Here is a 72089-nt window from a genome sequence, read left to right as displayed (position 1 = left end):
GCTCCGGCCACCAGGAACTCATAGTCCTCCTCCTCAGTGAACTCGTCTTCCTCAAAGTCATCGTCATCACTCAGGAAGGCTACTCCTCCCTGAATGTCTTCACCTTCATCTTCCATCTCCCTCAGCTTGTCCTCTTGGGCCTTGACAGTGGCCTCCAAGGATATTATCTTTGCGCGAAGACGCGCAATGGTAGCGTCCTTCTTGGCACACTGCTGGCGGAGTGACTTGCGGTCCTTGGCAAGTAGCTTGATAGCCTCTCCTTGCTCAGTTATGTGAGCGTGAGTCTGGTTGGCGTACACACGGGCGTTGCCCAGCTCCTTCTGCGTCTGGTATAGCATAAAGTCCAGATACTCCACGTGGTGCCTCAACTCGGGGTGGGGCTGCAGTTCCATGGGTACTCCCATGGAGTCACGCCTCACGAGGTGAGCAAAGCGAGACACGAGGATCGCCACCATGTTCTTCCCGCACAGACGGGCAAGTGCTTCCTGAAGAGCACGAGTGAGTCCGTCCAGCCAGTTGCTCTCCCTGAAGGAGAAGAGGATCCTCTCATAAGTAGGAGGCTCCATCTTGCCCCTCAGATCAGCGGTGATGATCCACTGAAGTTCCCCTCCGGGCTGGTCGTTGACCTCGACTCCGTGGGACTCAGGGTGAGGGCGTCCGAGGAAATCCGAGAGGGCATCGAGGTCCCTTTCGAATATCAGACTCCTGCCATTCCCCAGCTGGTAAAACTTGGTGTTGACTTCCTCCATCTGAAACTGAATTAGATGAGTAAGTTAGAGAAGTGTGTCAAAATTTTATGTAGAATTACTAGGAAGAGCATGACTTATCAATTTGAAAAGATCATAAGGAAAAGAGAGTGAATAATTTTGTTACATATATTCACTTCATTTTCTTTTGAAACTAAGTTTTTCAGAACGTCCATTCTAACTAGAGTCTCCTAAGGTCAAACAATGGCTCTGATACCAACTTGTCAACACCCGGATTTTTAAATCCAGATGCCTATTATGCCATACATCGCAATCCCAGGAAGATTTTTGTTGCGAGACATAATAGTCAATATCATAAGTCATCATTCATTACAAACCATAGTCGTCTTACCAATCCAGATCACATGATCCAATATTACACAAATAGTTGATCTAATGATCGACGAACACAATACATAGCGGAAGCGTAATAGAAGGGGACTATCTAGTCCACAGGTGTTATCACCAGATTTTGGCCAAATCAGGAGATGGGCCGTAAGGGAGATGGGCTTGGAAGATTACATGTGGAAGATCTCTGAAGCGGCCTTGCACGAAGAGTTCGGGCTAGATTGCCCTTGTATCTGTAATATAGTAGATCGCATCTTAGATTAAAAGATAGAGTTTTACCTGTGCACGGTTAGGTGCACGCCTAAATTAGAAAGTCCCCTGGACTATAAATATGTATCTAGGGTTTATGAAATAAACAACAACCAACGTTCACCCCAAATCAATCTCGGCGCATCGCCAACTCCTTCGTCTCGAGGGTTTCTTCCGGTAAGCATCATGCTGCCTAGATCGCATCTTGCGATCTAGGCAGCACAAGCTTATTTCGTTGTTCATGCGTTGCTCGTACTGAAGCCTTTTTGATGGCGAGCAACGTAGTTATCTTAGATGTGTCAGGGTTAGCATTGTTCTTCATATCATATGCTGTCGTAGTGCAACCCTTACACATCTAGCCGCCCTTACACCTATCTTAGGTGTAGGGGCGGCACCCCGCTTGATCATTATTTAGTAGATCCGATCCGTTACGGTTGCTCCTTGTTCTTCAAGGATTAGTTTAATATCTGCAATAGTTAGGCCTTACAAAGGGTTGGAGGATCCAGCGGCGTGTAGGGTGTAGTTTGCTAGCCCTAGACAGGATGTTCCGAGGATCAACCTCGTGTTGGTTTTTAGGCCTTGTCTAGGATCGGCTTACGATCACCGTGCGCGGCCGCGAGGCCCAATCTTGAGTAGGACGTTCCGATTATGCGGTGAAAACCCTAAATCGTCGTAGATCGTTTTAGCTTTATCTTGATCAAGCAGGACCACCATATATTCGTGCACCTCGTACGAATCATGGGTGGATCGGCTCCTTGAGCCGATTCACAGGATAACCTGAGAGCCGATCGAGGCTCGTATTTAATGTTTACGTGTATGCCATGCAGGAAACTAAGCGAGGCATCTCCATCACCTTCCTGACCAGGTATAGGTCAGGTGGCACACCCTTGCACCAGCATCGGACGTGCGCGCCAGAGGCTTTGCGGGCCGTCGCTCGGAGGGACCAGGGCCAGCCGCAGCCCTAAGTTGTTCCCGGCTCTACTGTGTTGCCCGTCGCTACTCGCCAGTGGGTTTCTGACCGCAACACATTCTGGCACGCCCGGTGGGACAGGCTTCGACATCAACCACATCGCCATCTACATCTGAGATGGCGGACGGCACTCCAGTCACATACGAGGATCTGACCGACGAGCTCAAGAAGAAGTATGACGAGGTCAAAGCTATCCTCGAGGCCGACCTCATCGGCTCTTTTCACAGAACCCGTTCACATGGCATCAGGTGGAAGGGGTTCTCGCCTGATTGTGCGCTCGATGGGATAGACCTGTCTGCCCTGTCAGAAGAACGCACCAGGTCCCTGCGTCAGGAGATTAACTACATGGTGGCTCACTCGCTGCACCGCCACTCTGAGAACCTGGTGAACACTTTGGAGCGTGTCGCTCTTCGGGTGATCCAGGAGATCATGAGGCACCAGTACTCTCCGTCAGGACCAGCTCTCGGGACACACCAAGGAGAGATGCCACTCCAGTCCCGTCCACCGCTGCCATTTGCGTTGGCAGCACCAGAAGTGCCGAATTCACCGGCATTCGTCGTCTACAAGATCGGTGGTGACCCTAGTGACTGCCAGTTCTTGCATGAGGCGCCTAAGGAGATCCCTCATGGGTACATGTGCACATACGTGCCAGACTGCGGTAACTGGGCGCTCACAAACCAGGCCGCAACATCAGGGACTTCTGGGAAAGCAGGAGGAACGTCAGCGACGGATCTTGAGAAGCAGACGTGGCTAGCTAAGTATGCCACTCCGACGAACCTCCAGAGCTCAGCTCCTGCAGTTGGCTCAGAGCTGGAAAAGCAAGCATGGCTGGCTAAGTACGCCACCCCGGCGAATCTTCAGAGTTCGACTCCTGCAGCCAGCACCGCGGATCAGATCAGTACGATCCTGAGGGACCAGTTCGGCATGGTGCCGAAAAGGAGGACAATCGGCTATTCCAAGCCGTACCCCGATGAATACGAGTTGGTCCCGCTACCACCCAAGTATCGGCTCCCTGACTTCTCCAAGTTCAGTGGATCAGATGGTTCTAGCTCCATCGAGCATGTGAGCCGATATTTGGCACAGCTAGGAACGGCCTCAGCGTCGGATCCACTACGCGTGAGGTTCTTCGCACAGTCCCTCACGGGATCGGCTTTCGGGTGGTACACTTCGTTGCCACCGGACTCGATCCGGACTTGGAAGCAGTTGGAAGAACAGTTCCACATGCAGTTTCACTCAGAAGCTTCCGAGGCCGGCATTGCCGATCTAGCTCAAATACGTCAGAAGCGTGGAGAAACCGTGGCAGAATACATCCAGCGCTTCAGAAATCTGAGGAACCGATGTTATTCGGCTCGTGTGACTGAAAAAGAAGCAGTCGAGTTGGCAGTGGTGGGCCTTGCCTCACAAATCAAGGATATGGCCTCCCAAGCAGACTACCCTTCACTGGCGCACATGGTTCAGAAACTGTCAGCATATGAACAGCGCCATCCGGACTTGTACCAGGACAAATTCAAGCATGCGGTAGTCCTGGTTGAGGCAGATGAAGACGAAGGCTCTGCGGGAGATCAAGAGGTAGCAGTGGCTGAATGGACTCCGGGGGCAACCCCCGTGTCCTGCAAATGGGTAAAGCCACCAGGTCCGCCCAGAGGGTTCGATTTTGACGTGACCAAAACTGAGCAAATCTTCGACCTCTTACTCAAGGAGAAGCAGTTGAAGATACCCGAAGGCCTCAAAATCCCCACGGTACAGGAGCTAAACGGAAAGCCATACTGCAAATGGCATAACTCGGTCTCCCATGCCACCAACGACTGCAGGGTGTGGCGTCAGTAGATCCAAATGGCGATAGAACAAGGACGACTGATTTTCAACCAGTACGCCATGAAGGTCGACACCCACCCCTTTCCCGCCGTTAACATGCTGGAGTGCACTTACCCTGAAGGTTGCCAGCCAGGATCCTCCTTCAGCATCAACATGGTAGGACCTGGACACCACTCTGGCAAGGATGGAGATGAGGGCAGCTGCTCTCGTAGCAAGGATACAGAGGAGGCCGCTCCACGCGATCGGCTCCGTCACGATGGCAAGCGCTATGTCACAGAGGGAGAAGTGAAGAACATAAGATATCAGCGACCCCTCTCTGATCACCTCCTCAATAAGTATGTGAGTCAATATAGCCAACGCCGACGATCCAGCGACGATGATGATAGAGACCGTCTGGCTAGGGACGCCAGGAGACATCGTCAGCATGATCGCGATGAGGAGGAGTACGAGCGCCGTGCCAAAGAAAAATCAAGGGAGCAAGACGACGAAGATAGGCACTGGGACTGTCCCTTCTTCAGGCACTGCTGGGATTCAGGAATGAGCCGATTGCCTACAATCGGCAATTGCCTAGAATGTAACCAGAAGAAGAAGGAGGCAGCCATCGTGTCCGTGTTCCAACGCTTAGGGCCTCTCCCACCACAAAGCAAACGCGCTGAGTCCCCTCGGATGGAAGATCTCGAGGATTTGGAAGACGAGGGAGAAGAAGAAGAAGACAGGTACCACCGACCAAGGTGGTGCCCTGATGGACTCAGCCGTTCCCAAAAGCGTAGGGTTCAGCGATTGCGCGGCTTGGAGGAAGCCGAAAGGTTATACCTGCACACGCTAAGGAAGGCGCGGCCTGATCTGGCCGCGAAAATTCAGCGAACCCTGGATGAAGAGGGTCGACCACGGAAAATGGAGTGGCGCCCAAGCAAAAGAAAGCCGATGATGAGACATCGGCTGGCACAAACATGGTGCTCGTCCTTCCGACGGAGTTTAGTGCTCCAGGATTACATGAGGCACCCAATTTTGACGACTGCGAGCGCATCGACGTGACGAAGGGCAAGGTTAGGCTGGCCTTATCCACTGGCCTGACCGTGTAGCAAGAACAAACCGATGAGCAAACGTGGCGAGGCCGATCCTTGGGATCGGCCCCAAAGATCTATGAAGGAACATTACAAAACCTTCATTTGAGCGCTTCGATCAATATGGAGGCCGATTCCAGCAATCGGCCAAAATTATCCTCACCACATGTTCTGCTTGTATGCAACGTCGATCTACTGGGCAGCGGTTTACGTCGGCTGATGAGTCAGGGAAAATCAACATTGGTCCTACCAAAGCCGACGTGCAAATACGGTGCCTTGGCTAAACTACAGAGCCGATATCTGCAGTTCCCTGACAGATTCGGCTAGGGGGGCACCTAATCAGAGGAACATGTGCAGGTGAACATGTGTGCAGTGAAATATTGGGGGCCGATAGAAAAAATCGGCCAGTAAAAAAAAATATATACTCATAGTGGGTATACAGCCGATGCACAGACATCGACTTTAGAATAGAAAGCCGATGCATGGCCATCGACTCAAGAGGTACAGCTGATATAAGCAGAAGCCCGATGGAGCAGTTGTTGAGTTACAAGGAGAGGCTCTACTGGATGAATTCCTTCTCAAGACCTCCAACTCCTTCTGCAAGTCTTCAAGTTCAGCAGTGCCAGTGTAAGCATGCAGACCAGGTTAAGGGTGAGTCCAACAAAGGGAGCATACCTATCCTAGGAGCATGAGCACAGCCAATAACGAATCAAGCGGCTATGGCGTTTTTGCCTGGCGTGGACTAAGGTGGCGGCTTGGTCGATGTCACTTTCAGAGGTTGTTGCGTCCAGAGTCTTGGAGGGCATCAGAAATTCAAAACATCCTCACCGGAAGTTGCATCATTCTGCCAAAGATGAGGAGCCGAGCTGATCAGCAAGGCGCAAAGGATTGAACTAGGAGGAGTCGGAAAGCCATTATGTTGAGGCTTCTTAAGTTCAAGGAACGGATTTGCTGATCTTTCCGAACCCTTTTAGTGCGTCGGTTCTTTGGGCGTAAGCTTCCCTGCCGCGTTTTGATGGGAGCTGAAGAGGCTCGGGGGGCAGCTCGCCCTGAAAAATCTTTGCTCTGGAGAACCGATTTTGTTGGAATCGGCTGGTTCTGCATTATAACTTGGAGGCCGATGGTAACACATTTGGCTGATTCATCACTGTTCTCGCCTTGGAATCGGCTGGCTCTACATCGTAACTGTTCTGAAGAGTGGTGTTTTTGTTTACAGAGTTATCAGTTTCAGCATCCAAGCTGATTCAGCAACAGTTCCAGGGCTCTCTTAAAGACGCCCGCTCAAGACCAAATCGCCGGCCTGCTGCGATTGGCTGTACCAAGTGCTATCGTCATCGGCGGAGCTGGCTAACTTGGAGGGATGACTGAATTGGCCTGTCTCGCAGATTATCGTGAGAAACTAATGCGTTGCCACCGGACATTGAGCATTGGTTGGGCTAACAATTGACAAAGTCAGATGAGGAAAAATCGGCTAAATCAGCATAAAGGACATCGGCAAAATCAAAGGAAGTTTTTCATTGATAATAAGATTTTTTACAAAGAGAAGCCGATTGTTCGACAAAAAGGAACATATTACTACTGCTAATCCTATGCTAGTAGGTCCCTACTCTAAGGGCTGTTGCTGTCTTCGCCGTCGCTGGGGTAGCTGCCGTCATTGCTGCTGTCGGCGAGTTCCTCGTTGCTGCTACTGTAACCTTCAGCGGAGGCTTCTTCCTCGTCATCGTCATCATCTGACCAAGCCCAGCCACGGATGCGCTTTGGCGGCGGTTCGTCGGAGGAGGTGTCGTCCTCCTGTTCCTTCTTCGTGTCGGAGGAGATGTCTTCGTCTTCGTCATCCTCTTCTTCTTCTTTGGTGATGGAGGTGAATTTACCCCGGAAGGGAGGGTCGTCGTCGTCGCTCTCCGCCTCCATTGCTCCGTCAATCAGGAACCGGAGGTCATCCTCCCCGTCAGTTAGGGGCATGGCCCCATCTGACCAGACGAGGTCCTCGCCCTCTGGCACGAAATCGAAGTCCTACTCCCGCTCGTCCCAATGCTTGGGAGCGCGCCGGTTGTACGCCTCCATCTGGTTGTGCCCTGGAATCGACTCGCTTGAGGAAGAGGATTGGAGAGAAACGGAAGAGGAGGAAGAGGACGACATGACTATGGAAGGAGAGGGTTTTTTGGCTGACGGCTAATTTGGAGCAGAGGGATTAAGAGGTGAACTGTTCGATGCTGTAAATAAAAGGGGATAGAACAGAGATTTATTGCTCGAACAGTTTCCGAGGAGGTGGAGCCAAAATTGTCAAATCGTGCAGAGAAGTTGAGAAGGCAAGTCATCATGATGAAGAATACTGCGACGGTTCTGCCACGACATGACCCTTCGAAGGAAAAACAGAGTGGTTTTGAAATTATCATTACCAAAACCAGGGGGGCGTGTGTTATCACCAGATTTTGGCCAAATCAGGAGATGGGCCGTAAGGGAGATGGGCTTGGAAGATTACATGTGGAAGATCTCTGAAGCGGCCTTGCACGAAGAGTTCGGGCTAGATTGCCCTTGTATCTGTAATATAGTAGATCGCATCTTAGATTAAAAGATAGAGTTTTACCCGTGCACGGTTAGGTGCACGCCTAAATTAGAAAGTCCCCTGGACTATAAATATGTATCTAGGGTTTATGAAATAAACGACAACCAACGTTCACCCCAAATCAATCTCGGCGCATCGCCAACTCCTTCGTCTCGAGGGTTTCTTCCGGTAAGCATCATGCTACCTAGATCGCATCTTGCGATCTAGGCAGCACAAGCTTATTTCGTTGTTCATGCGTTGCTCGTACTGAAGCCTTTTTGATGGCGAGCAACGTAGTTATCTTAGATGTGTCAGGGTTAGCATTGTTCTTCGTATCATATGCTGTCGTAGTGCAACCCTTACACATCTAGCCGCCCTTACACCTATCTTAGGTGTAGGGGCGACACCCCGCTTGATCATTATTTAGTAGATCCGATCCGTTACGGTTGCTCCTTGTTCTTCAAGGATTAGTTTAATATCTGCAATAGTTAGGCCTTACAAAGGGTTGGAGGATCCAGCGGCGTGTAGGTGTAGTTTGCTAGCCCTAGACAGGATGTTCCGAGGATCAACCTCGTGTTGGTTTTTAGGCCTTGTCTAGGATCGGCTTACGATCACCGTGCGCGGCCGCGAGGCCCAATCGTGAGTAGGACGTTCCGATTATGCGGTGAAAACCCTAAATCGTCGTAGATCGTTTTAGCTTTATCTTGATCAAGTAGGACCAACATATATTCGTGCACCTCGTACGAATCATGGGTGGATCGGCTCCTTGAGCCGATTCACAGGATAACCTGAGAGCCGATCGAGGCTCGTATTTAATGTTTACGTGTATGCCATGCAGGAAACTAAGCGAGGCATCTCCATCACCTTCCTGACCAGGTATAGGTCAGGTGGCACGCCCTTGCACCAGCATCGGACGTGCGCGCCAGAGGCTTTGCGGGCCGTCGCTCGGAGGGACCAGGGCCAGCCGCAGCCCTAAGTTGTTCCCAGCTCTACTGTGTTGCCCGTCGCTACTCGCCAGTGGGTTTCTGACCGCAACAACAGGCCAACGCTTGACGTCAGAAGATTTCGTAGTTGTCGTAGGCATCCTGCTGGTCATCACCTTGGTATTGCTGCTCCTCTTCATAGTCTGGCCATTGGAATAGCCAGGGACACAGCCGTGAGTACTTTAAAGTACTCGCAAACTAATACTAGTGTAAGTACTATCAATTTTAGTAAGGGGGTGCTAAACTATAGTTTTATTTGCATAAATCCAATTTTAGTTCACAAGCATTTCATAAAGACTCTTCATATGCTAACTAAATCAAGTGGGAACATTAGTGTCATTCCCACAACTCAGTTGTGTTTCAAGTCAAGTCACCATTCAAATTCATCAACCATTTTCAAGAAATATCTGACACCGGAAACAGTATGGCCTTTCCAACCGTCTGTAACCATGGACACGGCTATTCGAATAGATTTACACTCTGCAGAGGTTGCACACTTGTGCCACAACATTTGATTACATCCATCAGGGATAACCCTGAATCATCGTAACTCAGTACGCGGATCATCAAACATAACCTTTCACTTACATACCCTAGTATAGGCACCTCTCCCCATGAGCTTGGCCTCTCAGTGAAGACAAACCGTCAGCCTGGGAACTGCACAGGGCTTGGGCCGTACATTCACCTCATTTCACATCATTTCACATTCTATGGAGGCAGCCTCGGCATAACCCCTATGATGCTTGTTCAGAGGGAACCCATACTAAGATGTATAAACTTCCAGTTAAGCCCTACCCATAATCAGGTGTTGTGGGGGTACTCAAAAATTGGAAAGGTATCGCATCCAAACCCAGCATCATTTTTTATCAAAATTCACCATCTCATTCAAGTCATATTCACCTTCAAAGATCTTTCAATAGAATGACTCATCATTCCAAGGTTTTCAAATTCATTTCAAATTACAAGTTCCCATCTAGAGTAGTCAATTTTATTTGTTAGCACTAGCACTAATCATGAGGGGTGCTATCTTGCTTATCCAGCTTGAGGCTAACTTTACTACTCTTGTAACACTCTATACTTAGACCAAAGTTAACTATAAAAGTAAATCCTTAGTAAACAAAGTAAAAGCTTGTAAGGTAAAAACTTGGGATGGGATCATTGCAAGTAAGGTAAGAGTAATGGTGCCTTGCTCCAATAGAATTTTGCACTTGCAAAAATATTAGCTTTCCTTGGTTGGTGTACTGATCAAAGTGGTCTTCCTCTTCCTGGAAGTAGACCTCCTCCTCCTGGTACTCCTCGGTACTAGCGTCTAAAAACGGGTACGAGATAACAATCACCAAACACGGTTCAAGAGCTATACTAAGCACATCAATGGGTTCACACAAACTATTCTAGCATCATCACATTCACAACATGTGGGTTGAAATTTGTTTTCTTACTTTAAGAAAAATAATTTCCTCTCATTATAATTATTAACTAGTGCTTCTCTTTTGTTCCTTGAGAAAATAATTTCCTCTCATTGAATCTTGTTAAGATTTAATTTCCTCAAATAAGTAATGCATGAACCCATGTTGACCAACGTCAACCATTCATAATCATCATTTGAGAAAATGATTTAGATGAGGTAGAGTACCTCATGCAATTTAACACTACCATACTTATGATTTAATATCACCAACTAACTCAATATGAGATTATGTAAACCATGGTCACTTCCTCATATGAACTTACTTGGGACAAGATTTAAATGAGGGAAAACATCTCATATGATTTATTATATAGTTTTGGACAATATCAATTGACTAAAAATAGCCATAGAGTCCTTTATTGAAACTAGACCATGATCACACAAACTAACCATGCCTAATTTTTATATAATCAGTTAGAGTATGTGAAATGTGATCTATGAGAGTTGAAATCAACTCAAAAGCATTGTTGGTTGAATTTTAAATAATGTTTGAAGTTGCAAAAGTCCCTGCCTTTTTATTTTTGTCACATTATTTCTACAAAGAAATTTGTGAAGAGACCAGTGAAGTTAGTTAGGAAATTTCATAAGCTTTCCAATGGTATGTAATTCATAAAATTTGGTTGTGCCAAACTAATTCTATTTAAATTTGAAAAAGCATCTGCGAGCTATTTGATTTAAAACAGAAATTCGCAATTCAAATGTTTGGGCCTGCGCGGGAAACTAACTGGGCTGAATTGGATTTAAACGGGAAACCAGCACACCACGCGTCCAGCGCGCGTGGGCTGCCTGACGGGTGGGCTCCACCCGTCAGCCACACTTAAAACGCGAAAGGGTACGGGGGTTTCTGGCACGCACGATTAGAATGAGATCCGACGGATCTCATTCATCGTCGTCGCCGGCGAGAGAGGTTCTCTGGCGCGGCGCAGGTGGGGGGTCGACGGCTCACCGGTGGCGCGGCAAGGGCTGTCAGTGTGCGCGGTGAAGTGATAGTCGACGGCGAAGCTCCAGGTACAGGCGGCGCCTCCGGGGATGGCTCCAATCGACGGCGGCGAGCTGCGGTACTGGTGGCCTCCAGCGATGAAAATGCTTGGCTACGATGGCTAATCGAGGCAGGGAGGTGGTCGAGGAGGTTGAGTGAGAGGTGAGGAGTGAGGTGGTGTGAAGAAATCGATGAGGGGAGGCCTGTATTTATAGTGGCGGAAGGGGGGCAGGGTGATGCGGCCAAGTCGACCATGGCGCGGGCGTTACGGCAGCGTAGGGAGGTAGGCGAGGGCGTGGCACTGTGCTGCGTGTCCAGGCGGTTCTCCTGGCGGCAACGGCGCGGTCGGGCGGTGCCTAACTCGGTCGGGCGGTCGCGACGTACTGCGCGGCAGTGGCGGAGGGCTTGGTCGTCTCCGGCGACGGCGGGTGCGGGTTGGCGACAAGAGCGTGTCTGTGGGGTTCCTGGTGTTGCGGGGAAGCTCAAGGCGATGGAAAGGGGGCCAGGGGTGCTGCGAGTGACTGGGGCGACGCGTGTACTGAGCGCGTCCGTGGGCGCGTCCACGCCATCGTTGGCATGGTCCTGGGCGTCGCGGGTGAGCGCGTGTCTGGTGCTTGCGATGCATTTCTCTGACCAGGTCTAGGGCAGGCATGCTCAGTAGAGTGAGGTGGAGGGTTTTGGCAAGGTGGCCAGGGTTGGAGATGAGGGGAGAGAGGGGGAGCATGTCCATGGGAAACATGGACGGCATACCCTTGGCATGGCCATGCCTGCCCTTCCTCTAGGGTTTCTATGTATGGGTTAGGGCTAGAGGGGACCAGGGAACAAGGTGGTGCAAGTTGGGTTCAAAAATTGGGCTAGACACTATTTCAAATAGTGAATTTGAGATTTGATTTGATTTGCTCACCATGTGTTTGTACAAATGGCCGCACGAATTAAATTTTTAAAATTTTGAATGAAACTTGTTGGACTTGCTTCATATTATCAAGGACACACATTGGTGGTGGTGGCATTCAAAAATAAAATGAATTGCAAAATTTCAAATTGGGTAAGAACTAGAATTTGTTAAAAAGTTCCAACTTTGCTTGAGCATAGTTTTGAATCTAGGATGAATTTGCAGGGATGGTCTTTACTAAAGTTATTCACCTTGATGTGGTCTTGGATGAGGTGCAAAGAGTTGGAATTGTTTGGTTTGAAAATCTCTAAATACAGAGGCTCAAAATAGTGATCAGATTAAAAATGGCAGATTTGACCAGTAGTGCATGTGAGCACAATTTGATTTCAAATTTGATTTGATTTGAGTTTCTTTGATTCCAAAAGTGTTAATAAGTGTTTAGTAACATTATACAACTAATGGTGCAAGCCAAATTGGTCTAGGTTGAAGATTTGCAAAAATGGCATAAACCATATGTGAGGGTTTTGTGATTTTTCCATTCTATTTCTTTTCTTTTTCTTTGATTTGTTTTGTGATCTCCAAAAGATCCAATTAGGGTTTTAGATGCTAAGAATCATCACACAAACAATCCTCATGGCAATCTCATATAATAATGCACAAAACTTATGCATGGCACTATATGCACTTAAAAGTTTTTGTTGGTTCTAAATTTTGAGTATTTGAAATTCTTCTTCTTCATTGATTTAAAATTAGGATGTTACAAACCCTTCCCCCTTACAAAAGATCTCGTCCATAGATCTTAAGGAAAACTAGGTACTAAAGAGATCTGGGTACTCCTTCTTCATATAGTCTTCTCGTTCCCAAGTGGCTTCGTCTTCGGTATGGTTGCTCCATTGTATCTTCAGGAACTTGATACTCCTGGTGCGGGTGGTTCTGAAAGCTTCTTCAAGGATGCGAATAGGCACTTCGCGGTACGTCGAGTCCTTGTTGATATCCACCGATCTGGGATCGATGTTCTTGAAAACCTCGGTCTTCTCGGGCACTTCTAGACACTTCCGGAGTAGCGAGATGTGAAACACATTGTGCACAGCCGACATTTCTTCCGGCAGTTCCAGTTGATACGATACTCCTCCTCGGCGACTCAGAACTTTGAAGGGTCCAACATATCAGGGTGCAAGTTTTCCTCTAAGCTGAAATCTCTGCATGCCTTTAAGGGGGGATACTTTGAGATAGACAAAATCTCCGATCTCAAAGGTCATCTCTCGGCGTCTCTTGTCGGCGTAACTCTTCTGTCTTGATTGCGCCGTCTTGAGGTATTCACGGATCTTGTGCACCTTCTCTTCAGCTTCACAAAGAACATCTGATCCAAAGACTTGGCTCTCTCCGACTTCCGACTAATTCAGAGGGGTACGTCACTTCATTCCGTACAAGGCTTCAAAGGGGGCCATCTGTAAGCTGGCTTGGTAACTATTGTTGTATGAGAATTCTGTGTAAGGCAGGCAGTCTTCCCACTTAGATCCATATTCCAGTACACAGGCTCTCAAAATGTCTTCAAGTATCTGGTTGACTCTTTTCATCTGTTGATACGTCTCCGACGTATCGATAATTTCTTATGTTCCATGCCACATTATTGATGATATCTACATGTTTTATGCATACTTTATGTCATATTTATGCATTTTCCGACACTAACCTATTAACGAGATGCCGAAGAGCCAGTTGTTGTTTTCTGCTGTTTTTGGTTTCAGAAATCCTAGTAAGGAAATATTCTCGGAATTGGACGAAATCAACGCCCAGGGGCCTATTTTCACACGAAGCTTCCAGAAGACCGAAGGAGTCACGAAGTGGGGCCACAAGGTGGTGACACACCAGGGCGGCGCGGCCCAAGCCCTGGCCGCGCCAGCCTGTTGTATGGGGCCCTCGTGTGGCCCCCTGACCTATCTCTTCTGCCTACTTATATCCTTCATCGCGAAACCCCCAGTACCGAGAGCCACGATACGGAAAACCTTCCAGAGACGCCGCTGCTGCCAATCCCATCTCGGGGGATTCAGGAGATCGCCTCCGGCACCCTGCCGGAGAGGGGAATCATCTCCCGGAGGACTCTTCACCGCCATGGTCGCCTCCGGAGTGATGTGTGAGTAGTTCACCCCTGGACTATGGGTCCATAGCAGTAGCTAGATGGTCGTCTTCTCCTAATTGTGCTTCATTGTTGGATCTTGTGAGATGCCTAACATGATCAAGATCATCTATCTGTAATGCTACATGTTGTGTTTGTTGGGATCCGATGAATAGTGAATGCTATGTTATGTTGATTATCAATCTATTATCTATGTGTTGTTTATGATCTTGCATGCTCTCCGTTACTAGTAGAGGCTCTGGCCAAGTTTTTGCTTGTAACTCCAAGAGGGAGTATTTATGCTCGATAGTGGGTTCATGCCTCCATTAAATCTGGGACAGTGACAGAAAGTTCTAAGGTTGTGGATGTGCTGTTGCCACTAGGGATAAAACATCGATGCTATGTCTAAGGATGTACGTGTTGATTACATTACGCACCATACTTAATGCAATTTTCTGTTGTTTGCAACTTAATACTGGAAGGGGTTCGGATGATAACCTGAAGGTGGACTTTTTAGGCATAGATGCATGCTGGATAGCGGTCTATGTACTTTTTCGTAATGCCCAATTAAATCTCACAATACTCATCATAACATGTATGTGCATGGTCATGCCCTCTTTATTTGTCAATTGCCCAACTGTAATTTGTTCACCCAACATGCTTATTCTTATGGGAGAGACACCTCTAGTGAACAGTGGACCCCGGTCCATTCTTTTAATCAAATACAATCTACTGCAATACTTGTTCTACTGTTTTCTGTAAACAATCATCATCCACACTATACATCTAATCCTTTGTTACAGCAAGCCGGTGAGATTGACAACCTCACTGTCACGTTGGGGCAAAGTAATTTGGTTGTGTTGTGCAGGTTCCACGTTGGCGCCGGAATCCCTGGTGTTGCGCCGCACTATATTTCGCCGCCATCAACCTTCAACGTGCTTCTTGACTCCTACTGGTTCGATAAACCTTGGTTTCTTACTGAGGGAAACTTACTGTTGTACGCATCACACCTTCCACTTGGGGTTCCCAACGGTCGCGTGTTGTACGCGTGTCAAGCATAAATTTCTGGCGCCGTTGCCGGGGAGATCAAGACACGCTGCAAGGGGAGTCTCCACCTCCAATCTCTTTACTTTGTTTTTGTCTTGCTTTATTTTATTTACTACTTTGTTTGCTGCATTATGTCAAAATACAAAAAAAATTAGTTGCTAGCTTTACTTTATTTGCTATCTTCTTTGCATTCTCTATATCAAAAACATAAAAAAATTAGTTACTTGCATTTGCTTTACTTATTTCGTCATGTTTCCTTTTAATTTTACTGTAAAAGATATACCGGTAGGACAAGGGTCTATAATTGGGAGAGATAATATAGAAGAATTTTTCACCCATGTTAGTATGCACGAAGATCTTAAAGATATACCCCTTGCAAAAGCTGTCCCTACCTATGAAGATGACTCTGTTTGTTTGGTACGCATGATGGAAGCTAGATTTATTAGTCTTAACCCCATGATACAACACATGTTCCTTACACTTTCTGATATGGAGAGGGGAGAGAAGAGAGATTTTGTTTTAAAAGTCCTAGTGCGAGAATTTGAGGATATAGCCAAAGAAGCTAGAAAAGTTTTTAGTAAGCATGAGAGGCTTGGCATGATCACCGATTTTAAAAAGAACACTTGAAAAGATGGATATGGATAGAATTAAGTACACTAATAATGTTAATGATGGTGGGGAGATTAAAGCACCAATACCTTGCAAGCTCCTAGCTATGCATGAAGCTCTAGATGATAATTATGCTTGGCTTGTCCCTCAAAATTTGTTTGATGAGAGTAGCAAGCCCAAGACTAATGAAAAGGGAGACGCTGAAACTTATGTATCCAAAATACAATGCATGGTTGATAAAACTCCAAACCCCGCTGTAGATGCATCATCTCTTGATAACACTTGATACACACTTTCTGCGCCTAGCTGAAAGGCGTTAAAGAAAAGCGCTTATGGGAGACAACCCATGATTTTACTACAGTACTTTTATTTTATATTTGAGTCTTGGAAGTTGTTACTACTGTAGCAACCTCTCCTTATCTTATTTTGTTGCATTGTTGTGTGATACGTCTCCGACGTATCGATAATTTCTTGTGTTCCATGCCACATTATTGATGATATCTACATGTTTTATGCACACTTTATGTCATATTCGTGCATTTTCTGGAACTAACCTATTAACAAGATGCCGAAGAGCCAGTTGCTGTTTTCTGCTGTTTTTGGTTTCAGAAATCCTAGTAACGAAATATTCTCGGAATTGGACGAAATTAACGCCCAGGGTCCTATTTTGCCACGAAGCTTCCAGAAGACCGAAGAGGAGACGAAGTGGGGCCACGAGGTGGCCAAACCACAGGGCGGCGCGACCCAAGCCCTGGCCGCGCCGACCTGTGGTGTGGGCCCCTCGTGCCGCCTCTTTACCTGCCCTTCCGCCTACAAATAGCCTCCGTCGCGAAACCCCCAGTACCGAGAGCCACGAGACGGAAAACCTTCTAGAGATGCCGCCGCCACCAATCCCATCTCAGGGGATTCTGGAGATCTCCTCCGGCACCCTGCCGGAGAGGGGATTCATCTCCCGGAGGACTCTTCACCACCATGGTCGCCTCCGGAGTGATGAGTGAGTAGTTCACCCCTGGACTATGGGTCCATAGCAGTAGCTAGATGGTTGTCTTCTCCCCATTGTGCTTAATTGTCGGGTCGTGTGAGCTGCCAAGCATGATCAAGATCATCTATCTGTAATTCTATATGTTGCGTTTGTTGGGATCCGATGAATAGAGAATACTTGTTATGTTGATTATCAAAGTTATGTCTATGTGTTGTTTATGATCTTGCATGCTCTCCGTTATTAGTAGATGCTCTGGCCAAGTTGATGCTAGTAACTCCAAGAGGGAGTATTTATGCTCGATAGTGGGTTCATGTCTCCATGAATCTGGAGGAGTGACAAGAACCTCTAAGGTTATGGATGTGCTGTTGCCACTAGGGATAAAACATTGGTGCTATGTTCGAGCATGTAGTTACTGATTACATTACGCGCAATACTTAATGCAATTGTCTGTTGTTAGCAACTTAATACTGGAGGGGGTTCGGATGATAACCTGAAGGTGGACTTTTTAGGCATAGATGCATGCTGGATAGCGGTCTATGTACTTTGTCGTAATGCCCAATTAAATCTCACAGTACACATCATAATATGTATGTGCATGGTCATGCCCTCTCTATTTGTCAATTGCCCAACTGTAATTTGTTCACCCAACATGCTGTTTATCTTATGGGAGAGACACCTCTAGTGAACTGTGGACCCCGGTCCTATTCTTTACATCGCATACAATCTACTGCAATACTTGTTTTACTGTTTTCTGCAAACAATCATCTTCCACACAATACGGTTAATCCTTTGTTACAGCAGGCCGGTGAGATTGACAACCTCACTGTTTCGTTGGGGCAAAGTACTTTGGTTGTGTTGTGCAGGTTCCACGTTGGCGCCGGAATCTCTGGTGTTGCACCGCACTACATCCCGCCGCCATCAACCTTCAACGTGCTTCTTGACTCCTACTGGTTTGATTAAACCTTGGTTTCTTACTGAGGGAAACTTGCTGCTGTGCGCATCACACCTTCCTCTTGGGGTTCCCAACGGACGTGTCAATTACACGCATCAAGCAAATTTCTGGCGCCGTTGCCGGGGACATAAAGAAAAGTTACACCACAAAGATTTCTATCTCCCACGTCAACTGCACGCCAGCAGCAAATTTCTGGCGCCGTTGCCGGGGAGATCAAGACACGCTGCAAGGGGAGTCTCCACTTCCCAATCTCTTTACTTTGTTTTTGTCTTGCTTTATTTTATTTACTACTTTGTTTGCTGCATTATATCAAAACACAAAAAAATTAGTCGCTAGCTTTACTTTATTTACTATCTTGTTTGCTATATCAAAAACACAAAAAAAATTAGTTACTTGCATTTACTTTACTTGATTCATCATGTTTCCTTTTAATTTTACCACGAAAGACATACCGGTAGGACGTGGGTCTATAGTTGGGAGAAATAATATAGAAGAATTTTTCAATCATGTTAGTACCGTTGAAGATTTTGAAGATAGACACTTGGAAGAACTAGCTCCTACTTATGAAATTGCTGCTGCTGCTTTAGTTCGCATGTTGGAAACTAAATTTGTTAATCTCAATCCTATAATCCAACACATGTTTCTCACACTTGGTGATATGGAAGAAGGGGAAAAGAAAGATTTTGTTTTAGAAACCCTTCTTAGAGAATTTGGTGGTATAGTAAGAGAAGCTAGAAAGGTCTTTGCTAAATATGATATGCTTGGTTCTTATACCAATTTTGTTAGTCTCCTTGAAAAGATGGATATGGATAGAATAAATTACACTAATAATATTAATGATGGTGGGGAGATCAAAGCACCAATACCATGTAAGCTCCTAGCGATGAATGATGCACTAGAAAATAACTATGCTTGGCTTGTTCCTGAAAATTTGTTTGATGAGAGTAGCAAGCCCAAGACTAATGAAAAGGGAGCCGCTGAAACTTATGTATCCAATATACTATGCATGGTTGAGAAAACTCCAAACCCCGCTGAAGATGCTTCGTCTCTCGATAATACTTGATATACACTTTCTGCGCCTAGCTGAAAGGCGTTAAAGAAAAGCGCTTATGGGAGACAACCCATGTTTTTACTACAGTACTTTGTTTTTATTTTGTGTCTTCGAAGTTTTTTACTACTGTAGCAACCTCTCCTTATCTTAGTTTAGTGTTTTATTGTGCCAAGTAAAGTCGTTGATAGAAAAGTTCATACTAGATTTGGATTACTGCGCAGAAACAGATTTCTTTGCTGTCACGAATCTGGGCAAAATTCTCTGTAGGTAACTCAGAAAACTATGCCAATTTACGTGAGTGATCCTCAGATATGTACGCAACTTTCATTCAATTTGAGCATTTTCATTTGAGCAAGTCTGGTGCCTCGATAAAATTCGTCAATACGAACTGTTCTGTTTTGACAGATTCTGCCTTTTATTTCGCATTGCCTCTTTTGCTATGTTGGATGAATTTCTTTGATCCATTAATGTCCAGTAGCTTTATGCAATGTCCAGAAGTGTTAAGAATGATTGTGTCACCTCTGAACATGTTAATTTTTATTGTCCACTAACCCTCTAATGAGTTGTTTCGAGTTTGGTGTGGAGGAAGTTTTCAAGGATCAAGAGAGGAGTATGATGCAATATGATCAAGGAGAGTGAAAGCTCTAAGCTTGGGGATGCCCCGGTGGTTCACCCCTGCATATTCTAAGAAGACTCAAGCGTCTAAGCTTGGGGATGCCCAAGGCATCCCCTTCTACATCGACAACATTATCAGGTTCCTCCCCTGAAACTATATTTTTATTCCATCACATCTTATGTGCTTTGCTTGGAGCGTCGGTTTGTTTTTGTTTTTTTTTGTTTGAATAAAATGGATCCTAGCATTCACTTTGTGGGAGAGAGACATGCTCCGCTGTTGCATATGGACAAATATGTCCTTAGGCTTTACTCATAGTATTCATGGCGAAGTTTCTTCTTCGTTAAATTGTTATATGGTTGGAATTGGAAAATGATACATGTAGTAATTTGCTAAAATGTCTTGGATAATGTGATACTTGGCAATTGTTGTGCTCATGTTTAAGCTCTTGCATCATATGCGTTGCACCCATTAATGAAGAAATACATAGAGCATGCTTAAATTTGGTTTGCATATTTGGTCTCTCTAAGGTCTAGATAATTTCTAGTATTGAGTTTGAACAACAAGGAAGACGGTGTAGAGTCTTATAATGTTTACAATATGTCTTTTATGTGAGTTTTGCTGCACCGGTTCATCCTTGTGTTTGTTTCAAATAACCTTGCTAGCCTAAACCTTGTATCGAGAGGGAATACTTCTCATGCATCCAAAATCCTTGAGCCAACCACTATGCCATTTGTGTCCACCATACCTACTGTGGGGACCCCGGACTAGCTGTCCGAAATACCCTGTTATGTATACAGTTCACGATCCCATGATCAGTGCGCCGTGAACACATAACCGAACTGATATCAAATTACACCATCCATTACAAAGCGGAATAAGAAAATTACAACATGGTCACATGACCAATACTTACATAATAGCCTCGAAGGGCCTAACTAAACATCAGAGTAGCATCATCACTTCAGCAGCGCAGTACCCAAGTCATCTGCCATAACCCTACAGGCAACTGACTGGGGAGACGTTCCTAGCCCGCATAGACGTCGTCAACTCCTTCTTCATCTGTCGAACTCCTTCAAGTCTGGCCAAGTAAATAGCCAGGGACAAAGCCATGAGTACATTTGGAATTGTACTCGCAAACCATCAAGAAGGTGATAAAAATTCTAACTAGAGAAGGCAAGAGAGGAAAAATAGTTTCTCTCGTGGATGTAGCATGTGGAAGAGAAATAATTTCTCTTGTGGATATAGCTTGCATGAGAAGATCAGTTTCTTTTGTGGATATAGCATGCCGGCATCTCAAGTGATGCGGATACTATGGTGTTTTCAAAGACATCACGCTAACCTAATAAGAGGGAAGGTAGCATACCGCCCTCTCAATAGATGGGGACGCTAGGGAAGTCCTATGACATATCTATCTCTTTATTGAAGAAGAGTTAGCATATCGCCACCTCATTTGATGGGAATGCTAGAGAGATCCTATGACATATCTATATCTTTATTGAAGAAGATACTTCAAAAGAGTTCTACAACATAAAACACTAGGATGGGGGTAACCCAATTTTATTTATCCTTCCCGACCATCTCCATATGGTCGACACATCCTTTCCCGTACCCTTCCGGTACTTCAAAACAAGTTCTTTCCTTTCCTTTGTCAAACAATTTTGTAAAACAAAACTCATCAGGCTAAGCAACAGCCATTCCAACCGTCCATGACCGCGGACACGGCTATTCGAATAGATTTGACTCTGCAGAGTTTGCACACTTTCCCCACAAGATCCGCGAGTTCATCATGTGGGCATCATCCCCGCATATCAACTATGCCATGACAAAAACTCGGACATAGCCTTTCGCCTATTCGTCTTAGCACGGGATCCTACCCTATGGAGTATGTACCTCCCCGGCACCGTGGCAGCTCACCTCACTTTGAGCGTGGCTCCACCGCCAAGCCAGGAGACCCATAGTGTCTTCCGGACGGGTCAGCCCCGAAGGCCTCCCGTTATACTATTGTCTCCACCAACGACAATCCGGATACAGGGGTAACCTTACCCTTATATAGTTGTGCGGTGTCCCATGTTAAGAAGAACAAACTACGAGCTAAGCCCCGTCCCACTCCAGGGTAATGTGGTTGCGCGGGTTAATTGTCACGGGTGAATACTTAGGCGCCAAAGTTTTCGAAAACAAGATTTTCTTTTCAACCATCTTTGCCAAGATCCTTTCCTTTCATAAACACACACTTGGGTAAGTCCAACTCACCCAAGGTTTTCAAAAACATTTACAACAAGGTAAACCTTGAGGGGTTCCCATCCTATAGTTTCATGAATGGAACTAAAACATCACCATGGCCGAGATGAAGGTCATCACGCCCATGAGGGGATGGGTGAGTGGCGTAAAGAGGATCATACTTGCTTAAGGTAAGCATGTATAATGACAACATAAGAGGAAACATTTTCAGATTGGTGGTGCTAAGTGTACAAGTTAGATAGTGGAGTATCACTATCCAACCTACTTTCCCATGGGTACACGGCATACTTCTCTCAAGTTGAGAATACGCCAAGATCATGACATTGATACCTCTATACTACAAAGAGGGTGGATGTGGTGTAAGTTACTATCTTGAGATGGAACATGCTCAAGTTGAGCATACAAGATCACCAAGTGGAATAGCACGGCCATGTTACCATGCATCCCATAAGGACAATAGTGGAGCATCACCACTAGGGAGTACCCCACTTGCAATCACACATAGATGACATAAATAGAGACAATAACACACATAGAATGAAGGCGCTTTGAACATCAACAAATGACATCCAACTAGACACCGGATCAGAGATCAAAAGATGGCTTGCCTTGGCTTATTTGTCCCTGTACTCCTTCAACTCCATCAATATAAGAATCCCAACAATATAAATAAAATCCTTGTCCAATTCCACTTCTTCTTCTTCTCCGGAATTGCTCGCGTCTATCGCCGGAAAATATAAAAGGAACACAATCAATCACATTGCACCAACAAAACAAACATACAACAACCATGATTTAACCATTCAATAAAGAGCTACCATACAAAGGACTTATAGATACCACAAACAACTTAAAGAAAACCCATGTTATTTACCTAGTAAAGGTATGAGAGTATCATAACTTAGCAATTTCCTCTCTCGGTTATCACCATAGTATAAACCAAACATCCCCTGGTAGATAACATCATAAAGAGGACAAAAGCATTAGTTTGACATCAAATACATTCACAAAACATTTTCAAACATTTTTGGAAAAAGAAGAAAACAGTTTTCCTCACTTAGTTTGCTCACGTAACACCACACAAGAATAGGAAGCAAATGATATGCCCTACCATTTGAAAACTTAAGCAAAACAAAAGAGCTAATGCTAAATTGCAGAGATTTTGTTTTGCAAACATAAAACAAAGGTTGCCCACCTCTACTAAAAAGAGTTGGTCAAGGGTTTTAGACAAACCGAAAAGTTTTGTTTCAACAATGCATGTCACACATAAACATTACTAACAGCAACAAATATGTATGAACAGAGACTAATAATATTTTTCCTAGATAGCCAGTACTAATACAAGACTAACCCAATTGGAATCACTCAAAAGGTTGAACCTACAATTTTAGGACCTTGCTTGAATCTGACTGTACAGAAAACAAGATCTGTATGCCAAAAATTGTAGAAAAATCCTAAAAATATGAGGTCAGTTGCATCTGAAAGGTATTGACAATACGGTTCTAATGCAATTGGTTTCACTCGCAAATTCATCTCCAAGCTCATGGTATAAACAGACAAAGTCAGATCTGACCAGAAATTGATCTGTGAATCCTTTCAATTCTATATGGTCATTTGAAGTAAACCCAACGCCAAAATGAAGGTACTGGAGAGGGCTTTCACCCAAAATTGAGTTTTCTCAAAAAGGTTTTGTAAAACGGAAGAAATCTAACAAACAATGATTCTGCATGTTTGCAGAACTTTATTTATCATGCAAAATCCGTAACGAATTTGAGGATGAGACCAACGCCAAGTTGTAGATATTTTCAGTACCTATCTGCAGAACTTTGAACCACTCGATTTGGATCTGCGCACGAGATTTGGCGGATTTTACAAGATCGTACCAGAATCTGAAACAGCAAGAAACAGAAATTACTGCAAGGTTTTGGACGAACTTTGCTCAAGAACTTCAGATCTGAGGATAGCTCAACCTTCTCCATGCTTGGACCAACATGCACCTGCATCAAGATCCAATCTTAGCAATGGAGGGAGAAGAAGAGGAGATTAAACCATCTAAGGTTAGGGAGAAGAAGGAGAGGGAGGCTCTCATGGTGAGGATGAGCTTGAGGGAGGGGGAGAGCTTCATCTTGGTGGCTTGCCATGGCTATGGCCGGCCATGGGAGCAAGGGGAGCACCATTTTCGTGGGGAAGTGGAGGAGGAGAGTGTGAGGGAGTGGAGGAAATAGTAGGGAGTGAAAAGAAATGAGGCAAAGGAGAGGAGTGGAGAGGAGTGGAGAGTGGGAAATGAGAGCAAGTGAGGAGGGAGTGGGCTGCCAAGCCCCTTTATATAGAGGGAGAGGGGGTGGGTTGGCTGCCTCCTCATTGATTGAGTTGGTTGGGAGGTAGCCTCCTCATTGATTGAGTTGGTTGGGAGGCTGCCCATTTATGGATTGGGGTAGGTGGGAGGCATGGCTTGTATAAGAAGAAAAAGGGGAGATAGTGCTGGCCGAATTTTGAATGCAAACACAAATTGGCCGGCTCCATTCTTGCCAAACAAAAATGAACAATGAGAGAGAGATGCACATCATCCATGTGCATGATGTTGAGGAGGTAATGTTGATGGAGGTTGAGACATAGAGATAGAAATGGAGAGTGAGAGTGATATGCATTAAAAGGAAAATTTGTTATCACTTTGTTTGTGGCAAACAAATGATGGAAAGAGATAGATCCAAGGTTTAGAGGGGTAGTGATGGAAGTACAGGTACAACACCAATGGTGAATATGGTGGCATAAAATCAATTCAAGAGGTCAAGGTGTTGATGGAAAAGAATGGGGGAGTGAGATAGGTATGAGGAAAAATAAGTTGTTCTAAAAAAAAAGAGGTCAATTTGGAGTGGTTTGAAATACTCCCTGAGTCTAGGGTTCAGTTGAAGGGAGTCCATTTGAAAGTATCAAATGATCATCCATTTGATCAAGAATTGGAGGATGAGGGGATACAATGTGGTAAATCAGTGATGTGCATAAGATGTGCAAGGATTGTCATTTCAAAAAAAGAATTTAGTTGAAAGGGATTTGAAACACCTCAATTGGGAATGAACTCAAGTGGAATGGAATTTGAAAAAGTTGAGAGAAACTAGTTGGAACATAGGAGGTCAAAATGTTCTACTTACTTTCTCAAGTGAAGTAGAGTTTTTCTCAAATGTAAAATAAGCAAGAGGAAGACAAGAAATGGTATAGGTACCATAAACAAGCCTTTTGTAAAATGGAAAACAAAATAGAAAATAATGTTTTAGAAATCAGTACTTGGTAGAAATGGGATGAAAAACAAAACCCATTTCAGTTCTTTGTTTTCTTTGAAGAAATATCCTGAAAAGATTTTATAAAACTAGAAGTAGTTTTGTGATCAAAACTAGAGAAGGAAAAACAATAGGGTTTTTGAGAAAGAAAACTAATTTAGGGAGGAGTGTTCTCAAGGGTAGATGGTGGCCTCAAAATGTACCCATCATTCCCAATCTTGGTTTTGTGAAGATTAAACTTGAATAAAAACAAGAGGTAAAAGTGAAGGAAGTGATCTTGAGGTAAAACATTGGATAGGGTACAAGATCAAGTTGAATATATGAGCTGCAAGGATTGACTGAGACATGCAAGACGTGGAGGTTGAAGAGGATGTTGCATAGATGAGATCCATGCATTGAGGTCAACAATAACAGTGGTGGTTGCTTAGATATCAACTGCCAAAGTCTGGAACTTATAAGCTTGCCAAAACAGATTGTTGACTTCGCTTCAGAATCAACCTATGATGAGTGGGTATAAGAGAAGGATGTGATGAGGGTAGATGATCCCAAATTTTGGATTCAAGGATGGTTTGAGCTGGACTAACACAAATAGGAATATCAAGATGGCACACTCATGTTGCCATCGGGGAGAAGAGTTTGATGTAGTAAAAAGGAAAACAATTTTACCCAAGTCACACATGTGTTTTATTAGGTGAGTTGTATGTCTGACCACTAGAGGTGTTGTTCTTTGAGGTACTCAACACAGAACTCCACAAGAAATCAAGACAATATATCTAGTGGCAGATCAAAGCAATTCATCACAACAAACAAATCAAGGCAACTCATCTAAATTAGTCTATAGAAAAAGTTTTTGTTCCCCCTAATTTTTGAAATATGGACAATTAATCAAGGTTGCAAAAGTTGGGGTGTTACAGATCTTCCACCCTTAAAATAATCTCGTCCCGAGATTACTGAGCGTAGAACTGGAGGGGTTGTAAAGTTTAACGAAAATTAGACTCCATTTTTATGTAGACATGCCTTTGTGTGGAGAGGGTCGCAACTTCAGCTTGTGAGAGACATGATGGATTTCTGACGATGGCGAGCTTCATGAAGAGGCTGACGACTCCGTGCAGATGTTGGATCTATACCTTCTTAATGATCCTAGCGGGGTTCATGATTGTGGGAGAGTTAGTGCACCCAATGGTGCTTGAGCAGGGTTGAAAACTTTTTAGAGTTAGCTTAAATTTAGTGGAAGACGAAGTCTTCCATCCTTAAAATTGTTCATCGGGGAGGGGGCGTTAAAAACTGTAAGCTTCGGCCACGGGTCTTGTCGGGCGCTTTTTGGAGAAGCCCTTGATCTTTGGAGTTGAACATCTTCAGCGGGCGTTGAGTAGTCCACGGCTTCAAGAGGGGTTAGTGCATCCCACATTTCCAACGATGTGTTAGAAAGGTTTAAAAATGTTAGGGTTAGCTCCAACTTTTAGTGGAAGACTTCCACCCTTAAGATTTTTCATCGGGCTTTCGGAAAATCTTAGAGCTTCTGCCTTGCGGTCCTGTCGGGGGCTTCTGAAGGAGTCATCGATCTTCCGTACTCAGTTGAAGAATCTTCAGGGGCGACGTGCAGACCGCAACTTCAAGAGGCACTCACGGTGTTAACTAAACCATAGGGGACGCGCCGTGAGTTAATAAGTTGATGAAACGCCTGGTTGGTACCCATATGAAGCAGCAACAGGGGTCGTCGAAGACAATCTTCAGCTTGAGGGTCGGTGCTGACTTCAGTAGCAACTAAGAAGTTAGCGGGTAAACTACGCCTAAAGTCTTGAGTCTTGAGGTATCTTCAGGAGCCTTCACTTGATGAGGACCAGACGAACCATGTGATGTAGCTTGGCTTTGACGCTATTGTTCTCTAAGCTTGTTAGACGGTGTGTCAGAGGATAGTTTTAAGAAGACATCCTCGAGGTTAGCGCGATTATGCTCCAAGGTTAGTCCAAGTTAGTATGTCTCCTCGCAGAGGTGCAGTCATTCTTGAAGGTAGGGCTTCTTCTTTCTTGGCGTAGTCGAGATGCTCCAGCTGATATTGAAGGAAGTTAGCGTAGATGGGGGTTTGGGTTAGTTTTCCTGATGTTTGAAAAACAACTGCTAACGGGGGGGGTAGAGTTAGAGCTTTTCGTTAACTTATCCAACTAACTAGCAGTTAGCAAAGCATCGGCGAGGTAGGTGAGGGTGAAAACATCTTTGGGAGGCTTTCTAAGCTAGTTTATCACACTAAGGGTGTTTTTCAGACCGAAAGGCCAAGACAATTATACACACAACAAACAAACAAAAGACACTCAAGGCAGCACACAAGGGAACTACAAGCAATCATCAAACCAGGCATGGTAACATAAGTACCCATGGAATGCCTAATGCGCGGGGGTAGCTCAATCAAAATGATTGAGTTTGTCCTATCCATCCTATATGTTTGGGGCTGGTCACGTATGCTGACGTCTTCATCTTGCTGACATTGGCTTCAACTTGGATCCTTGTAGCAGTTGTTGGCGACGTAGGCCTGGTGTTGAGTCATCGATGTCGAGGTGAAGACAAAAACTGCGTAGATCTTCTAGTCTCGATATCCCGGAAACATGAGGTCTTCAGAGAGGTAGTTGTGGAGGTACCCCAAGGTTGACAACTTCTGGTGGCTGGCCTAAAAATTACTAGTCAAGAAATTGAGAACTTGATCCTTGACGACTACGAAAGTGCGAGTCCAAAGAGGAACAAAGTCAGCCCCTTGACAAACTTTGGTGACAACCAAAGACATGACGTTATCATCCCTATATGTGCACACTAAGTTGACCTCCAATCTTCATGAGTCTTTCTGAGGGATTGATCCATCTTTGAGTTTGAGTCTCCGGTCTGAGTTGGGAACCTCGTCCAATTTGTAGGTTTGAAGTGGATGAGGCAATAGATTAAGAATTTTTGAATATTTATCGTAAAGTGGAGGGATAAGAATTTAGAAGTTTTTGAAGAAATAAGAGGAGTAGAAGCTTTGCTTCTGACTAAAGAAAGAATTTGTTTCGCAAATAGTTTTTCCCAAGTACTTGTTTCCTAACTAACGTCCATGCTAACTAAGGTCTCCTACAGTCAGGATGGCTCTGATACCAGCTCTGTGGGGACCCCGGACTAGCTGTCCGAAATACCCTGTTATGTATACAGTTCACGATCCCATGATCAGTGCGCCGTGAACACATAACCGAACTGATATCAAATTACACCATCCATTACAAAGCGGAATAAGAAAATTACAACATGGTCACATGACCAATACTTACATAATAGCCTCGAAGGGCCTAACTAAACATCAGAGTAGCATCATCACTTCAGCAGCGCAGTACCCAAGTCATCTGCCATAACCCTACAGGCAACTGACTGGGGAGACGTTCCTAGCCCGCATAGACGTCGTCAACTCCTTCTTCATCTGTCGAACTCCTTCAAGTCTGGCCAAGTAAATAGCCAGGGACAAAGCCGTGAGTACATTTGGAATTGTACTCGCAAACCATCAAGAAGGTGATAAAAATTCTAACTAGAGAAGGCAAGAGAGGAAAAATAGTTTCTCTCGTGGATGTAGCATGTGGAAGAGAAATAATTTCTCTTGTGGATATAGCATGCATGAGAAGATCAGTTTCTTTTGTGGATATAGCATGCCGGCATCTCAAGTGATGCGGATACTATGGTGTTTTCAAAGACATCACGCTAACCTAATAAGAGGGAAGGTAGCATACCGCCCTCTCAATAGATGGGGACGCTAGGGAAGTCCTATGACATATCTATCTCTTTATTGAAGAAGAGTTAGCATATCGCCACCTCATTTGATGGGAATGCTAGAGAGATCCTATGACATATCTATATCTTTATTGAAGAAGATACTTCAAAAGAGTTCTACAACATAAAACACTAGGATGGGGGTAACCCAATTTTATTTATCCTTCCCGACCATCTCCATATGGTCGACACATCCTTTCCCGTACCCTTCCGGTACTTCAAAACAAGTTCTTTCCTTTCCTTTGTCAAACAATTTTGTAAAACAAAACTCATCAGGCTAAGCAACAGCCATTCCAACCGTCCATGACCGCGGACACGGCTATTCGAATAGATTTGACTCTGCAGAGTTTGCACACTTTCCCCACAAGATCCGCGAGTTCATCATGTGGGCATCATCCCCGCATATCAACTATGCCATGACAAAAACTCGGACATAGCCTTTCGCCTATTCGTCTTAGCACGGGATCCTACCCTATGGAGTATGTACCTCCCCGGCACCGTGGCAGCTCACCTCACTTTGAGCGTGGCTCCACCGCCAAGCCAGGAGACCCATAGTGTCTTCCGGACGGGTCAGCCCCGAAGGCCTCCCGTTATACTATTGTCTCCACCAACGACAATCCGGATACAGGGGTAACCTTACCCTTATATAGTTGTGCGGTGTCCCATGTTAAGAAGAACAAACTACGAGCTAAGCCCCGTCCCACTCCGGGGGTAATGTGGTTGCGCGGGTTAATTGTCACGGGTGAATACTTAGGCGCCAAAGTTTTCGAAAACAAGATTTTCTTTTCAACCATCTTTGCCAAGATCCTTTCCTTTCATAAACACACACTTGGGTAAGTCCAACTCACCCAAGGTTTTCAAAAACATTTACAACAAGGTAAACCTTGAGGGGTTCCCATCCTATAGTTTCATGAATGGAACTAAAACATCACCATGGCCGAGATGAAGGTCATCACGCCCATGAGGGGATGGGTGAGTGGCGTAAAGAGGATCATACTTGCTTAAGGTAAGCATGTATAATGACAACATAAGAGGAAACATTTTCAGATTGGTGGTGCTAAGTGTACAAGTTAGATAGTGGAGTATCACTATCCAACCTACTTTCCCATGGGTACACGGCATACTTCTCTCAAGTTGAGAATACGCCAAGATCATGACATTGATACCTCTATACTACAAAGAGGGTGGATGTGGTGTAAGTTACTATCTTGAGATGGAACATGCTCAAGTTGAGCATACAAGATCACCAAGTGGAATAGCACGGCCATGTTACCATGCATCCCATAAGGACAATAGTGGAGCATCACCACTAGGGAGTACCCCACTTGCAATCACACATAGATGACATAAATAGAGACAATAACACACATAGAATGAAGGCGCTTTGAACATCAACAAATGACATCCAACTAGACACCGGATCAGAGATCAAAAGATGGCTTGCCTTGGCTTATTTGTCCCTGTACTCCTTCAACTCCATCAATATAAGAATCCCAACAATATAAATAAAATCCTTGTCCAATTCCACTTCTTCTTCTTCTCCGGAATTGCTCGCGTCTATCGCCGGAAAATATAAAAGGAACACAATCAATCACATTGCACCAACAAAACAAACATACAACAACCATGATTTAACCATTCAATAAAGAGCTACCATACAAAGGACTTATAGATACCACAAACAACTTAAAGAAAACCCATGTTATTTACCTAGTAAAGGTATGAGAGTATCATAACTTAGCAATTTCCTCTCTCGGTTATCACCATAGTATAAACCAAACATCCCCTGGTAGATAACATCATAAAGAGGACAAAAGCATTAGTTTGACATCAAATACATTCACAAAACATTTTCAAACATTTTTGGAAAAAGAAGAAAACAGTTTTCCTCACTTAGTTTGCTCACGTAACACCACACAAGAATAGGAAGCAAATGATATGCCCTACCATTTGAAAACTTAAGCAAAACAAAAGAGCTAATGCTAAATTGCAGAGATTTTGTTTTGCAAACATAAAACAAAGGTTGCCCACCTCTACTAAAAAGAGTTGGTCAAGGGTTTTAGACAAACCGAAAAGTTTTGTTTCAACAATGCATGTCACACATAAACATTACTAACAGCAACAAATATGTATGAACAGAGACTAATAATATTTTTCCTAGATAGCCAGTACTAATACAAGACTAACCCAATTGGAATCACTCAAAAAGGTTGAACCTACAATTTTAGGACCTTGCTTGAATCTGACTGTACAGAAAACAAGATCTGTATGCCAAAAATTGTAGAAAAATCCTAAAAATATGAGGTCAGTTGCATCTGAAAGGTATTGACAATACGGTTCTAATGCAATTGGTTTCACTCGCAAATTCATCTCCAAGCTCATGGTATAAACAGACAAAGTCAGATCTGACCAGAAATTGATCTGTGAATCCTTTCAATTCTATATGGTCATTTGAAGTAAACCCAACGCCAAAATGAAGGTACTGGAGAGGGCTTTCACCCAAAATTGAGTTTTCTCAAAAAGGTTTTGTAAAACGGAAGAAATCTAACAAACAATGATTCTGCATGTTTGCAGAACTTTATTTATCATGCAAAATCCGTAACGAATTTGAGGATGAGACCAACGCCAAGTTGTAGATATTTTCAGTACCTATCTGCAGAACTTTGAACCACTCGATTTGGATCTGCGCACGAGATTTGGCGGATTTTACAAGATCGTACCAGAATCTGAAACAGCAAGAAACAGAAATTACTGCAAGGTTTTGGACGAACTTTGCTCAAGAACTTCAGATCTGAGGATAGCTCAACCTTCTCCATGCTTGGACCAACATGCACCTGCATCAAGATCCAATCTTAGCAATGGAGGGAGAAGAAGAGGAGATTAAACCATCTAAGGTTAGGGAGAAGAAGGAGAGGGAGGCTCTCATGGTGAGGATGAGCTTGAGGGAGGGGGAGAGCTTCATCTTGGTGGCTTGCCATGGCTATGGCCGGCCATGGGAGCAAGGGGAGCACCATTTTCGTGGGGAAGTGGAGGAGGAGAGTGTGAGGGAGTGGAGGAAATAGTAGGGAGTGAAAAGAAATGAGGCAAAGGAGAGGAGTGGAGAGGAGTGGAGAGTGGGAAATGAGAGCAAGTGAGGAGGGAGTGGGCTGCCAAGCCCCTTTATATAGAGGGAGAGGGGGTGGGTTGGCTGCCTCCTCATTGATTGAGTTGGTTGGGAGGTAGCCTCCTCATTGATTGAGTTGGTTGGGAGGCTGCCCATTTATGGATTGGGGTAGGTGGGAGGCATGGCTTGTATAAGAAGAAAAAGGGGAGATAGTGCTGGCCGAATTTTGAATGCAAACACAAATTGGCCGGCTCCATTCTTGCCAAACAAAAATGAACAATGAGAGAGAGATGCACATCATCCATGTGCATGATGTTGAGGAGGTAATGTTGATGGAGGTTGAGACATAGAGATAGAAATGGAGAGTGAGAGTGATATGCATTAAAAGGAAAATTTGTTATCACTTTGTTTGTGGCAAACAAATGATGGAAAGAGATAGATCCAAGGTTTAGAGGGGTAGTGATGGAAGTACAGGTACAACACCAATGGTGAATATGGTGGCATAAAATCAATTCAAGAGGTCAAGGTGTTGATGGAAAAGAATGGGGGAGTGAGATAGGTATGAGGAAAAATAAGTTGTTCTAAAAAAAAGAGGTCAATTTGGAGTGGTTTGAAATACTCCCTGAGTCTAGGGTTCAGTTGAAGGGAGTCCATTTGAAAGTATCAAATGATCATCCATTTGATCAAGAATTGGAGGATGAGGGGATACAATGTGGTAAATCAGTGATGTGCATAAGATGTGCAAGGATTGTCATTTCAAAAAAAAGAATTTAGTTGAAAGGGATTTGAAACACCTCAATTGGGAATGAACTCAAGTGGAATGGAATTTGAAAAAGTTGAGAGAAACTAGTTGGAACATAGGAGGTCAAAATGTTCTACTTACTTTCTCAAGTGAAGTAGAGTTTTTCTCAAATGTAAAATAAGCAAGAGGAAGACAAGAAATGGTATAGGTACCATAAACAAGCCTTTTGTAAAATGGAAAACAAAATAGAAAATAATGTTTTAGAAATCAGTACTTGGTAGAAATGGGATGAAAAACAAAACCCATTTCAGTTCTTTGTTTTCTTTGAAGAAATATCCTGAAAAGATTTTATAAAACTAGAAGTAGTTTTGTGATCAAAACTAGAGAAGGAAAAACAATAGGGTTTTTGAGAAAGAAAACTAATTTAGGGAGGAGTGTTCTCAAGGGTAGATGGTGGCCTCAAAATGTACCCATCATTCCCAATCTTGGTTTTGTGAAGATTAAACTTGAATAAAAACAAGAGGTAAAAGTGAAGGAAGTGATCTTGAGGTAAAACATTGGATAGGGTACAAGATCAAGTTGAATATATGAGCTGCAAGGATTGACTGAGACATGCAAGACGTGGAGGTTGAAGAGGATGTTGCATAGATGAGATCCATGCATGGAGGTCAACAATAACAGTGGTGGTTGCTTAGATATCAACTGCCAAAGTCTGGAACTTATAAGCTTGCCAAAACAGATTGTTGACTTCGCTTCAGAATCAACCTATGATGAGTGGGTATAAGAGAAGGATGTGATGAGGGTAGATGATCCCAAATTTTGGATTCAAGGATGGTTTGAGCTGGACTAACACAAATAGGAATATCAAGATGGCACACTCATGTTGCCATCAGGAGAAGAGTTTGATGTAGTAAAAAGGAAAACAATTTTACCCAAGTCACACATGTGTTTTATTAGGTGAGTTGTATGTCTGACCACTAGAGGTGTTGTTCTTTGAGGTACTCAACACAGAACTCCACAAGAAATCAAGACAATATATCTAGTGGCAGATCAAAGCAATTCATCACAACAAACAAATCAAGGCAACTCATCTAAATTAGTCTATAGAAAAAGTTTTTGTTCCCCCTAATTTTTGAAATATGGACAATTAATCAAGGTTGCAAAAGTTGGGGTGTTACACCTACCTACTACATGGTATTTCTCCGCCATTCCAAAGTAAATTGCTTGAGTGCTACCTTTAAAATTCCATCATTCGCCTTTGCAATATATAGCTCATGGGACAAATAGCTTAAAAACTATTGTGGTATTGAATATGTACTTATGCACTTTATCTCTTATTAAGTTGCTTGTTGTGCGATAACCATGTTTCTGGGGACGCCATCAACTATTCTTTGTTGAATATCATGTGAGTTGCTATGCATGTCCGTCTTGTCTGAAGTAAGAGAGATCTACCACCTTAATGGTTGGAGCATACATATTGTTAGAGAAGAACATTGGGCCGCTAACTAAAGCCATGATTCATGGTGGAAGTTTCAGTTTTGGACATATATCCTCAATCTCATATGAGAATAATAATTGTTGCCACATGCTTATGCATTAAAGAGGAGTCCATTATCTGTTGTCCATGTTGTCCCGGTATGGATGTCTAAGTTGAGAATAATCAAAAGCGAGATATCCAAAATGCGAGCTTTCTCCTTAGACCTTTGTACAGGCGGCATGGAGGTACCCCATTGTGACACTTGGTTAAAACATGTGTATTGCGATGATCCGGTAGTCCAAGCTAATTAGGACAAGGTGCGGGCACTATTAGTATACTATGCATGAGGCTTGCAACTTGTAAGATATAATTTACATAACTCATATGCTTTATTACTACCGTTGACAAAATTGTTTCATGTTTTCAAAATAAAAGCTCTAGCACAAATATAGCAATCGATGCTTTCCTCTTTGAAGGACAATTCTTTTACTTTTATTGTTGAGTCAGTTCACCTATCTCTCTCCATCTCAAGAAGCAAACACATGTGTGAATTGTGCATTGATTCCTACATACTTGCATATTGCACTTATTATATTACTCTATGTTGACAATTATCCATGAGATATACATGTTATAAGTTGAAAGCAACCGCTGAAACTTAATCTTCCTTTGTGTTGCTTCAATACCTTTACTTTGATTTATTGCTTTATGAGTTAACTCTTATGCAAGACTTATTGATGCTTGTCTTGAAGTACTATTCATGAAAAGTCTTTGCTTTATGATTCACTTGTTTACTCATGTCATTGCCATTGTTTTGATCGCTGCATTCATTACATATGTTTACAAATAGTATGATCAAGGTTATGATGGCATGTCACTCCAGAAATTATCTTTGTTATCGTTTTACCTGCTCGGGACGAGCAGAACTAAGCTTGGGGATGCTGATACGTCTCCGACGTATCGATAATTTCTTGTGTTCCATGCCACATTATTGATGATATCTACATGTTTTATGCACACTTTATGTCATATTCGTGCATTTTCTAGAACTAACCTATTAACAAGATGCCGAAGAGCCAGTTGCTGTTTTCTGCTGTTTTTGGTTTCAGAAATCCTAGTAACGAAATATTCTCGGAATTGGACGAAATCAACGCCCAGGGTCCTATTTTGCCACGAAGCTTCCAGAATACCGAAGAGGAGACGAAGTGGGGCCACGAGGTGGCCAAACCACAGGGCGGTGCGGCCCAAGCCCTGGCCGCGCCGACCTGTGGTGTGGGCCCCTCGTGCCGCCTCTTTACCTGCCCTTCCGCCTACAAATAGCCTCCGTCGCGAAACCCCCAGTACCGAGAGCCACGAGACGGAAAACCTTCCAGAGACGCCGCCGCCGCCAATCCCATCTCAGGGGATTCTGGAGATCTCCTCCGGCACCCTGCCGGAGAGGGGATTCATCTCCCGGAGGACTCTTCACCGCCATGGTCGCCTCCGGAGTGATGAGTGAGTAGTTCACCCCTGGACTATGGGTCCATAGCAGTAGCTAGATGGTTGTCTTCTCCCCATTGTGCTTAATTGTCGGGTCTTGTGAGCTGCCGAACATGATCAAGATCATCTATCTGTAATTCTATATGTTGCGTTTGTTGGGATCCGATGAATAGAGAATACTTGTTATGTTGATTATCAAAGTTATGTCTATGTGTTGTTTATGATCTTGCATGCTCTCCGTTATTAGTAGATGCTCTGGCCAAGTTGATGCTAGTAACTCCAAGAGGGAGTATTTATGCTCGATAGTGGGTTCATGTCTCCGTGAATCTGGAGGAGTGACAAGAACCTCTAAGGTTATGGATGTGCTGTTGCCACTAGGGATAAAACATTGGTGCTATGTTCGAGGATGTAGTTACTGATTACATTACGCGCAATACTTAATGCAATTGTCTGTTGTTAGCAACTTAATACTGGAGGGGGTTCAGATGATAACCTGAAGGTGGACTTTTTAGGCATAGATGCATGCTGGATAGCGGTCTATGTACTTTGTCGTAATGCCCAATTAAATCTCACAGTACTCATCATAATATGTATGTGCATGGTCATGCCCTCTCTATTTGTCAATTGCCCAGCTGTAATTTGTTCACCCAACATGCTGTTTATCTTATGGGAGAGACACCTCTAGTGAACTGTGGACCCCGGTCCTATTCTTTACATCGCATACAATCTACTGCAATACTTGTTTTACTGTTTTCTGCAAACAATCATCTTCCACACAATACGGTTAATCCTTTGTTACAGCAAGCCGGTGAGATTGACAACCTCACTGTTTCGTTGGGGCAAAGTACTTTGGTTGTGTTGTGCAGGTTCCACGTTGGCGCCGGAATCTCTGGTGTTGCGACGCACTACATCCCGCCGCCATCAACCTTCAACGTGCTTCTTGACTCCTACTGGTTCGATTAAACCTTGGTTTCTTACTGAGGGAAACTTGCCGCTGTGCGCATCACACCATCCTCTTGGGGTTCCCAACGGACGTGTCAATTACACGCATCAAGCAAATTTCTGGCGCCGTTGCCGGGGACCTAAAGAAAAGTTACACCACAAAGATTTCTATCTCCCACGTCAACTGCACGCCAGCATTGTGCCAAGTAAAGTCGTTGATAGTAAGGTTCATACTAGATTTCGATTACTGCACAGAAACAGATTTCTTTGCTGTCACGAATTTGGGCCTAATTCTCTGTAGGTAACTCAGAAAATTATGCCAATTTACGTGAGTGATCCTCAGATATGTACGCAACTTTCATTCAATTTGAGAATTTTCATTTGAGCAAGTCTGGTGCCTCTTAGAAATTCGTCTTTACGAACTGTTCTGTTTTGACAGATTCTGCCTTTTATTTCGCATTGCCTGTTTTGCTATGCTTGATGGATTTTTCTATTCCATTAACTTTCAGTAGCTTTGTGCAATGTCCAAAAGTGTTAAGAATGATTATGTCACCTCTGAACATGTAAATTTTAATTGTGCACTAACCCTCTAATGAGTTGTTTTGAGTTTGGTATGGAGGAAGTTTTCAAGGATCAAGAGAGGAGGATGATACAATATGATCAAGGAGAGTGAAAGCTCTAAGCTTGGGGATGCCCCGGTAGTTCACCCCTGAATATTTCAAGAAGACTCAAGCGTCTAAGCTTGGGGATGCCCAATGCATCCCCTTCTTCATCGACAACATTATCAGGTTCCTCTAGTGAAACTATATTTTTATTCCATCACATCTTATGCACTTTGCTTGGAGCGTCCGTTTGTTTTTGTTTTGTTTGAATAAAATGGATCCTAGCATTCTTTGTGTGGGAGAGAGACACGCTCCGCTGTTGCATATGGACAAATATGTCCTTAGGCTTTACTCATAGTATTCATGGCGAAGGTTGAATCTTCTTCGTTAAATTGTTATATGGTTGGAAACGGAAAATGATACATGTAGCAATTGGTAAAATGTCTTGGATAATTTGATACTTGGCAATTGTTGTGCTCATGTTTAAGCTCTTGTATCATATACTTTCCACCCATTAATGAAGAAATACATAGAGCTTGCTAAAATTTGGTTTGCGTAATTGGTCTCTCTAAGGTGTAGATAATTTCTAGTATTGGGTTGAACAACAAGGAAGACGGTGTAGAGTCTTATAATGTTTACAATATGTCTTTTATGTGAGTTTTGCTGCACCGGTTCATCCTTGTGTTTGTTTCAAATAACCTTGCTAGCCTAAACCTTGTATCGAGAGGGAATACTTCTCATGCATCCAAAATCCTTGAGCCAACTGATGACCCACAAGTATAGGGGATCGCAGCAGTCTTCGCGGGAAGTAAATCCCAATTTATTGATTCGACACAAGGGGAGACAAAGAATACTTGGAGGACTTAACAGCGGAGTTGTCAATTCAGCTGCACCTGGAAACAGACTTGCTCGCAAGAGTTTATCAGTAGTAACAGTTTTATAGCAGTAGCAGTAGTGAAATAACAGCAGCAGAGTAACAGAGACAGCAGTAGTGATTATAGTAAATAGCAGGATTAAAATACTGTAGGCACGGGGACGGATGACAGGCGTTGCATGGATGAGAGAAACTCATGTAACAATCATAGCAGGGCATTTGCAGATAATAATAAAACGGTGTCCAGGTACAAAGCAATCAATAGGCATGTGTTCCAATTATAGTCGTACGTGCTCGCAATGAGAAACTTGTACAACATCTTTTGTCCTACCAGCCGGTGGCAGCCGGGCCTCAAGGGAATCTACTGGATATTAAGGTACTCCTTTTAATAGAGCACCGGAGCAAAGCATTAACACTCCGTGAACACATGTGATCCTCACGTCACTACCATCCCCTCCGGTTGTCCCGATTTCTGTCACTTCGGGGCCATTGGTTCTGGACAGCGACATGTGTATACAACTTGCAGGTAAGACCATAAACAATGAATATCATGATGAAACAATAACATGTTCAGATCTGAGATCATGGCACTCGGGCCCTAGTGACAAGCATTAAGCATAACAAGTTGCAACAATATCATCAAAGTACCAATTACGGACACTAGGCACTATGCCCTAACAATCTTATGCTATTACATGACCAATCTCATCCAATCCCTACCATCCCCTTCGGCCTACAGCGGGGGAATTACTCACACATGGATGGGGGAAACATGGCTGGTTGATGGAGAGGCATCGGTGGTGATGATGGCGATGATCTCCTCCAATTCCCCGTCCCGGCGGAGTGCCAGAACGGAGACTTCTGGCTCCCGAAACGGAGTTTCGCGATGTGGCGGCGTTCTGGAGGCTTTCTGGCGACTTCGACTTCTCTCCGTGCGTTTTTAGGTCGAGGGCAATAAGTAGTCCGAAGGAGGGCGTCGGAGGCCGGCCGAGGGGGCCACACCACAGGGCCGCGCGGGCCCCCCCTGGGCCGCGCCGCCTTATGGTGTGGGGCCCTCGGGCCTCCACCTGACTTGTTCTTCTGGCTCCGTCAGTATTCTGGGAAAATAGGGCCTTCTGCATAAATTCCGAGGATTTTCCTGAAAGTTGGATTTCTGCACAAAAACGAGACACCAGAGCAGTTCTGCTGAAAACAGCGTTAGTCCGTGTTAGTTGCATCCAAAATACACAAATTAGAGGCAAAACAATAGCAAAAGTGTTCGGGAAAGTAGATACGTTTTGGACGTATCAACTCCCCCCAAGCTTAGCTTATTGCTTGTCCTCAAGCAATTCAGTTAACAACTGAGCGATAAAAGAACTTTCACGAACACATTTGCTCATATGATGTATATATTCTCATGCTATGGCTAACACTTAGGCAGTTCATAATAAGATGCATGCAAATAAGATCATCTAACAGCTATGTCAATCATGGAGAGGTACCAAAAATTAATTATAAGCATCATGAATCATGTATATAAGCAGGATTGCAATGTTCATAAGAGAGTATGATAAAGTGGTATCTCGCTTGCCCGTATCTAATCGGCAAAACATAAATGCCCAGGCACCTCTGAAGTTCATAGAAAGACTAGAAGTAGTGATTGTCAAAGATAAAAGCATCAAAGTTATATCACAATCAATCATAGTTTGAGACAAGCATATTATACTAAGAATGACAGTTGTGCTCTCAAGAAAGTGCTCAAAGAAAGGATGGAGACACAACATAAAAGTAAAAGATTGACCCTTCGCAGAGGGAAGCAAGGATTAACATGCGCTAGAGCTTTTCATTTTTAAAACAGGAGTAAAATTATTTTGAGAGGTGTTTGTTGTTGTCAACGAATGGTAATGGGTACACTAACTACCTCGCCAACCGGACTTTCAAGAGCGGCTCCCATGAATTATTTTTATGTTTATGCGGCACTCCTTCCAACCTTTCTTTCACAAACCATGGCTAACCGAATCCTCGGGTGCCTGCCAACAATCTCATACCATGAAGGAGTGCCTTTTTATTTTAGTTTTATTATGATGACACTCCCCCCAACCTTTGCTTACACAAGCCATGGCTAACCGAATCCTTCGGGTGCCGTCCAACAATCACATACCATGGAGGAGTGTCTATTTAAGTTAATTAATTCGGGACTGGGAATCCTATTGCCAGCTCTTTTTGCAAAATTATTAGATAAGCGGATGTGCCACTAGTCCATATGAAAGTCCGTCAAGAGTAAATGAAAAGATTGAAAGTTAAACACCACATACTTCCTCATGAGCTATGAAACATTAACACAAATTGAGAAGCATTTTGAAGGTTTTAAAGGTAGCGCATGAGAATTTACTTGGAATGGTTTGAAATGCCATGCATAGGTATTTATGGTGGACACTTTGGAACAACTTGGTTTTCAGGTGTTTGGAAGCACGAGCAGCGTTCCCGCTCAGTACAAGTGAAGGCTAGCAAAAGACTAGGGAGCGACAAATCAAGAGAGCAGTAACTGTCATAATCATGCTTGCGGCAAAATAAATTAACAGAGGCATAAAAGTGATACAAGAACTCTGAAGCAATAAAAATCATCGAGGCTTAATTGACTTTTTGTTCAGTCATATGCATGCGTGAGCATGTGCCAAGTCGATATAAATGAATTATTCAGAGGAGGATACCACAATGCCATACTTACTTATGAATAAAACAATGCAAGCAAACATCCATGACATGCTACTCATATTAATAAATTGGAGCTAAACATGAGAGATCATGAACTACTAGACTTTCTCAAATAACATATACCTCACATGAACCAACTAAACATGCTCACATGGATGAGTATATGTACAAAAATGAAAACAAATAGAGTTCATACCAGCCTCTCACCACAATCCAATTGTCGTAGATCGTCATTATTGCCTTTCACTTGTGCAACTTGGATAATATGAAATGAAAACCACGCTCCAGCCACCGAAGACCATTGAACTCATGATGAACTTTACAAACCAAAGAAGAACAGCAAATATTTTTGGTGTTTTCGAATTGGAAACAAGAACAAAAGGAAACAAGCAAACAAAGCAAAATCTTTTTGGGTTTTCTTGTAGCAGACTAGCAATAGCAAATAAAGCGAAATAAATGCAAGAAATCAAAACAACCAAATGGTAAAGAGAAACAACAGAAATATTTTCGGTCTTTTTGTGTTTTGGGAAAGAAACAAAACAAAAACAAGAATTGGCAAACTAGAAAAGTTACATAAACACAAAGCAGCAGAAATTCGTCAAACTTGACAGCAGTACAGTACTCGATTTTTAAGAAATTCTTCCACTGCTCAAATCGAAAAGTGTTCAACTAATGAAAGTTAGATAACAACCTGAGGAACATGCACAAAAATCGGCTTCGCAAAATATCGTTCTGGCTATTTTTGAGATTTTTTTTGGTAACAGTCCAGAATCTGTTTTCAGGCAGCACTTCCCCAAATATCATCTTCCTCTCATTAGAAAACCACTCAAAGAAACTAAACAAGTATATACAAGTATCCAGAAACCATAATATGCAAAGAATGAGTGATGCCGGTATACCTCCCCCCAAGCTTAGGCTTTTGGCCTAAGTGGAGTTCAATCCCATCGAGGCCATGAGGTAGTATCTCCGTAGTACGACGAAGATGGATCATATTCCAGGTATGTGCTAGAAAAAGCACCCGGATACGTGACGGTGTAGTCGTAGGAGGGCTCGGCATCCTCGGAGTCATGCTGCTGGTGGAAGTCTTGTATCTTCATATGTTCCTCCACTTCCTCCTTAGTGCGCGACCATGGTTGCCTGTCAATACTGAACAAACCTGGCTGGGGAAGAGGGATTTCCTTCTCATCCCCGTCAGCAAACAACATTCTATAGACCATATTATCTAAAGTGGAATAAGCGGTAACAAAATGATGTCTTTTCATAGCAGCAATATCAAGTCTCCTAGGGGTTAATGGCACATCATTAGAATCAAGAGGAAGTCTTAAATGTGTTAAAATGCGCAATGCAATAGTTCCTCCAAAAATAGGCCCCCTGTTAGACAGGCGGCGAGCAATAAGAGAACCAAGATGATATGGTGTCCGTCCAGTAAGTGCAGCATTCAAGAAAGCAAGATGATAGCTAGAAATATTGCTAGTGTTCTCCCTACCAAGAATGCTAGTAGCAATGTAATATGCAAAATATTTAATGGCGGGGAGTTGGATGTTCCTTATCTTGCCACGCTGAATGGTGCGACAATCATCATCGGTGATCCCTCGATAGAGCTCCAACAGGTCCCGGGGGTTGTCATCAATCCTCCTTGATGTACCTACAGGGGCAATATCCAATGCACTACAAAATTCTTCCAATTCAATAGTAACAGGATTACCATAGATCTTGAATGCAACTGTCGGCCCATATTGCTTGTTGTGGAACTTCAAGCTCTCGACGAAGATTTTTGTGAGCATGTAGTATTGCTCTCTTTCATCTCCCACGTAGGCGGCTAAGCCCGCCCTGTTGACAAGGGTGAATAAATCATCCAATATCCCTGCATTTCTCAGAAAATCATAACATGGGAAGGATGAAGCATTAGGAGCCCCATTGTCCTCTTCGGGCGCGAAGCTAGGCGCGACGATATCCTCATTGTAGGATCGCCTAAGTCGGGTGGCGGTCCTAGAGGGCCTCCCGGTGCTGGTTGTTCCCCTTTGAAACAATTCTCCAAAGTTGAACTTCTTCATCTTCCTTTTCTGAAAGTTTTCAACAAGTGATATAAAACTTGATTTGTTGACATATAATCAAGGGGAACTACTATAGGAACTTGCTATAGTACTAATCATGCATCAAAACTAGTTTATACAACTTAGAACAAGCATGCAAGCTCACTAAACATGTTACCTACAGCAGCAAAATATTCAAGATATACTCAACCAAACAAAATTCTACTTGGATAATCGGAGGAGTCACATACCGGAGAGCAAATGTGCCAAATTTCAGACAGAAATCTGGGCTGAGCAAAGAGATCGAAAAATCTTGAGCTCTTGAGCAAAAACACGAGTGAGAGAAAGCTGGTGTTGATTTTTTCGGGAGAGAGAAGAGTCTGGGAGAAAGAGATGAAGTAGTGGAGCAAAGGGGAGCCCACACGCCAGGGTGGCGCGCCCCCCTTCCAGGCCGCGCCGGCCTGTGGGGTGCCACCCTGGGGTGCCCCACAGGTCATCTCCAGGTGCTCCCAGGTGCATTTTCGAAAAATAGGACCAACGGTATAATTTTTGTGAATTTTTGAAAACTTTGAAAAATGCACATTTATGGGTATTAAGTTTATTATTACTGGCCAGGGAATTTTTTGAAATCTCTAATTAACTAAGGAACTTTGCAAAACAAAAGTGCTACAGAAAATAAGACAAGTGGAGGAAGAAAAAGATGTTGTTTACCTCCTCTATGCATATAAAAGGTATTTGTTAACAAGGTTGATCAAGTCTTGCCACCAAATAAATTTTACATAGCATATGAAGAAATAAACCTCAAATCAATCATGTTACCTTGAATTGTATTGATATGGATCCAATCATAATATTTTGATAACCTTCTTTAGGCTCATATATAGGACAATCAATAGTTCCAATTTTGATAGTTCTCACATTAGAAATAGTATTGACTCCACATATTTTATCAATCCTCTTGGGGAAATAGACGGTATGCTCCTTATTATCAACATTGAAAGTAACCTTTCCTTTATTGCAATCAATAACAGCCCCTGCGGTGTTAAGAAAAGGTCTCCCAAGAATAATAGACATATTATCATCTTCAGGCATTTCCAACACAACAAAATCAGTTAATATCAAGCAGTTATTAGTAACTTGAACAGGAACATCCTCACATATACCAACAGGAATAGCAGTAGATTTATCAGCCATTTGCAAAGATATATCAGTAGGTATCAACTTATCTAAATAAAGTCTCTTATAAAGAGAAAAAGGCATAACACTAACACCAGCTCCCAAATCACATAGAGCAGTTTTAACATAATTATTCTTAATAGAACAAGGAATAGTAGGTATACCTGGGTCGCCCAACTTCTTTGGAACTTTGCCATTGAAAGAGTAATTAGCAAGCATAGTGGAAATTTCCTCATTGGGGATTTTCCTTTTGTTAGTAACAATATCTTTCATATACTTTGAATAAGGAGGCAATTTAATAGCATCAGTCAAAGGGATTTGCAAAAATAAGGGTTTCATCCAATCGCAAAATTTATTATAGTGTTCTTCTTCCTTTGATTTTAATTTCTTAGCAGGAAAAGGCATTTGCTTTTGCACCCAAGGTTCTCTTTCATTACCATGTTTCTTAGCAATAAAATCTTCTTTAGTATACTTTTTATTTTTATCATGCTTTTCAGGTTCATCTTCAATTTCTTCTTTATCAGAAGCATCATTCTTATCATTATCATTATCATTATCATGTTCATTACCACTTTCAGTTTCAGCATCGGAAATAGAAATACTATTAGGATCATTAACAGGTTCAGAGGATTCTACAACATTTTTATGTTTCTTCTTTTTATTTTTCTTCTTAGAAGGAGCACTAGGTTCAATGCGTTGAGAATCTTGTTCAATTATTTTGGGATGCCCTTCAGGATATAGAGGATCCTGGGTAGAGACACCACCTCTAGTTGTTACTTCATAAGCATGTTTCTCTTTAGAATTATTTTTTAGCAAGTCACTTTGCACTTTAGTGAGTTGATCAATTTGAGTTTGAACCATTTGAAAATGTTTAACAAGCATCTTAACATCATTGGAGGTTCTCTCCACAATATCATGCAAATTTCTAATAGCTTGAGAATTTTCCATTAGACGATTCTCTACTCTCATATTAAAATTTTCTTGCTTAACAATATAATTATCAAACTCATCTAAGCATTGCGCAGGAGGTTTTGAATACGGAATATCTTCCCTAGTAAAGCGTTGAAGGGAGTTTACCTCAATCATGGATGAAGGGGGAATTATCTCACATATATCTTCTATGGGAGGTAGATTCTTCACATCTTCGGATTTAATACCTTTCTCCTTGAGAGACTTCTTAGCTTCCCTCATATCTTCATCATTCAATTCAATTAGACCCCTCTTCTTCAATATTGGCGTTGGAGTTGGTTCAGGTGTATTCCAATCATCATGATTCCGGCTTATTTTAGCCAATAATTCTTCAGCTTCGTCCGGAGTTCTTTTCCTGAAAACACAACCAGCACAACTATCCAAATATGCTCTAGACTCAATGGTTAGTCCACTATAAAATATATCAAGTAGATCGTTCTTTTCTAAATCATGTCCAGGTCGAGCTCTGATAAGAGAACAAAATCTTGCCCATGCCGCAGGCAATTTCTCTTCATCTCCCTGGTCAAACCTATAAATTCTCTGTAAAGCAGCATGTTGAGCACTAGCAGGAAAGTATTTTCGAAAGAAAACATCACGCAAATCAGCTGGACTTTTAATAGAACCAGGAGGCAAATTATTATACCAAGTTTTAGCATCATCCTTTAATGAGAAAGGAAAAATTTTACTGACAAAGTAAGTACGCATCTTATCATCATCAGAAAACAAGCTACTCATAGAAGAAAGTTCATTCATGTGTTCTACAGCACTTTCTTTTTCAGTACCACAAAAGGGTGCTTTCTCTACAATAGCTATATGAGATAGATCAAGAGAAAAATCATAATCTTTATCCTTAATGCATATAGGAGATGTGGCAAATTTAGGATCACGAGATAGCTTATGTCTAACAGTATATTGTGTGAGAAACTTTTTAATGTTTCTTGCATCAGCAGTAGCATTGCATCTATTAATAAAATCATCATTAAGCTCCACATAATCTTCATCAGGATCATCACTAGAATAATCAAGTTCAGGTGAATTAACAGGTGTAGTGGCATTTTCATCAGGAGTTTCAGCATTTTCAATTTGTCTAGACCTAGCAATTGTAGCATCTAGAAAGGATCCCAATGAACCACTATCATCAAGCACAGCAGAAACATTATCAATATTATGAGAGTTTTCAGATTCAGCAGAAGTACCAGCAAGTGAAGCTTGTGGCAGTGAAACAAGTTGACTTATCACAGATGGTGAATCAAGAGTAGCAGAGGTACTCAGAGTTGTACCTTTTCTTGTAGTGGATGGTAATATGGCGACTTTAGGATCGCGAGCTTTACCCATGATGGAGAATTTGCAGCGAACAATATCAATCCAAGTGAACTTCCAAATAAAGCTATGCTCCCCGGCAACGGCGCCAGAAAACAGTCTTGATGACCCACAAGTATAGGGGATCGCAGCAGTCTTCGCGGGAAGTAAATCCCAATTTATTGATTCGACACAAGGGGAGACAAAGAATACTTGGAGGCCTTAACAGCGGAGTTATCAATTCAGCTGCACCTAGAAACAGACTTGCTCACAAGAGTTTATCAGTAGTAACAGTTTTATAGCAGTAGCAGTAGTGAAATAACAGCAGCAGAGTAACAGAGACAGCAGTAGTGATTATAGTAAACAGCAGGATTAAAATACTGTAGGCATGGGGACGGATGACGGGTGTTGCATGGATGAGAGAAACTCATGTAACAATCATAGCAGGGCATTTGCAGATAATAATAAAATGGTGTCCAAGTACAAAGCAATCAATAGGCATGTGTTCCAATTATAGTCGTACGTGCTCGCAATGAGAAACTTGTACAACATCTTTTGTCCTACCAGCCGGTGGCAGCCGGGCCTCAAGGGAATCTACTAGATATTAAGGTACTCCTTTTAATAGAGCACCGGAGCAAAGCATTAACACTCCATGAACACATGTGATCCTCACGTCACTACCATCCCCTCCGGTTGTCCCGATTTCTGTCACTTCGGGGCCATTGGTTCCGGACAGCGACATGTGTATGCAACTTGCAGGTAAGACCATAAACAATGAATATCATGATGAAACAATAACATGTTCAGATCTGAGATCATGGCACTCGGGCCCTAGTGACAAGCATTAAGCATAACAAGTTGCAACAATATCATCAAAGTACCAATTACGGACACTAGGCACTATGCCCTAACAATCTTATGCTATTACATGACCAATCTCATCCAATCCCTACTGTAACACCCCAACTTTTGCAACCTTGTTTTGTTGTCCTTAGTGCAAAAATTAGGGGGAACAAAATCTTTTTCTATATACTAATTAGATGAATTGCCTTGATCTGTTTGTTATAATGAAATGCTTTGATCAGCTGGTAGATGCATTGTCTTGATTTGCTTGTTGAGTTTTGTCTTGAACTACCTCAAAGAACAACACCTCTAGTGGTAAAATCATCCTTGAATTCAAAACTAGGGATCATCTACCCCTTAATACATCCTTCTCTCTTACCCTAGTTAAAAACCCTAAAGCATCATAAATCTGGCTAAGTCCTAAATCTGTTTCAGGTTCCATTTTGGAGACCCTGGATTAAGCTACCTCTTGCCATCTAAGGCAATGCACCTGGTCCTAGACCTACCTTGTCATGAGCACTTCCCAACCATGTCCTTGCCTTGAACCAAATCCCTCTTATACTCATTTATCCTTGTCTGTTTTGAGGCCAAGTCAATAACATGTTTTGGCAGGCTTAAAATGTTGAAACTTTGGCAGTTGTTTCCTTAGCACCCACAACTGTTATGGGTGACCTCAATACATGGATCTCATCTATGCAACACCCTCTTCAACTTCCACGTCTTGCATGTGCCATGCTACCCTCACAATTCTTATTTTTCACTTGATCTTGCACCCTATCCACTATTACAGCACTAGATCACTTTATCCTGTTTTACCTCTTGTTTTTATTCTAATCCATGTGTAACCTCCACAAAACCAAGAGTGATGATGATATCTACACTAGTAGGTCATCATCCACCCTTGAGATCACCCCTCCAAGTGTTTTTCTTTCTCTTTTGGAAAATTCCTAAAAGCCCTATTACTATTCTTTTCTCGATTTAGCCACAAAATTATTTCATCAAAGCTTTCAAAAATGTTCCCTCAACTAAAATGGAGGATGTGAATGTTATTTCACATCATCCCATTTTCACCCTAAAAAGAGTTAGTGCTATAGCACATTTTGTATTGGCTTTAAAATAAAAACGTGGTTTTGGTACATATGCAATTCTTGCACTTTTTTTGTTGCCAAATAATTTTTTAGAATATTCTACTTAGAATATCCTATGCCTTTAAGACCTATTTTATTCAATTCATCTTCTTGACCTCTTCCAACAACTTCAAAGGAAAGTTTCATTAAAACCCCTCCAACATTTGATATACTCCCATATAGTGGTCAATACCCAACCCTTCCAAATTTGATTTCTAATAAAAACCTCTATTCATCAACCATACCTTGGGATCTTTTTTTTTATCATTTGTTTATCATAAACAAAGTGGTGACAATTTTCATATTAGGGCTTATTACTCTCATTTTCCATATCTATCTCTCTAGACCTTGGATCATCCATCTCTTCACCTTGTTGTCTTACACTATCCATCGGGACAATGTGCATAACCATCTAGGCTTGACACAAGAGGAGAGCCGGCCATGCTCATGAATTTGTGCATGTGACCCGATTCTCTCCCACTCCCCTACCTCTCTCTCTACCTTGCTCCTCCTTGGAAAAACCATGACCTGCACCACCTGCTTTTCAGCCTTACCACGTTGGGGAGAGAGGGAGAGAGAAGACCCCGAGGCAATCATGCCAAGTTTGAGCATGCTTATGGCTAAATCTTGGGAAGATCCTCTCTTGTGGCCTACCCCTCCTCCCTCCACTCAACACCAACGCCCAGCCAGTCCTCATACCACCCCAAGACACCAAGAGAGCCTACCTAGCTAGCCCTAGCTCCTCCCTTCCCTTTCTCCTTCCCAATGCCACTAATGGCATAGGACTTGACCCAAACGCCCTAGACCTGCACCCCTGCGTCCCTAGCCTTGTCTAGCATCTCTCCCACGATTCCTGGACGTCACCAGTGCCTTTCCCCCGAGCCCCAATGCTCCCCATCATCCCACCCGACCATGCCAACCCAATGGTCACCACCATCTTGGGCAGCAAGGCAGCAAGCACCCCAGGCCCCGAGGCTGCGCCATAATGATGCCCTGGCATCCCTCTACCCAACGGGCATGGTCCCGAGGCAAGCCTAGCCCCGCAGCCTCTTCCCCATGCTTGCCAAGAACGTGCTCACCCTGCACTGGCCATGCTAGCGCGTTCCCAACCATCGTCGCCTCTCCCGTATAATCCATCGACAGAGGCCTGCGAGGTACCGTGCCTTGACTCCACCGAGCACCCTAGATCCCTCCCTAGCTAAGTCTCCATCAAGATATAGCCATCAAACACCTTGAGGCCCGCGCAATCACCACCTCGATTAGGGAGACTCGGTCCACCTTTCTCCTCTCTCTCAGCTGCGCTAGAACCGCCTCTGGATGCTTTGCAAGATTCTACAACCCAGCTGCTCAAACCTCACACCCCGACCTCGTGCACCGTCGCCCTACACCACGCCCACCGTACGCCGACAATCGGCTATAAAAACCGCCCAAGCCCCCTCCGCTCACCTCTTCACCTCACAGCACTCCTCTCCACCCCACCCACTCTCTGTCCCACGCAAGGAGCGCTGCGGAGCCTCTCTGGCCGCTGCTCGCCGGAGAAAAAACCATCCCGTGACCGAGGTCACCGTGAGGGTGGCAAGCACGGGCGAACTCGCCCCAGCATCCTCATCTCTTAATCTCCAATCCATGCTGTTCGCCGTCGTCCTCTTGTTCTAACCCACTGCCCGCGTTTCCCAGGACCCGAGTAGCCGCCGCCGTCGAAGCCCTGGCCGGGAGCTGCTGCGCGGAGGATCCCGTCGGGGCGAGGCTGCTGCAGGAGGAGAAGCCCTGAACGCGCGCCCCTCGTCTGCCTCGACCCACCGCCGCCCGCCGGAGCTTCACCGCCGTCCGCTGCGACCGCCGGTGAGCCCCTGGCCGCCCCTTTCTCTACTCACGTCCGTCGCGCGCGTGCCTGCGCGGAGGAGAGCGACGACCAGCGTCTGCTCCTCCCGAGCGAAACGCTGCGTGGCCTGCATGGCCACGTCAGCCCATGCACAAGCCTGGCCCGCCTGGCCCCTCCCTTTTTTTTTTTTTTTTTCTCTCCCCACCTTTCCACCTGGAAATCCCCTTGGGCCGGCCCACTTCTCAAATCTGTGCGGCCCAGTGTCTTCCCGCCCATTTTAATTCGTTTGAAAGTTTGGAAATTCCTGTTTTTTGTGCTAAAACCAGATACACCAAAATGTGAATAACTCGAGTTTTACAGACCCAAATCAAATGAAACCAACTGCATTAATTCACAAATTTCATTACCTTTCCAATGCCACTGACCTTGTATTTTTAGGATTTTTGTACGATTTTTAATGTATTAAACATGATCACTGTATTCTGGTTAGTATTTCTAATTCCTAAAATTGTAGATTTCATATTTTTGAATGAATCCAATCGTGTTAATCTTGTTTTGTTATTGCCCATCTAGGAAAAATATCATTTTTTCACTGATCTTTAAAATTTATTTCTGTTCACGAGTGTATGTGTGTCACATGCATTGATAGAATTAAAATCTCTTTGACTTATTCAAATCCTTGCCATCACTTTGTTTTCAAAGTATCCAAACCATGATTTGTTACTTTAAAACAACTCCCCTGCATATTTTCATGTTTATTTTACCCGACCCTTGGTTCTTGAGCTATGTGTTGATTGTTTGCTTTATTTACTTTTGCGACGCTAGACACGAACGAGGGAGAAATTGAAGGGGAGGATTTTAGAGAAGGTTTTGAAGAGGACCAGGGACAAATAAGCCAAGGCAAGCCATCTCTTGATCTCTGAATGTTGAACCACATATTGTGGTTACTTTGTTATTATTATTGTCTCTCGATCTATCTTGTGTGATTTCTACTTTTGTTGTTGGAGCATGCTTACCGTGAGCATCTTTTCTTTCTTTGGCACCTCGCCGACAAACCCCTTTTGTGAATGGTGGTTGTCAACATCATGATCTTGGTGTACCCTCTAAATGTGATGGGTATGCCCACTTATCTTGTGTGTGTCGACCTCTTGACACCTTCTTGCACCCCTTAGAGGTATGATGATTAGCATCATTCCCTCTTGTTGATGCTATGCATACTTGCTCCCAAGTATGTTGAACCCATTGTTGATTTTATGCATACTTACTCTCAAGTATGTTGAACCCCTTGTTGTTGTTATGCATGCTTACCTCGAGCATGTATGCCCCCTTGACCACCTATTTTACCATCTTCTTAGTGGTATGATGATCAACATCATGACCCTTTGTCGAATACTCCTACTTGTGTTGTCCCCATGCGTGCTTATCCTAAGCATGTATGATCCCCTTGACACCTCAATTATCATCTCCTTAGAGATATGACGGCTAGCATCATTGCCATTGTTATATCTTAGCTCCTACCTAAAACTATAGGTTGGGAACCCCTCAAGGTTTACCTTGTTGTAAATGTTTATGAAAACCTTGGGTGAGGCAATCTTACCCAAGCGTATGGTTTATGAAAGGAAAGGATCTTGACAAAGATGGTTGGAAAGAGGAAGGTGTGTGTGACTTGGGTTTTTGAGAAAAACGACACATGGTTCTTTGTATTCGCCGGAACAACTAAACAGCGCAACCATAGCTACTCCAACGTGGGCACGGGGCTTAACTTGACGTTTGTTCTTCTTAGCATGAGGCACCGCACAACTATACAAGGGTACGGTCACCCCCGAGTCCGGGTTGTCATGGTTGGGACAATAGTATAACGGGAGGCCTTCGGGGCTGACCCGTCCGGAAGACACTATGGGTCTCCTGGCTTGGCGGTGGAGCCACGCTCTCGAGGAGGTGAGCTGCCACGGTGCCGGGGAGGTACATACTCCATAGGGTAGGACCTCGTGTTAAGTCGAATGGGCGAAAGGTTATGTCCGGGTATCCGTCGTGGCATATGTCGTTATGCGGGGATGATGCCCACACGATAGGTATCCGGATAGTTGTGGTGAAAGTGTGCAAACTCTGCAGAGTCAAAACTATTCGAATAGCCGCGTCCACGGTCATGGACGGTTGGGATGGCCGTTACAGAGCTGTGTCGAGTTTTGGTTTTGAAAATGATTTCCAAAGGAAATGTGTGTTGGAAGTACCGGAAGGGTACGGGAAAGATGGTGTGCCGACCATGTGGAGATGGCCGAGGAAAATGAAACAAAAGAGGGTGACCCTTCCTAGTGTTTCATGTAGAGGAACTCTGCTTTAACAAAGATATAGAGATGTCATAGGACTTTCTTAGTGTCCCCTTCAACTGTGATGTGGGATGCTATATCCACAAGAGAAACTGATTCTCTTTCACATGCTATATCCACAAGAGAAACTGATTCTCTTTCACATGCTATATCCACTAGAGAAACTATTCTTCCTCTCTTGTCTTCTTTAGTTAGAATTGTTATCACCTTCTTGATGGTTTGCGAGTACAATTCAAATGTACTCATGGCTTTGTCCCTGGCTATTTACTTGGCCAGACCTGGAGGACTTCGACAGATGAAGAAGGAGTTGACGACGTCTATGCGAGCTAGGAACGTCTTCCCAGTCAGTTGCCTGTAGGGTTAAGGCAGATGACTTGGGCTCTACGCTGCTGAAGTGATTCTGCTACTCTGATGATTAGATTAGGCCCTTCGAGGCTATCTTGTAAAGATGGGTCATGTGACTTTATTGTAATTTTCTTATTCCGTTTTGTAAAGGATGATGTAATTTGATATTAGTTCGGTTATGTGTTCACGGCACACTGATCATGGGAACGTGAACTGTATACATAACAGGGTATTTCGGACAGCTAGTCCGGGGTCCCCACAGAGCTGGTATCAGAGCTATCCTGACTGTAGGAGACCTTAGTTAGCATGGACGTTAGTTGGGAAACAAGTACTTGGGAAAAACTATTTACGAAACCAATTCTCTCTTTAGTCGGAAGCATAGCTTCTACCCCCCCTTATTTATTCAAAGCTTCTAAATTCTTATCTCTCCACTTTATAAAAATGCTTGAAAATTCTTACTCTATTGTCTCATCCACTTCAAACCTACACACTGGACGATGTTCCCAACTCAGACCAGAGACTCGAACTCAAAAATGGATCAATCCCTCAGGAAGGCTCATGTATCTCCAACAGCAGATATTGAAGATTGGATGCCAACTCATCCGTACGCACATAGGGATGATAATGGAATGTCTTTGGTTGTCACTGAAGTCGGTCAGGGAGCTGACCTTGTTCCTCCGTGGACTTGCACTTTTTGCAGTCATCAGGGATCAAGTCCTCAGTTTCTTGACTAGTAATTTTTAGGCCAGCTACAAGAAGTTGTCAACTTTGGGAGTTCTTCAACAACTACCCCTCTGAAGACCTCATGTCCCAGGGATGTTGAGACTAGAAGATCTACATAGTTTTCGCCTCCGTCTCAACATCGACGACACAATACCAGGCCCGCTCCACCACCAAGTGCTCCGAGAATCCTTGTTGAAGTCAATGTCAGCAAGATGAAGACATCAACATATGTGACCAGCCCCAAACCTATAGGATGGATAGGACGAACTCAATCACTTTGATTGAGTTACCCCCGCGGATTAGGAATCCTTGGGTACTTAGAGTACCATGTCTGGTGTGATGATTCCTTGAAGCTTCCTCGTATGCTGCCTTGATTGTTTTTATCCGTTTGTTGTGTGTATGATTGTCTTGGTCTTTAGGTCTGAAAAACACTCTTAGTGTGACAACCCAGCGTAGGAAGCCTCCCTAAGATGTTTTCACCGTCATCTATCTCACCGATAAAATACTAACGGCTAGATAATTGGATAAGTTAACCCTGTTAACAGTTGATTTTCAACCGTCGGTAAAACTAACCCAGGCCCCTATCTACGCTAACTACTTTCAAGATCATCTGAAGGAACTCTACTACGCCAACGAAGCAGAAGCCCCTACCTTCAAGAGTGATTGCACCTCTGCAAGAAGCCATACTAATTTGGTCTAACCTTGGAGCATAATCGCGCTAACCTCGAGGATAACTTCCTGAAACCACCCTCTAACACACCGTCCAACAAGCTGAGAGAACAATAGCATCAAAACCAAGCTACATCACATGGTTCATCTGGTCGTCATCAAGTGAAGCTCCTGAAGATACCTCAAGACTCAAGATTAGGTGTAGTTTACCTGCTCACTTCTTAAGTGGTATAAGTCAACACTGACCCTCAAGCTGAAGATTGTCTTCGACGGCCTTCGTTGCTGCTTCATATGGAGACCAACCAGGCGTTTCATCGACTTACTAACTTACCGCGCGTTATGGTCTAATAAACGCCGTGAGTGCCTCTTGAAGTCGTGGACTACACATCGTCTCCTGAAGATTCTTCAACTGAATACGGAAGATCGACGACTTCTTCAGAAGCCCAGACAGGACTACAAGGCAGAAGCTCTGAGTTTTTCCGAAACCCGATGAAAAATCCTAAGGGTGGAAGACTTCGTCTTCCACTAAAAATTGGAGCTGACCCTAAAAATTTAAACCTTTCTAAAACACCGTAGGGAATTTGGGATGCACTAACTTCCCTTGAAGCTGTGGACTGCACCTCGCTCCCTGAAGATGCTTCAACTCAAGACGAGAGAAAGATCACTTCTTCAAAAGCACTGACAAGACCCTTGGCCGAAGCTTAGAGTTTTTTTTTTTAAACCCCCCCCTATGAACAATTTTAAGGGTGGAAGACTTCGTCTTCCACTAAAATTTAAAGTTAACTCTAAAAGTTTTCAACCCTGCTAAAGCACCGCTGAAGTACACTAACTCTCCCAGAATCTTGAACCCCCGCTAGGATCGCTTAGAAGCTACAGATCTAACACCTAAATGGAGTAGTCAACCTCTTCATGAAGCTCGCCATCGGCAGGAATCCATCATGTCTCCCAGAAGATGAAGCAACGACCTTCTCGACAACTTTATGTCTACAGAAGAATGGAGTCTAACTTTTGTTAAACTTTACAACCCCTCTAGTTCTACGCTCAGTAATCTCGGGACGAGATTATTTTAAGGGTGGAAGATCTGTAACACCCCAACTTTTGCAACCTTGTTTTGTTGTCCTTAGTGCAAAAATTAGGGGGAACAAAATCTTTTTCTATATACTAATTAGATGAATTGCCTTGATCTGTTTGTTATAATGAAATGCTTTGATCAGCTGGTAGATGCATTGTCTTGATTTGCTTGTTGAGTTTTGTCTTGAACTACCTCAAAGAACAACACCTCTAGTGGTAAAATCATCCTTGAATTCAAAACTAGGGATCATCTACCCCTTAATACATCCTTCTCTCTTACCCTAGTTAAAAACCCTAAAGCATCATAAATCTGGCTAAGTCCTAAATCTGTTTCAGGTTCCATTTTGGAGACCCTGGATTAAGCTACCTCTTGCCATCTAAGGCAATGCACCTGGTCCTAGACCTACCTTGTCATGAGCACTTCCCAACCATGTCCTTGCCTTGAACCAAATCCCTCTTATACTCATTTATCCTTGTCTGTTTTGAGGCCAAGTCAATAACATGTTTTGGCAGGCTTAAAATGTTGAAACTTTGGCAGTTGTTTCCTTAGCACCCACAACTGTTATGGGTGACCTCAATACATGGATCTCATCTATGCAACACCCTCTTCAACTTCCACGTCTTGCATGTGCCATGCTACCCTCACAATTCTTATTTTTCACTTGATCTTGCACCCTATCCACTATTACAGCACTAGATCACTTTATCCTGTTTTACCTCTTGTTTTTATTCTAATCCATGTGTAACCTCCACAAAACCAAGAGTGATGATGATATCTACACTAGTAGGTCATCATCCACCCTTGAGATCACCCCTCCAAGTGTTTTTCTTTCTCTTTTGGAAAATTCCTATAAGCCCTATTACTATTCTTTTCTCGATTTAGCCACAAAATTATTTCATCAAAGCTTTCAAAAATGTTCCCTCAACTAAAATGGAGGATGTGAATGTTATTTCACATCATCCCATTTTCACCCTAAAAAGAGTTAGTGCTATAGCACATTTTGTATTGGCTTTAAAATAAAAACGTGGTTTTGGTACATATGCAATTCTTGCACTTTTTTTGTTGCCAAATAATTTTTTAGAATATTCTACTTAGAATATCCTATGCCTTTAAGACCTATTTTATTCAATTCATCTTCTTGACCTCTTCCAACAACTTCAAAGGAAAGTTTCATTAAAACCCCTCCAACATTTGATATACTCCCATATAGTGGTCAATACCCAACCCTTCCAAATTTGATTTCTAATAAAAACCTCTATTCATCAACCATACCTTGGGATCTTTTTTTTTTATCATTTGTTTATCATAAACAAAGTGGTGACAATTTTCATATTAGGGCTTATTACTCTCATTTTCCATATCTATCTCTCTAGACCTTGGATCATCCATCTCTTCACCTTGTTGTCTTACACTATCCATCGGGACAATGTGCATAACCATCTAGGCTTGACACAAGAGGAGAGCCGGCCATGCTCATGAATTTGTGCATGTGACCCGATTCTCTCCCACTCCCCTACCTCTCTCTCTACCTTGCTCCTCCTTGGAAAAACCATGACCTGCACCACCTGCTTTTCAGCCTTACCACGTTGGGGAGAGAGGGAGAGAGAAGACCCCGAGGCAATCATGCCAAGTTTGAGCATGCTTATGGCTAAATCTTGGGAAGATCCTCTCTTGTGGCCTACCCCTCCTCCCTCCACTCAACACCAACGCCCAGCCAGTCCTCATACCACCCCAAGACACCAAGAGAGCCTACCTAGCTAGCCCTAGCTCCTCCCTTCCCTTTCTCCTTCCCAATGCCACTAATGGCATAGGACTTGACCCAAACGCCCTAGACCTGCACCCCTGCGTCCCTAGCCTTGTCTAGCATCTCTCCCACGATTCCTGGACGTCACCAGTGCCTTTCCCCCGAGCCCCAATGCTCCCCATCATCCCACCCGACCATGCCAACCCAATGGTCACCACCATCTTGGGCAGCAAGGCAGCAAGCACCCCAGGCCCCGAGGCTGCGCCATAATGATGCCCTGGCATCCCTCTACCCAACGGGCATGGTCCCGAGGCAAGCCTAGCCCCGCAGCCTCTTCCCCATGCTTGCCAAGAACGTGCTCACCCTGCACTGGCCATGCTAGCGCGTTCCCAACCATCGTCGCCTCTCCCGTATAATCCATCGACAGAGGCCTGCGAGGTACCGTGCCTTGACTCCACCGAGCACCCTAGATCCCTCCCTAGCTAAGTCTCCATCAAGATATAGCCATCAAACACCTTGAGGCCCGCGCAATCACCACCTCGATTAGGGAGACTCGGTCCACCTTTCTCCTCTCTCTCAGCTGCGCTAGAACCGCCTCTGGATGCTTTGCAAGATTCTACAACCCAGCTGCTCAAACCTCACACCCCGACCTCGTGCACCGTCGCCCTACACCACGCCCACCGTACGCCGACAATCGGCTATAAAAACCGCCCAAGCCCCCTCCGCTCACCTCTTCACCTCACAGCACTCCTCTCCACCCCACCCACTCTCTGTCCCACGCAAGGAGCGCTGCGGAGCCTCTCTCGGCCGCTGCTCGCCGGAGAAAACCATCCCGTGACCGAGGTCACCGTGAGGGTGGCAAGCACGGGCGAACTCGCCCCAGCATCCTCATCTCTTAATCTCCAATCCATGCTGTTCGCCGTCGTCCTCTTGTTCTAACCCACTGCCCGCGTTTCCCAGGACCCGAGTAGCCGCCGCCGTCGAAGCCCTGGCCGGGAGCTGCTGCGCGGAGGATCCCGTCGGGGCGAGGCTGCTGCAGGAGGAGAAGCCCTGAACGCGCGCCCCTCGTCTGCCTCGACCCACCGCCGCCCGCCGGAGCTTCACCGCCGTCCGCTGCGACCGCCGGTGAGCCCCTGGCCGCCCCTTTCTCTACTCACGTCCGTCGCGCACGTGCCTGCGCGGAGGAGAGCGACGACCAGCGTCTGCTCCTCCCGAGCGAAACGCTGCGTGGCCTGCATGGCCACGTCAGCCCATGCACAAGCCTGGCCCGCCTGGCCCCTCCCTTTTTTTTTTTTTTTTTTTTTTCTCTCCCCACCTTTCCACCTGGAAATCCCCTTGGGCCGGCCCACTTCTCAAATCTGTGCGGCCCAGTGTCTTCCCGCCCATTTTAATTCGTTTGAAAGTTTGGAAATTCCTGTTTTTTGTGCTAAAACCAGATACACCAAAATGTGAATAACTCGAGTTTTACAGACCCAAATCAAATGAAACCAACTGCATTAATTCACAAATTTCATTACCTTTCCAATGCCACTGACCTTGTATTTTTAGGATTTTTGTACGATTTTTAATGTATTAAACATGATCACTGTATTCTGGTTAGTATTTCTAATTCCTAAAATTGTAGATTTCATATTTTTGAATGAATCCAATCGTGTTAATCTTGTTTTGTTATTGCCCATCTAGGAAAAATATCATTTTTTCACTGATCTTTAAAATTTATTTCTGTTCACGAGTGTATGTGTGTCACATGCATTGATAGAATTAAAATCTCTTTGACTTATTCAAATCCTTGCCATCACTTTGTTTTCAAAGTATCCAAACCATGATTTGTTACTTTAAAACAACTCCCCTGCATATTTTCATGTTTATTTTACCCGACCCTTGGTTCTTGAGCTATGTGTTGATTGTTTGCTTTATTTACTTTTGCGACGCTAGACACGAACGAGGGAGAAATTGAAGGGGAGGATTTTAGAGAAGGTTTTGAAGAGGACCAGGGACAAATAAGCCAAGGCAAGCCATCTCTTGATCTCTGAATGTTGAACCACATATTGTGGTTACTTTGTTATTATTATTGTCTCTCGATCTATCTTGTGTGATTTCTACTTTTGTTGTTGGAGCATGCTTACCGTGAGCATCTTTTCTTTCTTTGGCACCTCGCCGACAAACCCCTTTTGTGAATGGTGGTTGTCAACATCATGATCTTGGTGTACCCTCTAAATGTGATGGGTATGCCCACTTATCTTGTGTGTGTCGACCTCTTGACACCTTCTTGCACCCCTTAGAGGTATGATGATTAGCATCATTCCCTCTTGTTGATGCTATGCATACTTGCTCCCAAGTATGTTGAACCCATTGTTGATTTTATGCATACTTACTCTCAAGTATGTTGAACCCCTTGTTGTTGTTATGCATGCTTACCTCGAGCATGTATGCCCCCTTGACCACCTATTTTACCATCTTCTTAGTGGTATGATGATCAACATCATGACCCTTTGTCGAATACTCCTACTTGTGTTGTCCCCATGCGTGCTTATCCTAAGCATGTATGATCCCCTTGACACCTCAATTATCATCTCCTTAGAGATATTACGGCTAGCATCATTGCCATTGTTATATCTTAGCTCCTACCTAAAACTATAGGTTGGGAACCCCTCAAGGTTTACCTTGTTGTAAATGTTTATGAAAACCTTGGGTGAGGCAATCTTACCCAAGCGTATGGTTTATGAAAGGAAAGGATCTTGACAAAGATGGTTGGAAAGAGGAAGGTGTGTGTGACTTGGGTTTTTGAGAAAAACGACACATGGTTCTTTGTATTCGCCCGGAACAACTAAACAGCGCAACCATAGCTACTCCAACGTGGGCACGGGGCTTAACTTGACGTTTGTTCTTCTTAGCATGAGGCACCGCACAACTATACAAGGGTACGGTCACCCCCGAGTCCGGGTTGTCATGGTTGGGACAATAGTATAACGGGAGGCCTTCGGGGCTGACCCGTCCGGAAGACACTATGGGTCTCCTGGCTTGGCGGTGGAGCCACGCTCTCGAGGAGGTGAGCTGCCACGGTGCCGGGGAGGTACATACTCCATAGGGTAGGACCTCGTGTTAAGTCGAATGGGCGAAAGGTTATGTCCGGGTATCCGTCGTGGCATATGTCGTTATGCGGGGATGATGCCCACACGATAGGTATCCGGATAGTTGTGGTGAAAGTGTGCAAACTCTGCAGAGTCAAAACTATTCGAATAGCCGCGTCCGCGGTCATGGACGGTTGGGATGGCCGTTACAGAGCTGTGTCGAGTTTTGGTTTTGAAAATGATTTCCAAAGGAAATGTGTGTTGGAAGTACCGGAAGGGTACGGGAAAGATGGTGTGCCGACCATGTGGAGATGGCCGAGGAAAATGAAACAAAAGAGGGTGACCCTTCCTAGTGTTTCATGTAGAGGAACTCTGCTTTAACAAAGATATAGAGATGTCATAGGACTTTCTTAGTGTCCCCTTCAACTGTGATGTGGGATGCTATATCCACAAGAGAAACTGATTCTCTTTCACATGCTATATCCACAAGAGAAACTGATTCTCTTTCACATGCTATATCCACTAGAGAAACTATTCTTCCTCTCTTGTCTTCTTTAGTTAGAATTGTTATCACCTTCTTGATGGTTTGCGAGTACAATTCAAATGTACTCATGGCTTTGTCCCTGGCTATTTACTTGGCCAGACCTGGAGGACTTCGACAGATGAAGAAGGAGTTGACGACGTCTATGCGAGCTAGGAACGTCTTCCCAGTCAGTTGCCTGTAGGGTTAAGGCAGATGACTTGGGCTCTACGCTGCTGAAGTGATTCTGCTACTCTGATGATTAGATTAGGCCCTTCGAGGCTATCTTGTAAAGATGGGTCATGTGACTTTACTGTAATTTTCTTATTCCGTTTTGTAAAGGATGATGTAATTTGATATCAGTTCGGTTATGTGTTCACGGCACACTGATCATGGGAACGTGAACTGTATACATAACAGGGTATTTCGGACAGCTAGTCCGGGGTCCCCACACCTACCATCCCCTTCGGCCTACAGCGGGGGAATTACTCACACATGGATGGGGGAAACATGGCTGGTTGATGGAGAGGCGTCGGTGGTGATGATGGCGATGATCTCCTCCAATTCCCCGTCCCGGCGGAGTGCCAGAACGGAGACTTCTGGCTCCCGAGACGGAGTTTCACGATGTGGCGGCGTTCTGGAGGCCTTCTGGCGACTTCGACTTCTCTCCGTGCGTTTTTAGGTCGAGGGCAATAAGTAGTCCGAAGGAGGGCGTCGGAGGCCGGCCGAGGGGGCCACACCACAGGGCCGCGCGGGCCCCCCTGGGCCGCGCCGCCTTATGGTGTGGGGCCCTCGGGCCTCCACCTGACTTGTCCTTCTGGCTCCGCCAATATTCTGGGAAAATAGGGCCTTGTGCATAAATTCCGAGGATTTTCCTGAAAGTTGGATTTCTGCACAAAAACGAGACACCAGAGCAGTTCTGCTGAAAACAGCGTTAGTCCGTGTTAGTTGCATCCAAAATACACAAATTAGAGGCAAAACAATAGCAAAAGTGTTCGGGAAAGTAGATACGTTTTGGACGTATCACCAACCACTATGCCATTTGTGTCCACCATACCTACCTACTACATGGTATTTCTCCGCCATTCCAAAGTAAATTGCTTGAGTGCTACCTTTAAAATTTCCATTCTTTATATTTGCAATATATAGCTCATGGGACAAATATCCTAAAAACTATTGTGATATTGAATATGTACTTATTGCACTTTATCTCTTATTAAGTTGCTTGTTGTGCGATAACCATGTTCCTGGGGACGCCATCAACTACTCTTTGTTGAATATCATGTGAGTTGCTATGCATGTCCGTCTTGTCTGAAGTAAGGGAGATTTACCGCTAGAATGGTTAGAGCATGCATAATGTTAGAGAAGAACATTGGGCCGCTAACTAAAGCCATGATCCATGGTGGAAGTTTCAGTTTTGGACAAATATCCTCAATCTCATATGAGAAAATTAATGATTGTTGAATGCTTATGCATAAAAGAGGAGTCCATTATCTGTTGTCTATGTTGTCCCGGTATGGATGTCTAAGTTGAGAATAATCAATAGCGAGAAATCCAATGCGAGCTTTCTCCTTAGACCTTTGTACAGGCGGCATAGAGGTACCCCTTTGTGACACTTGGTTAAAACATATGTATTGCGATGATAATCCAGGTAATCCAAGCTAATTAGGACAAGGTGCGGGCACTATTAGTATACTATGCATGAGGCTTGCAACTTGTAGGACATAATTTACATGATACATATGCTTTATTACTACCGTTGACAAAATTGTTTCATGTTTTCAAAACCAAAGCTCTAGCACAAATATAGCAATCAATGCTTCCCTCTGCGAAGGGCCTTTCTTTTACTTTTATGTTGAGTCAGTTCACCTATTTCTCTCCACCTCAAGAAGCAAACACTTGTGTGAACTGTGCATTGATTCCTACATACTTGCATATTGCACTTGTTATATTACTTTACATTGACAACTATCTATGAGATATACATGTTATAAGTTGAAAGCAACCGCTGAAACTTAATCTTCCTTTGTGTTGCTTCAATACCTTTACTTTGAATTATTGCTTTATGAGTTATCTCTTATGCAAGACTTATTGATGCTTGTCTTGAAAGTACTATTCATGAAAAGTCTTTGCTATATGATTCATTTGTTTACTCATGTAATTCACCATTGTTTTGATCGCTGCATTCATTACATATGCTTACAATAGTATGATCAAGGTTATGATGGCATGTCACTCCAGAAATTATCTTTGTTATCGTTTACCTGCTCGGGACGAGCAGGAACTAAGCTTGGGGATGCTGATACGTCTCCAACGTATCGATAATTTCTTATGTTCCATGCCACATTATTGATGATATCTACATGTTTTATGCATACTTTATGTCATATTTATGCATTTTCCGGCACTAACCTATTAACGAGATGCCAAAGAGCCAGTTGCTGTTTTCTGCTGTTTTTGGTTTCAGAAATCCTAGTAAGGAAATATTCTCAGAATTGGATGAAATCAACGCCCAGGGGCCTATTTTCACACGAAGCTTCTAGAAGACTGAAGGAGTCACGAAGTGGGGCCATGAGGTGGTGACACACCAGGGCGGCGCGGCCCAAGCCCTGGCCGCGCCGGCCTGTTGTGTGGGGCCCTCGTGTGCCCCCTAACCTATCTCTTCCGCATACTTATAGCCTTCGTCGCGAAACCCCCAGTACCGAGAGCCACGATACGGAAAACCTTCCAGAGACGCCGCCGCCGCCAATCCCATCTCGGGGGATTCAGGAGATCGCCTCCGGCACCCTGCCGGAGAGGGGAATCATCTCCCGGAGGACTCTTCACCGCCATGGTCGCCTCCGGAGTGATGTGTGAGTAGTTCACCCCTGGACTATGGGTCCATAGCAGTAGCTAGATGGTCGTCTTCTCCTAATTGTGCTTCATTGTTGGATCTTGTGAGCTGCCTAACATGATCAAGATCATCTATCTGTAATGCTACATGTTGTGTTTGTTGGGATCCGATGAATAGTGAATGCTATGTTATGTTGATTATCAATCTATTATCTATGTGTTGTTTATGATCTTGCATGCTCTCCATTACTAGTAGAGGCTCTGGCCAAGTTTTTGCTTGTAACTCCAAGAGGGAGTATTTATGCTCGATAGTGGGTTCATGCCTCCATTAAATCTGGGACGGTGACAGAAAGTTCTAAGGTTGTGGATGTGCTGTTGCCACTAGGGATAAAACATCGATGCTATGTCTAAGGATGTATGTCTTGATTACATTACGCACCATACTTAATGCAATTGTCTGTTGTTTGCAATTTAATACTGGAAGGGGTTCGGATGATAACCTGAAGGTGGACTTTTTAGGCATAGATGCATGCTGGATAGCGGTTTATGTACTTTGTCGTAATGCCCAATTAAATCTCACAATACTCATCATAACATGTATGTGCATGGTCATGCCCTCTTTATTTGTCAATTGCCCAACTGTAATTTGTTCACCCAACATGCTTATTCTTATGGGAGAGACACCTCTAGTGAATAGTGGACCCCGGTCCATTCTTTTAATCGAATACAATCTACTGCAATACTTGTTCTACTGTTTTCTGCAAACAATCATCATCCACACTATACATCTAATCCTTTGTTACAGCAAGCCGGTGAGATTGACAACCTCACTGTCACGTTGGGGCAAAGTAATTTGGTTGTGTTGTGCAGGTTCCACGTTGGCGCCGGAATCCCTGGTGTTGCGCCGCACTACATTTCGCCGCCATCAACCTTCAACGAGCTTCTTGACTCCTACTGGTTCGATAAACCTTGGTTTCTTACTGAGGGAAACTTACTGCTGTACGCATCACACCTTCCACTTGGGGTTCCCAACGGCCGCGTGATGTACGCGTGTCATCTGTCCATCGGTCTGCGGGTGATATGCGGTGCTGAAATTCAGCCGGGTTCCTAGTCCTTCATGTACTTTCTGCTAGAATCTTGAGGTGAATTGGGATCCTCTATCTGGCACAATAGACTTCCGGGTTCCGTGCAGGGCGACTATTCTGGAGATATATAAGTCAGCTAGCTTTGGGCCTTGATATGTGGTCTTGACAGGGATGAAATGGGCTACCTTGGTCAATCTATCGACAACTACCCAGATTGAATCATTTCCTTTGCTTGATTTGGGCAAACTAGTGATAAAGTCCATTCCTACTGAATCCCACTTCCATTCTGGAATCTGCAGTGGCTGCAGCAATCCTGTGGGTCGTTGATGTTCCGCCTTGACTCTCTGAAAGATATCACACTTGGCGATGTAGCTTCCAATTTCTCCCTATATTCCATGCCACCAGAATTGTTCCTTCAAATCTTGATACATCTTGGTCCCTCCGGGATGAATGGAGTAAAGGGTGTCATGGGCTTCTTTCAGGATGACTTGCTTCAATTCAGAATCTGCTGGCACACAAAGACGTCCGTTGTACCAAAGAACTCATGCTTCATCTTCGGTGAATCCAGGTGCTTTCCCTGCAGCTATTTGGCTCTTGATTCCGTTGATGCTCGCATTCTCCTTATGGGCTTCTTTGATCGGGCTAATTAAGGTGGGTTGAAGTTCTATGTTGGCTAGGAATCCTTCACTAACTAGTTCAAGTCTAAACTGCTCAAACTCTTGAAACAGGTTGGGTTGCTCTTCTGCGATCATGGAGTTCAACTGACAAGGCAGTCTGCTCAGGGCATCAGCTACCACATTGGCCTTGCCGGGGTGGTAGTGAATTTCCATATCATAATCCTTGATCAATTCTATCCATCTTCTTTGCCTCATATTCAGCTCCTTCTGGGTAAAAATGTACTTCAGGCTCTTGTGGTCGGAATAGATCTCGCATCGATTACTCATGAGGTAATGACGCCAAACTTTCAAGGCTAAGACTACGGCTGCAAGCTCTAAGTCATGGGTGGGGTAATTCTGCTCATGTTGCTTCAGTTGTCTTGACAGATATGATATCACCTTGCCTTCTTGCATAAGCACACATCCAAGACTAATCTTGGAGGCGTCACAGTAGACGTCAAAGGGCTTGGTGATGTCCGGCATGATCAAAATTGGGGCTGAGGTCAATCTGCTCTTGAGCTGCTGGAAACTCTCTTCACATTTTTCCGTCCATTCAAACTTCTTGTCCTTCTTCAACAGTTGGTTCATGGGTCTTGCTATGCTTGAAAAGCCTTCCACAAATCTGCGGTAATATCCGGGTAATCCAAGAAAAGCGCGGACCTCGGTCTGAGTGGTTGGGGCTTGCCATTCTGTAACGGTCTTGATCTTGACGGGATCTACGGCAATTCCTCCTGCAGACAAGATATGTCCCAGGAATCCTACTTCCTTCAACCAAAACTCACACTTGCTGAACTTGGCATACAACTGGTGTTGTCTAAGGGTTTCTAGGATAATCTCCAAATGTTGTTGATGTTCTTCTTCGGATTTGGAGTAGATAAGGATGTCGTCGATGAAGACAACGACAAACTTATCCAAAAAGTTCATGAAGATCTTATTCATGAGGTTCATGAAATAAGCGGGGGCATTGGTTAATCCAAACGACATGACGTTGTAACCATACAACCCATATCTGGTGGTGAAGGCAGTCTTTGGAATATCAGTGGAACGAATCTTCAGCTGATGATAACCCGTCCTAAGATCAATCTTAGAGAACACTTTGGCACCGGTCAACTGATCCAATAGGTCTTCTATCTTGGGTAGGGGGTACTTGTTCTTGATGGTGACATCATTAAGCTTACGGTAATCCGTACATAAATGAGTGGCACCATCCTTCTTGTCCACAAACAAAACTGGTGATCTCCAGGGGGATGCGCTAGGTTGACTCAAACCTTTGGCTAACATATCATCAAGTTGTTTCTTCAGTTCCACTAGCTCTGTTGGGTTCATACTATAGGCTCTCTTGGCTATGGGTCCGGTTTCGGGGATCAACTCAAGGATAAACTCGATATCCCGATCAGGGGGCATACCGGGTAGTTCATCAGGAAACACATCAGGGTATCGACAGACGACCCTAATCTGATCCAGAGTTGGCTTGGCTACACTTTGGTTGCAGGTAAACTTTCTGGGCAGCCTTTCAGATATGTGCTCTACTAACACACCGGTGCTACTAGTCATGGTGATGGCTTTCTTGGCACAATCAATCAATCCATGGTGTTTTTACATCCAATCCATACCTAGCACGACTTCCAAACCTTTGGTTCCCAGAACAATCAAATTGGCATAAAAATCTACTTCATGGATTCTGATAGGCACATCTTTGCAAAATTTTCTAGCTTTCGTGGTTGACCCAGGTATTTGAACTATCATGACATGCTTCAAACTGATGGGTTGAATTTTACTTGTGCATGCAAAGTCTTCAGTGATAAATGAATGCGATGCTCCAGTATCAAACAACACTCTTCCAGGTACTGAGTTAACAGAAATAATACCCAGTACAACATCTGGTGCTTCCTGGGCTTCTTCTGCATTCATGTGGAAGAGTCGGCCTTTGCGGTTGTTGGGGTTGTTGGGGGTGAACTTTCTGCCGGTGGAGACACGGCGTTGCTGCTGAGCAGGTGCTGCGGTGTTGGGGGAAGTCTTGGCTAACCTTTTGGGGCAGTCATTTGAGTAGTGTCCCACAACTCCACACTCATAACAAGTGATGGTGGACTTGTCTTTGGGGGCGACGGGGACAGCGTTGCTCCCAGTCCTTGGAGCAGTGTTGGTGTTGTTGTTGTTGGGGGCTCTCGGTGGGGCTCGGTTGTAGTTGTTGTTGCTGTTGTTGTGGTGAGTGTTGTTGTTGTTGTAGTCATTGTGCCCTTCTGGCCTGGGGTGTCCTCCACTCCGGTTCTGAAAACCCGGACGTGAAGTCTGCATCTGGGGCTTGTTGTTTCTTGGGGTAAAACCTCCGCATGAGCTGGGGCGATACCTTGGGGCATTGCTGGGCCCACTCTGGTGCATCATGCGGTGCTTGCGGTTCTCATTTGCTTGGTTGAGCTTGCCCTCCATCTGGATGGCGGAGTCCACCAAGGCTTCAAGGTCGGCAAAGGGGATGTTGACTAGCACAGTCTGCATCTCATCATGTAGTCCGTTCAGGAATCTCTCCTGCCTCTTCTCGGTGTTGTCGGTCTCGTCGGGGGCATACCTTGACAGTGTAAGGAACCTGTCGTGGTATTCTACCACCGACATCCGTCCTTGCTTGAGTTCTCGGAACTCGTCCGTCGTCTTCTTGATTAGTCCCGGGGGCACGTGATACTTCCTGAACTTGAGCTTGAAATCTGCCCAAGTCATGATCTGTCTGGCGTTCATGGCACGGTTGCTGGTCCACCAGGCTCGGGCTGGTCCTGCAGGGTAATGAGTTGCAAACAGGACCTTCTCTGCGGCTTCGACTCCCGCTACTTCTAAGTTGTTCTCCATGGTCTGGAGCCAGTCATCGGCATCAAGTGGCTCTTCTGTCTTGCTAACCACTGGAGGGTTGGTGTTCTGGAAGTTCTTGAGTTTTGATCCGGGGTGATCATGGTTTCCATGGCCTTGGTTAGCGAGGTGGTGCAGTGGAGCTATGTTGGCTTGGCGTTCAGCTCTTTCGGTCTCTTTGTCTGCCATCAAGGTCTGCAGCAGTTGCATCATGGCATCTTGGCTTTTGTTGCGATTGGGAGGGGCCATCTGAACATAGAGAAGATCATGACATAAGAGGGAATTTTCTATGGCTTGTTTTGGGGTAAGTTCAGAAATTTAACATTTCAAATCTTATGATGTAAAACCCAAACACACATCCATTCATTCAAACATCACAAGTTACAAGCTAACTCACCCATGGTTTTAAGAACCATTTTCTCGCGCTACGATACAAGGGATGGGATACAAACTCACACCTACTCCAGTGATCAAGTGCAACTACTCCTCATCATCCACATCGATCGGGACGAAGTCATCTGCTCCGGTGTAACAACCCAAATTTCAATAAAAGAAAGTTAGAAGAATTCCAGAGAGTAAAATTTCAAACCAACAAAAACTTTTTAAATTGCATATAGTGCCATGCATAGGACTTGTGCATTTGATTGATATGCCATGATGATTGTTATTATGTGTATATTATAAACCCTAAAACCCTAAAGTGATCATGAGAAGATCACAAACCAAATAAACCAAAAAGAGAAAGAAATCAAATAAATGCAAAACCCTAAAAACCCTCACATATGCTCTATGGCATTTTTATAAATTTTGACCCTAGACCAATTTGGTCTTCACCATTAGTTGAATAATGTTACTAAACACTTATTACAAATTTTGGAATCAAAGAATCACAATTCAAATGAATTTCAAATACAAAACTTGCTCACATATGATAATGGTCAAAACTGCCAATTATAGTCTGATCACTACTTTGAGCCATTGCAATTCAATTTTCTCAAACTAAATCTTGCTAACTCTTTGCACCACTTCCAAGTCAACATCAAGGTGAACACTTTTTGTAAAGATCACCATTCCAAATTCTTTCTTGATCATTAGCTATGCTCAAACAAAGTTGCAACATTTTAACATGTGCAACAATCTCACACTTAGCCATTTTTGCAAAAACTTGAATTCAACAATGCCACCACCACACCTCACCACCTCTGATCATTTCTAGCTAAATGAGACACTCACATTTCAAAACTTGCAACCATTTGAATTAAACCAAATTTGGACAAAATTCACACATAATCAATATGGCACTATTTGACACTATTGCAAATAGTGATCTACCTCATCAACTCTACCTAAACCCTAGTCCAAATTGTCCCCTGGTTCCCTCTAACCCTTTCAATGCCAAATAGAACCCTAGGAGAGGGCTAGCAAGGCATGGACATGGCCATGCCGGCCATGTCACCACCTTGCCGCACCACCTTCTCTCCCCTTGCTTCCCCAACCTGGCCCTGGTGTCCCACAGCTCCACCTCACTCCCCTACCTCAGCTAGCACCGACCACCTCGCCGAAGACGCCGTGGACTCGCCGGAAAACACGCGCCCAGTGGTGGCCAAACCATGCCGAGGACGTCGCGGGTGAGCGCCGCAGACACGCCCTGGACACGCGCTGCCTGGCCACCTCGAGCACACCCTGGACCACCTCGCCACGAGTTGAGCACCGCCGCACACGTGCGCATCCGCCAGACATGCCCTCGACCGCGACCCATGACCGCCGGCGCCGGAGATGACGACAAGCTTCCGTGAACGCCGCGGCAGACATGGAAGCAACGCGACCAATCCAGACGCCGCCCGACCAAGCTATCGCCGCCAAACGACTCGCCAGGAACCGTAGAACAGCGCCACGCCCTCGCCTAGCTTGCTAGCTCGCCGGAGACGCCGCGAGCATGTCGACCACCTCACTGCCCCGCAGCACCCTCTCGCGCCTATAAATACCGAGCTCCCCTGAGCAATCCAGGCACACCATCACCCTCTCCTCCCATCCTTGACTCTCCACCACCACTCCACCCATCGAATCACCGCCGGAGCAAGGCCAATCGGAAGCTCACCGCCGCGGAAGCTCTGCAGCAATCGCCGACGATCCCGACCACCCCAGGCGACGCCACTGCTACCAGGAGACTCGCCGTCGTCCACAACTTCGTCGAGCATACTGCCAACCCTCGCTGGAGCCGCCGTAAGCTCTCCGACCCCCTACCCTCGCCGCCAGACCCTCGGCATCTCGCCGGAGAAGACGATGCACTGGCACCGTCCGATCCTGTTCTAATCCTACGCCTCTGGTTAATACATACCATTTCGGCGTTTAAACGTCGCTGACGGGTGGAGCCCCCTTGTCAGGCAGCCCACGCGGGCACAGACGCGTGGTGGGCTGGCCTTGGGCCGTTTTAAATCGTTTAGGCCCAGTTAGTTTTCCCGCCGACCTTTTTAATTCAAACTTCATTTAATCAATTCCAAATGAATTTCAATACTGCCCAAACTTTGAAATTGAATAGATTCAAATTGGCTTAACCAAATTCAATGAATTTTATATTGTTGGAAAGCTAGTGAAAATATCTACACAATGCCACTGGTCCCATGACCAGATTAGTTGTAGAATTATTTTGATAAAAAGCAGGGACTTTTCCCTATTCAAACAATTATTAAAAATCAACCAAAATAGATATTAAGTTATTTCCAACTCTAATAGCTCACATTTGACTTACACTAATTGATTATGCAATAAAATGGTGTGGTCACTTTGCATGATCATGCCCTAGTTTAATTAATGGATAATATGGCTAGTTTAACTAGTTGATATTGTCCAAAACTATTAAGTAATTCATATGAATTCTTATACTTCATTTAAACTTTGTCTTAAATGAATTCATGTGATGTTTGGACCCCTGGTCCAAACTCTCTTATATGAATTACTTGGGGATTTAAATCATATGTAGCATTGTTAAATGGTATGAGGTGGTCTACCTCATTTAAATCATCTTCTCAAATGATGGTGATGAACATTTGACTTAGGTCAATATAAGTTCATATATGATTGTTTGAGAAATTAAATCTTAATAAGATTTCAATGAGAGGAAATTATTTCTGAAGAACCCTATGGAAACTATCATTTACATATTAAATAAAAAGAAGTAAATTCTCCTCAAACAACACAACCCATGCACTCTAATTAGATTATTTGTGTGCATAGAATAGTTTGTGTGTTTATATGTGATACATGGAATAGCCATTGAATTAGTGATTAATTATACTCGTATTCAAATTTAGACGCTAGCACCGGAGAGTACACTGAAGAAGAAGGTTGCTACCAAGAGGAGGAGGAGGAGAATTTTGAGAACTACCAAGGCAAGCTAATATTCTTGCAAAGTGCAAAGCCCCTTGGGGCAAGGCACCATGAATCTTATCTTTTCTTACATAAGCCTATCCCAAGTTTATACATTACAAGTTTTTACTTGTTTTCTCAATAAGTTGCTTTTATAGTTAACTTTGGTCAAAGTAAAGGAGTTTACTAGAGTAGTAAAGATAGTCTCCATCAAGCAAAGCAAGATAGCACCCCTCATGATTTAGAGCTAGTGCTAATGAATAAAACTTGACTACTCTAGATGGGAACAATGTGACTTGAAATGAATTTGAAACCTTGGAATGATGATGCATTCCATTGAATGATTTTTGAAGGTGAATATGACCAAGAGAAGATGGTGATTTTTGATAAACATGATGTTGGTTTGAATGTGATACCTTTCCAATTAGTAAGTACCCCCACAATACCTGATTATGGGTAGGGCTTAACTGGAAGTTTATGCATCTTAGTATGGGTTCCCTCTGAACACACGTCATAGGGGTTACGCTTGAGGCTGCCTCCGTTGTTGAGAAATGATCTAAAATTGAGGTGAATTGTACGGCCAAGCCCTGTGCAGTTCCCAGGTTGACAGTTGGTCTTCACTGGGAGGCCAAGCTCATGGGGAGAGGTGCTCATACTAGGATTTATAAGTGAAAGGTTATGGTTGATGATCCGCGTACTGTGTTACGATGATTCGGGGTAATCCCGACGGATGAAATCAAATGTTGTGGCACACGTGTGCAACCTCTGCAGAGTGTCAATCTATTCGAATAGCCGCGTCCACGGTTACGGACGGTTGGAAAGGCCATACAGTTTCCGATGTCATATCTTTGAAAATGATGTTGAAATAAGATGTTGAAATGACTTGTGGTGAATTGAATTGAAATCACCACTTGAATGGTGGGAATGACACTAATGTTCCCAC

General features: G+C 44.1%; 1 long non-coding RNA gene across 4 annotated transcripts; it reads right to left on the bottom strand.

Annotated features, from left to right (window-relative positions):
* Window positions 1–20263: 20263 nt before the first annotated feature.
* On the bottom strand, window positions 20264–32264 carry LOC127342291 (uncharacterized). 4 transcript variants are annotated; one of them, XR_011755353.1, is made up of 7 exons: window positions 31494–32264; window positions 31372–31405; window positions 30433–30508; window positions 30167–30279; window positions 22545–22620; window positions 22279–22391; window positions 20264–20510 (listed from the first exon to the last, which is right to left on the bottom strand). It is a non-coding gene; the product is annotated as an uncharacterized lncRNA (long non-coding RNA). The 4 variants fall into 4 exon arrangements; XR_011755354.1 differs by lacking the exon at window positions 30433–30508 and having other exon boundaries at window positions 31494–32260; XR_011755355.1 differs by lacking the exons at window positions 20264–20510; window positions 22279–22391; window positions 22545–22620 and adding exons at window positions 25784–25861; window positions 28063–28397 and having other exon boundaries at window positions 31494–32252.
* Between the last annotated feature and the right edge of the window lie 39825 nt (window positions 32265–72089).

The sequence above is a fragment of the Lolium perenne genome, chromosome 3, assembly GCF_019359855.2.
Source record: "Lolium perenne isolate Kyuss_39 chromosome 3, Kyuss_2.0, whole genome shotgun sequence".
NCBI classification, from domain to species: Eukaryota; Viridiplantae; Streptophyta; class Magnoliopsida; order Poales; family Poaceae; genus Lolium; species Lolium perenne.
Note: the sequence above shows the minus strand (reverse complement) of the source record. Positions and strands in the feature narration are given on the sequence as shown.